The 70937-nt window shown below is 46.5% G+C and overlaps 1 protein-coding gene across 2 annotated transcripts; it reads right to left on the reverse strand.

Moving 5' to 3' along the window:
• Positions 1-6772: 6772 nt before the first annotated feature.
• Positions 6773-45159, reverse strand: EFCC1 (EF-hand and coiled-coil domain containing 1). 2 transcript variants are annotated; one of them, XM_041459142.1, is made up of 8 exons: positions 44470-45159; positions 42770-43176; positions 19052-19176; positions 17635-17758; positions 17213-17372; positions 14562-14720; positions 13051-13120; positions 6773-11528 (listed from the first exon to the last, which is right to left on the reverse strand). In XM_041459142.1, the coding sequence occupies exons 1-8, from the start codon at positions 45103-45105 to the stop codon at positions 11395-11397; spliced, it is 1815 nt and encodes a 604-aa protein (XP_041315076.1). In that variant the 5' UTR covers positions 45106-45159; the 3' UTR covers positions 6773-11394. The 2 variants fall into 2 exon arrangements, with proteins under 2 accessions (XP_041315076.1, XP_041315075.1); XM_041459141.1 differs by having other exon boundaries at positions 17635-17761.
• Between the last annotated feature and the right edge of the window lie 25778 nt (positions 45160-70937).

Here is a 70937-nt window from a genome sequence, read left to right on the forward strand (position 1 = left end):
GCTGCAGGAGAGTTTGCCCAGACTCCTGAGCACTCGTGGAGAGCCCAGAGAGTCAGTGCAGACAGATCTGACCCCATTCTGCTGAATTTCTGCTGCCAGCAGTTGGAATTGTTGGGAATGTTTCACCCACGAGGAGATGTCAGAGTGCAGAGCTGTCCTGGGCTTGGGAGCACAGTCCTGAGCAATCTCCAGCTCTGCAACCACAGGGTTTGCTGCAGGATGTGAGATAACATTATTGCCAACCCCCATTTCCAGTTCTAGCATTGCATCCTCAAACCCTGATATTTGCATTTCAAAGCCATGTAGGGTATTTAATTTAATTTTTTTAATGGACTTGATATTTTGAGCCCTAAGAGTGCACATTTTGCAAGTCCTGCTCCTGGTCCTTAAGGCTGCAGACTGCTAATGAAAGCTGATCAGGTGCCTTGGGTTCTGAAAGAAATCCTTTATATAGTGTGACCTGTGATACAATCTCAAGAGCTGAAAATGCTGCTATGCTAATCCTATTATTTCCTATCACGGAATGCTGATATACAAACAATTTGGAGAGTCAGTTTGATCAAGCTGGCAGCTGAATTAATCACATGGTCACTTATAGCAGGGTATAAATAAGCAGCAGTTCCTCTGAGGAGAATTGTACATTCATTAAAAGATGCTGCAAGCCTCTTCCTGCATTATCTAATTATCTCTTTGCCCTCATTTGGTGTCTCCAGCACAGTGTTGATGACTGTATCCAGTGAAACTTCCTACATTTAATGGAGCTGGTTGGAGGTTATTTACAATTTATTTCCTTGTCAGTTTTGATAAATCCTGGTGGTTTGATGCTGTCCTGCAGTGCCATTACTCGTGGTGTCACCCTCCCCAGGCTGACAGGCACAGCACAGCCACAGCATCTCTGCCTCACTACCCCTTTCTCTCGGACCTCTCCCAGGAGAGCTCCCTGTCCTCCCTAATCAGCAGCTCTGAGATCACTCAGTGTTTGCCTCCTGCCTTGGCTGTTTCTGCACCTGCAGCTGCTCCAGCTGAAGGGCACTGCTCAGGTTCTGTGACTGCAGAAGATCTGTCAGCTTAACTTTTTTTTTTTTTTTTTTTGTTATGAGGAGTCATCCCATGAACTGCTCTGAATTATGAGGTGTCTTCAGCTGAAAGGATGAGGAAAGAGAAATCCCTGGGGTTCCCAGTAAGTGCTGCTCACTGCCCCCTTCAGTGGCACTGGATGCTGTTTTAAGACGCTTTCATTGTGATCTAAGCATGTTTGTGAGAGCAGAGTGCTTGGCCTGAGGTTTTGCTTCCTTTGCTTTTTGCCTTTGCTCACCATCTCCATTCTTTTGGATGTTCCAGTTTGCTTCCTAGTGAACACAATTATTTTTCCTTTTCTCGCCCTTCCAACTCTGTGGCATTTCTGATTAATCTCTGTGAATAAAGCCAGACTTGGAGCAGGCATGTCCAGAGCACAGGGCCAGTTCTCTGTGCTGCCTCCAGCTCCAGCACTGCTACAGCTGAACAGAGCTTTTACAAACCTCAGCTTCTGCTCACTTTGCATGTCTGGCACGTGGGAAAAACACATCCAAATCCCATCAATTCTTCCTTAAGCTTGCTCTGAAATTCAACAGGATGAAAAAGAGTGTTCCACTGCTGTGGATGCAGCTGTGCCTGGGGGGTTTCACTGGGCAGGGGCTGTTTGAGGTGCTCTCTTTGGGGATGTTTCTGCCATTAAACTGAGTCCAGGCAGCACAGCTCCCTGAGCACGGATGTGTTTGGCACTGGACTTCTGAAGTAGGTATAAATCTTATGGATTCTGGCATTTCATCCACCAGACTGCTGAAATAAATGCACAGAATATGAGCAGGAACCTCATCTGTCTGAAAAGCAAACAAAATTAATTCTTCCCCACACTTTGATTCTGGCAATACCTCTGCCAAAAAAACCCCCAAACCAACCTTAGTTTATCACCCGTCTCTTCAGGCAAAAATCTGTGACAAAGGCTCAGTCCCTTTTGCTGTTTCAAGCCATTGGTGCTGATGTTCCAAGCCTCAAGCAAGTTCCTTTCAAATCCTTAAATATCTCACATAGTATTGGTTTCAGGCTAGAGGTGATCCTCCTTTATGTGTAAGCAGCCAGGTAAAAAACAAAGGAAATAAAGATAAAAATAATTTCCAGCACCTGGGGTAAAACTGGAGAAAGGGGGAAGAAAGTTCAGCCTGGAAGAGAATAATAATATCAAATAATATCAAACCCAGTGACACAATAACCCTGCAGTGCAGACAGTGGGTAAAGAAGGAAAACTGTGTGTGATCAGATTGTGCTAGCAGGTAAAATAGAAACGTGTGCTTACTTCTGTCATCTAAAAATTCTCAGGGATCTTTTTGTGGATCTGTAGTTCTGTGTCATTTTTTTCATTGCAAACCAGATTATTTGGGTGAGAAATACAAGACCCTTCCCCTACACTTCTTTTTCTCCTCCATTAGCTTCCTTATTGACCCAAGACTTTGACAATTTTAGTGTTTCTTGGTGCCTTACGTTGTGCCTGGCTGAGTTTATCTACTTGGCTTTTCCTTTTCGTTCAAGGTCTTTAAGAACCACATTCCTAAAGAACACCCACATTGTTGATACTTTTTTCCAAAGCCATTTTCAAAGTAGCAAAGAAGAGGGGATGTTTTACTCCCTTTTACTGCTTTGGAGCTGTAGAATATAATTTCTCAAATGTTTCAGCATAGGGATGCTTGTATTGGCATTGGCTGACATCTCTCTCATAAATTATTCAGAACAATATTTTCAGAAAGAAAAACTTTTGTGTCTAAAATGAGAAATTCCTACCAGCCCTAATTTGCAGGAAATTCTGCCTAAACCCCCTTTCAACTCAAGGTCAGCTTAAACTCTCTATGGGTAAGAATATAATAGAAAAAAAAATTGTATATACAAGTATATATAACTATATAACACTGATTGTGTTTCCTTTGGTTAGAAAGGCAAACTAAAGATTTTGAATTTTTCATTAACCCTGTGGAAAGTTCCTTAGGTTGATTTTAAATTACAGCTTCTCTGCTATTTTTTTTTAAACTATATGTTAGTATATAAGAATCGGTATTCAACTTTCTTTGATCAGAAGTGCTGGAGATTTGCATTTATTAAATGAGGTGAAGGTCAATGTTCTTACTGGGAGACTGCATTTAAAGCACTGTGTTGCAAAAGGGAAATACTAAATATTAGGAATTTCTAAATGATTGTAGCATTTTTTCTAATTCTGTAGGTATGGAGTTCTTGATGAGAAGGAAAAACCTGTCTAAATAAATTGCATTTCTTTATGGATAGGTACTTTAAAGGATGTTTACTGTGCTATAACCCTGAAGCACCCCATGTAAACCATAGGCAAGAGGAAATCTAAACCAGACTGGCAGTAAGTGAGTGACAGGTAGAAGTATCTAAAATATTTGAAACAACAGGAAGATCATTTTAACCATCTGATTATTTCAGATTTGAGTTGTTTGATCTGATATAGATAATTTATTCTTTATTCCAAAGCAGCTTTAAGCTGGTGCATGCAAAGTGGAGGTGGGTGCCCCACAGGTCAGGGTTTCATCCAGGGTTTGGCAGCGCTGGGTTTAATTCCACAAAATGCAGTTATTGGTGCAGAGTGGAGCAGCTCCAGTGGGGAAGAGTGAAGAGAGCCCGGGAGGTGGGCAGGGCAGGGGCAGGGAATTTGGGATGGGAGGGAGGCCGGAGTCCCCCTCAGCGCTGTCGGTGCTGCCCGCCCGGCTAGGCCCCAGCCCTGGGCGCTGCCCGGGCTGCAGAGCTCCTGCGGCAATTCACAGCAACCGAACAAAGCTCAGCCCGAGGAAGGGCACTTTTTATCTGGCCAAAGTGTTTCACTGCAGGAAAATTCCTGTTCTGCTTGCCGAGTTTGTCCCTGCTCCAGCTGTGCGGAGGGAATGACGCGTCCCCTCCTCTCCTCTGCCGCCGGGCCTGCGCTGTCTGGGGGCACAGCCACAGCCCAGGCCCCGGCAAACCCAGCAGTGCTGCTCTTCCCTGCGCTGCTGCTGCTGCTTTCCTTGGCCTCCGTTTCTCCTCTCAAATCAACAAAAATAGCTTAAACAGCAAAAATAGGAAAAAAAAAACCACCCAAAAAAATTTACCTGTGTTAGTGGGTAAATAGCTACCGCCTGACACAGGTAAATAACTCTTGGCTGGATTTTATTCCTCACAACCAGGCTGGATTTTTGGGGTGCCAGGTCCAAGGGACAGTGTGGCTGTGCTGTCCTGCTCCCACCGTGTCCCCTGGTGCCCCCCTCTGCTGTCCCCACCCATCCCCTTGTTTAAGGTCACTCACCCCAGCGTGCGCTGCATTGATTTCATTGATCTCCCACCTTTCCCAACTCCCAGTTTCCATAACTATGTGCTTAGCAATCGTTGCCACGTGCAGGATTCATTTCACACTTTGGGAAGGGCACACTCACCTGCCAGACCGGATTCTTGTTAGCATCAGCTCTGTTGAAATGTGACATCATTTTCTCCTCTGTTGTCCCCTTCTTGATTTGGTTTTTTATTTTTTTTTTCTTTAAACTTTCTGAACAGAAATAAAATTTTTCCTCCTTATTATTCAAGACAGATTTTTTTTTTTTTTTTAAATTGCAAACAAATCATGTATTTTTTCACACAAGTTGAGGAAACTTTTAGGGTGTCCTGGCTTTCTGCTGGCCCTGGACTGGGGTGCCCCCAAAGCCCCTGGCCCATGTACACACTGTGCACTCACAACCTCACTGCTTTGAGGTGGGCAGGGATTAATCCCTCTGCACCGAGGTAATTTCTCTTCTCATAATTGTGTAAAATACTTCCAAGCCTTTTCTTGGGGTTTATTTGGCACCCTTGCACTGTAACATGGTCATAGTGGGGCCATGAAGTGACCAATCAGAATTTCTGTGTCCAAACCTGCTGTAACTTGTGTGGAAAATTTTATTTGGCAGTGGCTGGACAGAGAGTGATGGGGAAGAAAGAAAGAAAAACGTGATTTATATTTTCTCTTTGCTTGTGTGACAATTTATGAGTCAGCCATAGCCTAAGCTACAATTCCAGTGTCCTTCAGAGATCTCCAACTGTTTATTTTCAGCAAGAGTTAGGACCAGGTCTCCAAAATGTTATCATTCAACAGCAGATGCAGCTGTAAAACTATTTGTGGTGTTTATTCATCTGTGCAGGAGTGAAGTGAATCTGCAAGGACGAATTTCCAGAGATTTCATCCAAATTGCTGGAATTAGTTCTTTCCACTTTTAGTCCCAGTAGTTATGGACCTATATGCTGATTTTTGTCATTAAGCCTACTTCTGATTATAAGGCAATGTCAAATGTCCTGTAGGATTTGAAAAGCCTTTCTGCTTTTTAGTTTTAGATTCCCTTTTGCTTAAAAAATAGGAGCAGATTGGCAAGTTTGGAGTTGCTGTTTTCTTGAATGAGCAAAGGAATAAAGAAAACCAAGGTTTTAAAGGCCTCTGCATTATAAACCAGGTTAGATTCTCATGACATTTGGGGTTTTTTTCCATCACACAATAGGATTCAGTGGAAGTGGAAGAGTTTAAATGAACTGAAGGAGATGTTTTGTCACAGGTGGAGTTTCTGGTGATGCAGGGATGCAGATTTCTCCTACTTATTCTGGAGAGTTTTCCCTCGTACAGTTCTTGTCAGTAGAATCTCCTTTCCTTTTCTGAATTGCCAAGTATGATTTATTTTAGAGTCTCAGCCCTGCTGTTTTCCTCTCTCCTGTCCTTTTCAATAGTTTGTTATCTTGGCCATGCCCAGCTCTCAGGAGATTGGGAATCACTTGTGCAGTCCATAAATAATGGTACAGGCTGGGGTCAGTCTGCTGTGACTTGCAGCAATTTCCTTTGATGGAATAGGGGTTGCTGGGTGCACTATTTATTCCTGGCTGGGGGAAAAGCACACAGCAGACTGTAGAGTTGCAAAAAAGAAAACTTTTTGCCTTTGCTCACCAGGACAGCAATAAAAAAATGACACGTGGCTCTGTCAGTTTTATTTCTGTGTGGCTCCAGTCAGATGTGTGAAGGCAGCTCCAGCTGCACTTGGTAGCTGCTCTCCAGAGCTGCTGAAGTTCTCCACACTTTTACTGGAGAGCACTAACTCCAAACTGTTGCATTTCCATGGCAAATGGTGCAGAGGAGCAGGCAGTGGCTGTGCTTCCCTCCTGAGTGACTCCAGGTGGAAGAGCAGAGTCTGAGCCTGCCTGGGCTGCTCCTCCCCATCCCTGCCAGGGAGGGTTTGTCTGTCAGTGACAGAAATGTGGAGCTGTTGCTGCAATCCTCGAGAGGGTCCCGGTTTGTCTGTGGCACGTCAGTGACAGAAATGTGGAGCTGTTGCTGCAATCCTCATGCAGGGGCTGGCTGAGGGGCTGCTTTCCCTGCTCTGGGATGTGAAGGTGACCTGGGAATGCTCTCCATGGCAGTGGGATGTGCTCTGTGCTGCCCATGGCAGGGCAGAAGGAAATGATTTTGAAAAACCTGAGCCCACCTGTGAGCGACTTTCAAACGACTCTGCAAAGCTGGGGACGTTTTTGGGGGCCCATCAGTCCTTGGTGGATGAGTCATGGTGTGTCAGCCCTGGGCATGGCAGATGTTGGCTCATAAGCAATTAGAGCCTGCTCTGACTTCTGCTGTCCCCTCTGCTGCTGGAGCTGCAGAGCCTGGCAGGAAAGCAGCTCGTCCTGCTGCGTGCTGGGCTGGCACTGCCTGTGCCAGGGATTCAACTCCCACAATCAGCTCAGAATGGGTATTGCATGTTCTTTATTTCAAAATAACATCTTTTATCTAAATGGTATTTTAAGTCAAATTGTATCAGCCTCCACATATTTTCTCTTTTTTTTCTTTATCTGTTTTTGGCAATCTTAAGAGGTAGAAAATTCCTCACAAAACACTGGACCTTCCCTTTGTTAGAGACCATTTTTCCACTTGTAACTGTGAAAAAAAACCAATGAGAAGCAATCAGCAAAACCAAGGCTATCAAACAATAAAACCTTGAAGTACAGAAATTATCTCAAGCTCTAATACCCAAACCCTCAGCTCTCATGACCTTTCTGCTTTGCAGGGTGCACGTGGGTGAAACCACTTGAATACTGATAATTTTTCAATGTCACCCCACAGTCCTTGTTTACTCCCTGACAGAGATAAGTTACCTCACAGCTCTTTGAGGCAGAATCAGAAAACAGCAATTAAGAATGTAATTTGGTTTGTGCACCCCAGGGAACACAGGGAGCTCTGTAGGGGCTGGGTAGGAGCAGTGAGGCTGAGGAGGAGTCACGCCCTGAGGAGGAGCAGTGCTCACAGGAGCAGTACAGGACAACTTGTGGGATATTCATGGAGTCACAGGATGGTTTGGGTTGAAGGGACCTTAAAGCTCTCCTCATTCCAGGTCCTGCCATGGCAGGAGCTCCTTCCACTAAACCAGGTTGCTCCAAGCCCAGCCTGGAACATTCCATAACCTCTCTGGACAATCTTTTCCAGTGCCCCACCACCTTACAGGGAAGGATTTCCTCCCATGATCCCATCTAACCCCACTCTCAGCTTAAAGCCATCCCCCTTGCCTCTGACCCCAAACCTTCATGGAAAGCCCTCTCCAGCCTCCCTGTGAGCCCCCTTTAAGGGGCTCTCAGCTCTCCCCAGAGCCTTCTCCTCATGCAGAGTTAATTCTGGTTCATTTCCTATTATTTATTTCCTAATTTCCTATTATTTATTTATTATTGAACTGAAACCCAAACAGCTGTCTGTGTTCTTGCTGCAGGTTTTGGCAGAGGTGGGAATTTAAGGAGATGTTTTCCTCCTGATTCTGACGCTCTGCTATGGCTTTAGGAGTTTCATGAAACAAAAATGCAGTTGTATTGGCAGGAGTAAAAATGGCCATGAACTGAATTTGCTGTCCAGCTGGTGACTGGATCTAAAATGCCAGTTTAGGAATTTTAGAGTTCCTCTGAGCCCTTTCTTTCTCTTCTTTTGTTCTACAGTCTGGAAATGTGGGGGATCAAGTCTAGGAGCAGGCAGTTCTTCAGACAGAGTCTGAAATGGTTACAGTTCAGAAAAATACAAGCATTTTAGGAAATAATGTCATTTAAGGAGTAAGTCTGATTTCAGGGAAGTTTGCTGTTATTCAGACTCCTCTTTTAAGTGAAGAAGTGAGTGAGCTGCATAAAACAAGGAGGTTTTGTTCTGCTAAGCTGAGCTCTTCTGTGGGTACCTCAGTCCAGGTTTGGGCTGTGATGATTTCACCCTCGAGGTAATTTGAAAGAAGTTGAGGAGGCAAAATACAGTTGAGCTATTTCGGCATGCTGAGGCAAAAAGAAGAGACAAAACAACAGAACAGAAACCCAAGACCTCTGAAAACCCCAGTCTTTTGAAAGTAAAGTGTAATTAAGGACATAAGGATGATTTTAATTTAATTTCACACTAGGAAACACACTCTATAGTTTTTGTGTTTCAGGGAATTATACATAAAATTATTAAGAAAATCAGACAGTGTAAATACCAAAGGATTCGGTGTCTTAAACTCCATGAAATCATAAATCTGAGAGAGGCCCTGTGGCTGGTAATGGCACATGGCACAGGCACCCTGGGAAGGTTCAGTGTCACTCTCACACAGAGCAATTCCATTTTACTCCATTTTTATTTTAAAAGTGCTCCTTTCTTCCTAGTCCCAGCTCCTTCCATCTCCATGTACAGATTAAGGACAGTATCATGGAAGGGAGGAGTTTGGATTCCAGGGTTTTTCCTCCCAAAGTGTGCACAGATGCACTGAACCCCTTGGAGCAGCTCTGGCTGGACAAGGCCACTCTGATCTGCTGCAAAATTCTGTGACTCAGAGTAACATCTGTGATGAGTCCTCACTGCCAAATACTCCAGAGAGAGCTTCAAAAATAAATGGGACAATTATTAAACAACTTTACAGATCAGGTGGCTTTAATTCACTAATAGTTAATGCCTCCTATAAGCAAAAAAGTCATGGGAGGAGGAAACTTTCCTTGAAAAATGCCATTTGTGCTAGAAGTGTGAACCCCTCAGAGGTTACCCCAGGGAGGAATTTGCCAAATGGGAAGTGAGGAGGGCATTGGGAGGGGAAGGGACGTTGAGGATGAAGTCAAATCATTTGTGGGAAAAAACCAAAACCTTCATGGTGGAGGTCAGGGGAGAAAATACCCAAGCTTCCTTTTAGGGCCAGTTTGCAGGTTTAATAGAAAATGAATAAACTAAAAGTGAGTTTGTGGGGATCTAAGGAAATGCAAAGTCTGTGAGAAACAGACTGCCAGGTTTGGGGGATGTGGGAACAGGAGAAAGGGTCCAGATGGTGACAAATCCAAATGCTGCAAGAGCCCTGCAGTAAACAAGGATCCAGAGCCAGGTGTGTGCCTGCATTAGAATCCTGCTCCTGAACACACAGATCAGGCTCATTTCATCATTTCCTGGCATTTTCCCTCTTTACACCTCTGCCATATTCCTGGGAAAGCCAGAGAGATGCACACAACAAAAGCTGATGGTTTTAGGGATTTTTAGCAAATTAAGCCAAGCAGGGATCTGATTTCTGCTCATTTAAACTTTTACCTGTGGCACAAGTAGAGGCTGTTTCTGTAGGATACAATCCCAGCAAGTACCTCAGTATATACTCAGTAATAGTATATTATGTATTTTGTTAGCAATACATTTAGCATTAAGAGACAGTTTTCTTTTTTAGAGTGTGAATATTGTTCTATGTGCATATGTCCTGTCTAATGTGTCTTTAAGAAAAATGTACATTAACAATATATATCTATTCTTAAAATCTTCATCTGCTACACCACAAAAAACCCCCAAAATACAGAAAAACCCAACGAGGTAAAACACCATTGAACAGAGTTTGTTTCATTGCTTGCATAACACCTTTTTTTCCTCTCTCCTTTAAAATGCAATTAAAATAATACAAATTTTTTGTTCCCAATGTGGCTCAAAGGTGTCACCATTTTCCATGGAGGTGTGTGAGTGTGGAAAGGAATGGAAAGGAATGGAAATCTTATTCCCCAGCTTGCATTGTGGACCTTATTCCTGTATGAAACCTTTTCCTGGGAAAAATTCATACATGTACAGTTGAATGATCTTGTTTCATCACTGGCATTATCTCAGGCAAATCACGTCACATTCTTAAAAGATCCACAGTGCATCTTTTCAGTAACATAAACTCACTGGCTCTTTTAGGAATTCTGCCTCTGTGAATGACACAGCAAAAGCACCTTGGAATAAACCTTTTTTTTTTTTTTTTTTTTTTACTTTTGCCCCAGGAATTATTTTATTGCTGATTAATACATTCCATGGCACCACAATTAGGCCCAGCTCTTTACATTAACTGGCCTCCATGTGGGGCCTAATTTTGTGTCTGCAGCTGCACTGAGGGAAATTAAACTTCAGAACTCACTTGTGCACTGCACGAGTTGTTTGCTAACACAGAATGACAGCAAAATGAATTTTTCAGCCCTTCCTTTCCCTGAGAGCCTGGGAACAAGATTGCTTTGGACCTTCTTCAAGCACTTAAATTTAACTTCTTATGTAAAATCTGACTGTTGTCAGGAAAGGCTGCTGCATATTCCTAAGGCATCTCTATAATTGCAAATATAAAATTCAGCAGAGCAATAAAAAATCTAGCTTCAGAGTTAAATAAGGTGAGTAATTGAGTGAGAAACACAGAGCCCTTAAAACCTGCACTGCTGGCACACACTCCTGGGTGTGTTTATCATTCCGTTTGTCACCTCTAGGATATGGGACAACAAATCCAGGGATAACACAGGCGGCCTTGGCTTTGGAGTGGGGCTTCCACAAAGGCTGCAAACTGTGCCCAGCACCTGCACAGCCAGGGCTGTAAATCCCTGTGGGTCAGGTGAGGGTGGTGGGCACAGTTTGGTTTGGTGCCAGCCCAGTCCCAGTTTTGCAGAGCTGTAAATCCCTGTGGGTCAGGTGAGGGTGGTGGGCACAGTTTGGTTTGGTGCCAGCCAAGTCCCAGTTTTGCAGGGCTGTAAATCCCTGTGGGTCAGGTGAGGGTGGTGGGCACAGTTTGGTTTGGTGCCAGCCCAGTCCCAGTTTTCCAGGGCTGTAAATCAGTGTGGGTCAGGTGAGGCACAGTTTGGTGCCAGCCCAGTCCCAGTTTTGCAGAGCTGTAAATCCCTGTGGGTCAGGTGAGGGTGGTGGGCACAGTTTGGTGCCAGCCCAGACCCAGGGGCACCCCAGGGCTGGCCTTTGCAGTCCAGGTAAGGCAGGCTGTGCCCAGCCCAGGGCTGCTGCTCCTCTCTGGGGTCACTCCTCGCTCCTGGCCAGTCCAGGCGTGGCTGAGCTGGACAAATGTCCCTGATTGCTCCTTGCAGCTGTCCTGGGGCTGGCTGGGCTCAGCAGGAGATCACCAGGGGGTTGGACAGGGACCGTGGGCTCTGTGCCTGCTCCGTGGGCTGCTTGTGCAGGAGTTCACAGGCTGCCAGCTCCTGCTGAAGGGTGTCCAGCACTTCCAACAGCTGGGCTTTGCCTTGGGAAAGCAAATTGCAAACATGAGCATTTGAACAAAGTCAGGAAGTTGCTGTTTCACAATTGTAACAGGCTCTTTTCTTCATAGGTGGCCTTTCAAGTGGTTATCATAAAATATCTGAATTTTGTGACCAAATAAAATGAATTCCTGTCCAAAGAACTATGAGCAAATCTCTTGAGGGTTCAACTGTCTTCTCTGGTTTCCTCTTGCTTCATCCCCTGCCCACTGAGCTCTCATGTACTTGTGTGAACAGATTATTTTATATCGCCATTGCCAACCCAACCCACTTTGGCTTGTCAGAGAGAAATGTTTGATTACAAAGACTGGGAAAGCTGCTGAAGCCTCCCCAGGTGCACAGGCAGACAGTGGGAAGCAGAGAAGATGAGCTGTGTATGGCACTGGTGATGCAGAATGCACAGAGAGCAGCACTTGCTGGAGTTTTGGGGAGCTGAGCTGTGCTGCTCTTACAAAGGGAGGAGCTTTGAGCAGCATCCCTTGGTATTATTGTCACTTCAATTCCCACACCTTGGAGTCCCTGTCCCTGTGCAGGATAATTGGCAGCACCTTCTGGACACTGTGCTGTGGATCCAAAAAGTCTCATCTGTTCTCCCAGGAGAACATCAAACCCATGGCTCAGCTGTGGTTTCTCTCTGTACTGGTGTCTCCTGGAGCCTACAAAAGTCTGGTTTTGCCCTCTTTTCTCTGCTTCCTCTGCAGCTGAAGAGCACAGCTTGGCTCTGGGCTGCCTGTGCCCTGGGTTGCAGGGCACAAGGAAAAACAGCCTTTGAAACTGCAAACCCCAAAGGGTTCCCATGCTGTTCTCCCTAAATCCCTGTAAATAATACTCTCCAAACTGAGCCCTCAGGCCACATCTGGTCTTTTCTAATGTAGTCTTTGACTGCTGCCTGCCTGTTAAAGCCCCTCGGAGCCATGTTCCTGGGACAGGATGTTCATTCCTTGGAGGGAAGCACAAATGCTCTGCTAATAGGAACAAAGTAATCAAAGCAAAGCCCTGAGGCCGTGATCCCTGCACGGCTCCTGCAAAGACAGCTCCGGACCATGGGCAAGGGACAGGAGCTTTCAAGTTTAATTTTCACACCAGGATCATGAAATGCTGTTATTAGAGGAGTGCAGGCTTGAGCTGCTTTCTGCAGAGAACTGTTCTGGTGGGTAAATCTTGTGTTGCAGAGAGGAACACAACACACCTGAGAAACAGCTGCTTTACGTACTTGGTCATTTCTCCACTTTCTCCTATCAATGAAACCCTAAAAGCATTTGTAGGATACTGGATTATTCCCCAAAGGCCAAATTTTAATTAAATTTGACTAAAAAAGCACCCTGGGTGTGGTTTTGATGCATCCCAGATTAGAAAGCATCACTTTCTAAAGGTATTCTTCTTGCAAACTACTTCCTTCTCCCCAGCCTGTACCCCAGGATTTGAAATATCCTTTTCCTACCCAGTGTTTGTCCCAGAACGACACTTTTCATGCTTCTTGGTCTTAGATGTGATTTCTTTTCTTACCAGGCTGGGGGTCATGGCAGGATTCCAAAGTGCTCAGCAGGATTTTCCCCAGGGCTCGCTTCGATATGTTCTTTAAAAAACAAAACAAAATTATGGCACAAATATGTCCTTCACCAGTTTACAGATATGCAACAGAACCTGTGTGCATTTGGAAACTAAACCATTTACATTTGGAAACTAAACCAAAATGACACTGAATCCTGATTAACACAAGACGATATTTGCATTTGATTTTAGACCCTGCTCAGACAGTTTGTAGGGGGTTGTAATTCCTTAATATGGCAGTGGAAAGAGAAATAACAATTATTCAGCAGGAAATACAGAATTTTCTAGAGCTTGTGCCTAAACAACTGTAGGTGGCAAGGAGGGTAAGCAGAGCAAAAGCTCTTTGTCCTCTGCCAGGTCTGTGGAAGGTGAACTGGACCTGGGTGGTGTTACTTTAGGAAGGGTCTTCTCAGCTGAAGGACAGAGCAAATGTCCTGTGGCAGGAATGGATGTGAGATGTAATAAACATTAGTGAAAGTGAGAACACTGTAAAAACTACTCAGGATTTGGATGGTCTCTCTCAGTGGTGGTTTTACATATGAAATCTGGTGGGACATTACATAATTGTGCCTGGGAAAGCAAACTGTCCTCATTTGCTGTCAAGACACTGGTGTGCTTTCTGGGAGATGGCCTTGCAATCAGTTTAATTAGCACTTAGAGAGCCCTGAGTATCTGCAGGGACAGGTGGTTGTTCTTGCTATAACTTCTTCAAGAAGTGGGAGTGGAAGGGAGCAATTCTGGGGGAAGATGCTGTTACCTCCAGGCAGAGCTGGCCCTGCTCCCTGCCTGGAGCCTCCTCCATCTGCTTGGCTGCCCCTGGGGACTGGGGCAGAGTGGGAAGCAGTGTGAGGATTTCACATGGCCTCAGCAGCACTGTGTGAGGTTTGATTAGTCCTGACAGGATGGGTGTGTGCCTTTGGGCAGTCACTGCTCGGTGGAAGGTTCTGTTGGCAATGAGATATTTCAGACATGAAGGTGAATGTGTTGGACAAGTGACACCTAAACCCACAGGTTCTGATGGGTAAGGTCTCTTTTGTCTTGGGTATATGCCATCAGGGATTTAGGGGATTCTTGTTAAACTCCCCTGGCAGTTTTATCTCTTTAATGCTGACTCAGAGTTACATTAGCATGCAGTTAAACAAAGGTCCTGTTCTGGAAGGAAAAATACATGTTCTGGAATCTTCCTGATTGCTCACTCTTCTGTTTTCCTCATTTGCCCTCAATTTTGGTTTAGAGGGCAATGAGCTTGAAGATGCAGCTCCAAGGAGACCTCTAGGCTTTTAGAAAGCCAGGCAAAGTGGTCTGAAAGCTTTCTGCAATCACCAGGCAGTTCCCAGGGCACACTCCTGTAAAATCCTCTCCTGCTGTAAAGGATTTTGTGCTTCCCAGAAGAGATGAACATATTCTCAGTTTGCAAGGGACTACAAACCCCAGTTTTCAGTCCCAGGACTGCTTTCTCACCATACCAAGTCTCGGAGTTGTTGGAGAAGCTGCAGAACATCCAGGAGCTTCTCTTCCACCAGGGACAGCCGAACCCTCTCTGTCTCCAGCATCTGCAGCTCCATCTTCAGCACTTCAGTCTCCTCCACCTTCTGCTGCAGCTCCCCGAGCCAGGGGCCTTTCATCTGCACAAAACACAGCAAAATGAAGGCACTGGAGCTTTTCCTTTCTTGCCCAAGGATTGCAAAGCTGAGTTTTCCCCCTTCTGCGGTAAATGGGGCTCACTCCAGAAGATTCCCTTGAAGGGAAGTTCATTTCATTAATGTGCTACATAAAGAGATATCAGGGGTTGTTAGGAAATCAGAGCTTTGCACTTGTGCACAATGGAAGTTCATTCATCACTGGGTGCAAGCAGCTCATTCAGGAATTTTAAATATTACATTTATTATACATTTTATACTTAAATACTAGCATTGCTACGTCAGCCTTCTCCCCTTTTGCATTCTTGTTGTCCTCTATAGAGCAAAACTAATTTGTGTGCCCTCAGCACAATCATCTCTGTCTTGCAGCTCCTACCTAGCAATCATCTGTACATTCAGTGAGACAGGAAGATCTCTCTGTCCCTGGTGCAGTGGGAACCAGGTGAGGAACACCAAGAGCAACAACCTCTCCACTGTTTCTCCTTGCTTTTCCCCAGATGTTGGGATTAACTTCTCTTTTGACCCTGCATGGCTGTTCATAAACTAATTGCCTTTTTAATTAAGCTGGCAGCTTGCATGCAAGCTCATATAGAAAATAATTGGCATTTCTTTGTAACATTACACTCAGTAGCATAACACTTTATTTTTAGACTTCACTCATGTTCTCCCCATCTACCACCCCCAGGTCACCACCCTGTCTTCAGGAGGAGCTATTTATAAGTGTTTGCCTGTTGGAAAGTAGAACTTTCTAGACATGACAAATCTCAGAACTCTCTCAAACTCTGGTTTTACAAGCCTCGGGCTGGAGCAATTATTAATCAGTATTTGAGAGCGCTGCCCTTCACTTGCATGCTGAGGCTCTTGCTTGTTAGTCTTGTTATTTGTCTGATTTTCCACACTGAGCAGGTACAAACAAAAGCATATACAGCCATGTGTAAGGCACTTTTGTCAGCCTCAGAGGAAGTCTTGGTGGTTTATTTATTAAGCCAATATATTTATTTGCAAGGTGCTCGAGAGAGAGCATTTCTCAGTCTTCCTATTTGCCTTCTGTTGATTACAAGGAGAGTCACCTTTTTGACAGGAATTTTTTACTACTTGTCTGTTTTGTAGCAGCAAATTCCTCCCCTATAACTGCTGGCTAATATAAAAGGGCTTAAGAATAAATCTCCTAACAGGCTCAACATGATTCATCCTACTGCTATTTAATTCATGTCACAGTGAGTTGGCACTATGTCTTCTTCACCTCCCTGCTTGCCTCTAAATCAAGAGCAACAGATTCCATTTTTCTTCTGGAATTTTGTATTAATCTGTTGATAATGGTGCTTTTCCAGACAAGCTGCACAGAACTAATATCCATCAGCAGAGATGAAAAAGAGGGCAGTATGATGCTGCAGAAGATGAGCACCTCAGACTGGGGAACAAAGGAGAAGAAAACTGGCACTACCTGCAGGTATTTTTTTCCCCTGTGGACTGATGCTAAGCAGTAGAGAAGGAACTTTCATATTTCTCTAAAGAATATTGCAAGGATAAATTGCCATTGAATGCTGCAAATTGTGTAAGGCAGAAACAGGATTTTATTCTGTTTTTTTTTTTTTTTTTTTTTTGCCTACAAGAAAAGTCTTTCATTTAATTTGCTCAAGGGAGAAAATGATATGAAACACTGTTAAAACACAAAGGATGGCAACATGTGAAGAAGCTGAATACCCTCACTTTAAATATTTCACTGATTCACATAATCCTTCCAGAACTACTGAAAGCCTTCTGCTTTGTTTAAAGATGGGGTATAAAATACTGAACAAGCACAGGAGAAAGCAGACCAGGGCAATGCACTATTTTTGTTTCATAGAAAGATTGCTGGCACTTCTGTGCCCATCAGGGGCTGAACTCTGCAGAATTTAAATAGTGAGCTCACAAGGACTGCTGGGATACAGCACTGGGGCTTTAAATAATGTGGTTATAACCTCTGCTCAAGGGTAGTTGGACATGCTGCTAACCTGAGAACTAATTTTATTCATATTTTATTATATTATTGATATATTAGATTGATATAATGTATTATATAAATAGCTCTGTCTAAGCCCAAGAAAAAGACAGAGTAAATGGGATAATTTACTGCAAAACAGGGAGTCTCAGCCAGCCTGAGGGATTTATTGGAAAGTTATTCTGCTCCCAGAGGTGTTGGATGCCTTAGGATATGGGAGTGCTTCATCCACAGCTGGAGAACCTCAGTAAATCAAGGACAGTATTTGAAGGGCCTGGGGTAGCTCTCATCTTCCAAAGGCAGTTTTGGGTAGGAGCCAGAGTAGAAATGCAGGTGTTGGAGGAAAGCAGGAGATGTCTGAGCTGACAAACTACAGCACAACGAGAAGCATCAGCAACAGAGAGCAGAATAGCCAAAATAAAATACAAACACACACAGATGCAGCTCCCCAAAGATGCATAAACAACTCCTTCACACTCTGCTTGGCACCTGTTACCTCTTCCATGCTTGCTTCCAGTTTTCTCTCTTGGTGGTCCTTGAGTTCTGGCTGCTCTGTGAGGGGGGAGATTCTCCCCGAGGGCTCCACAGGGTCCTTCCCATCAGTGCTGCTGGTCTCCAGGTAGGACAGCAGCTTTCTCCAGGTCTTTTCATCACATCTACACACATCATTAAGAGAAAAGAGTTAGTAAGACCTCACAATAGAGGTCTGTGTTTGTTAAATCCAGTTTTCCTGTGGAATTCTTGGCAGCACGGGTCACAAGTGAGTGTCTGACACTAATTAGGGCTCGGTGGGAATCCCCAGCAGGCTGCTCCCCACGTGCCACACAGGATGGGCAAAAGGCTTCTGACTGCAGCCACAGGTTGTGAAATGATCTATGCAAAGGGCTCAAATGGCATTAATTAACAAATTAAACTTACCCACTGCCACAGCAAGGGAGCTTGGCCAGGATCTTCTTCAGCTGGGGAGCCCGGTCCCCTGGCCACTTCTCCTCCTCCTCGTCCGAGGCAGCCTGGCCCTCCACGGAGCGTAAGAGCTGCTCCTCTGCTGGGAGACAGGGAGCCCTCAGCAGCACCCCAACAAGCCCAGCTGCACCCCCAGTCTGAGCCAGAACGAAGTGAGAGCCCAAACCCCCAGAGAAACCCGGGCAGGTGCCCAGCGCCCCGGGAAGGGGCTGGGGCAATGGGTTTTGCACAGGAGGCGTTCGCAGAAGCGATACAAAACCACGACAGGCAGCTGCAGCCATGATCCTTATTTTGAGAGTCTTGAACATTTCAGTGCTCTCTTGTGGGTAACTTGGAGCTGTTTACCTCAACTCTCTTCTTTCCTTAAGGTAAGGATAAGTGTGAAGGATCAGTTGTTGTGGGGGGCAGTTACTGTTCAAGAACACAGTTTTTTTACTTGTTCGTCTTTCTGAGTTAGTTTTTCTGCCTAACTAGTCCTATTTTACTTGATGGAACATTTTCCCCTGTTTTAGAATCTATGACCCCATGATTTATTTGTATGAAAACATTTTGCTAAAAAGCTGTTTGTTCTTGAAATTGTGTAATTTTATGTGGAAACTCTGAGCTGGCAAAGTGTGTGATTTGATAAAAACATTTGTAAAAGCAGGTTTGCTTTCTAAGTCTAACTGGGTGAAGAACATGCTACAATGTTAATTGTATTTATTTGTCACTATTTTTAACATTCCCAAGCAGCTGCATGCCAGCTCGATTCAACACACACCTAAAATCCAATTTTTTGTCACAATGAACAGCTCTCCAGTCTGCAGTAAAGGTGCCTTGTAACTCAGAATTATTGTCAGATAAGTGCTTTTGTGGTCTTTGAACTGGATGTGCCCAAAAAAATAAACCACTGCAGGGAAGCCAAAGCATGCAGTGTTATGGCAGCTGTTGGTGCTACATGTGCTAAACAGTTTGGGCTTGTCCAGAGTCACTGGAGCAGCCAGGATGTTTCCAAGGACCGTGGCTGTGCAAAATATTAACTGCAAATTGTTTCCTTGGAAATTATTTTTGCTGAGGTTCTGCATTTTTATTTACAAAGAAATGAAATCTTTATACTTTTTAAGCCAGGAAAATAAGTTTTGGTGGGATGACTCATGTGGAAAAAAGCAGTTTTAGATCATAGCTCTAAGTGATAAGTTCAGTCTTTCATTAAACACAGAATTATATGGGGAGTGAGGAGTGGAAATCTGGGCTATAAGGCTTTGGGTAGGTCTGGGGTTTCAGGACTCTCAAGGACTGGTTTGTGGTACAGTGGTTTAACCTCTCTGGTAGTTTTGCTGCTGCTGGCACTAGAGATGAGAGAGGCCAGGGGTGTGTGGGGCTGGGTCGGTACCGTGGTTGGCGGTGCCCGGCGGTGCCACGGGCGCTCCGCGGGTGCCCCCGGGCACGGCTGCTCCCTCCTGCTGCTGCTGCTGGGGGCTGCTCTGCTGGGCAAGCTGGCATCGCTCCACTTCCCACCTGCAAAAGAGGCCAGAGTGTTGTAGATGAGACCGAGACACTACAAAGCAACACACTGCATTTCCAGAAGGCTTCAAACCCTGTTTTTATTCTAGCATGCATGCTTTTTCTACATTCTTACAAAGCTCTTAAGTTTGCACTTTACTCATTACTCACGAGAGACAAGCAACAGGCTCATTGGAATAGGCAGCTGCAGGTTTCTCTTATTTATCCTTCTTTCTTTCTTGGTTTCTATGTCAATAGAAACCTGGGTAGAAAATTCTTGGTAGAAAATTCCTTCAGGGGTAAACATGGATCCTCTTATCAGACTTCTCGATGGCTCACAGAGGTCGCTGTACAACCTCTTCCACACCAGAGTGAGGTTGGTGTGCAGGAAATTTGGAACACCAGGATGGCTTTGGTGGGATGCAGCTGCTGGGACTGGCTGAAGAACGGGGCCATTGACTCCAAGGGCTGCCTGAGGTGACTTCCCTGACAACCAAAGGAGGTGGATTTCAGCTGTCCTGTGATAAGAAGAGCTGAACAGTGCCTGTAACGTTTAGGTCAGGTCAAAGACCTCTAGAAACATCTATGGAGTAGTCACTGTGGCCACAGGTACCTGCACCCAGTCCCGTGGGCTCTGACACGCCAGGGATCTGGATCCATGTCTTGTGAGCGCTGGGATGAAGCAGAGTCAGAGCCTGAGCAGTCAAAAAGAATGATCCAGGCATGGTGGCACACCTGGAAATCAGGGACTTGCAGGTGAGCAGGTGAGCAGCATCTCAGAATGGGTGTCAGCATTGCTGACACCTCCTTTGGCATTGTCTTTGTCTGAGAGGACATCACACTTATGTGTTTTAAAGGAATGGCTTCCAAGGGATGGGACACAGATCAAATAAGGTATCTGAGGAATAGGAGTCCTCAAATTCCCTCCAAATTCTTCTGTAGGTTAGTTTTGGTCTGGTGAATATTGAATATTTCCTTTATTTAACACATTAATAGCAAAAATGAGAGCTAAACCACTCAGCAGGTGGGTCCTGCTGACACAAGCTGCCTAACGTGAGCTTTCTGTACAAATCTTGTGCTTCCTGCCAGCAGATCCAGCTGCAGCTGGGAGGGGACTTTGGCTGCAGGGACAGAGCAGCTGAGGCCACGCTGGCCACCAGAATTGCAGAGCTTTTGTTTAACTCAGCTGCTCCTGAGGAGCCACAGCAATGGGAGCTCCCTTATTGCCTGTGAAACTGCAAGGAGTAAACAAGATCATGAATTTAACCACAGAAGTCGCTATTTGTAAACAGCTGTAGGGAAGAAGCTGAGCTCAACCTTGCTGAGAAGCCAGCACTTGCTTTACCCCCTTGAGCAGAGCTGACTGCATTAAAAACTAATGACTTCATTTGCAATTCATGGTGTTACTCAGCTCAGCAACAAACTGGATTTCCCGTAAAGCCAAGGGAAACAGCAATCCCCAGAAAGGAGCCTGGACAGTCATCGGTTCTGGAAAAAATAATTCTGGAGTGGTGCACAAATAAAATGCACTGTAAAGCCTGGATATTCAGAGTGGGGGCTCTGAGAAGCATCACAGAGCTTCAGAGTTCTGGACAGCAGCTGGGGGATATTCCCTTCACAGGGATACTGCATTTTACTTTCCTGCAATGTGCTGATTTTCTGGTACTCTGCAGGAATTCTTTACAATTTCTTGAGCACCATAGTTGGTGTCCAAGCAGACTGTTTTCAGTTTTGAGCTGCAGTATAATTTAGATTGCTTGGGTTTCAAATTCTAGAGTTAGCTCACATAACACAGATGCTGATATTTCAGTGCATATTTATTGCAGTGATTTGCAGTGATTATTGCAGATTTTAATGTAAAACTTGGAGAATTTTCAAGTATCATGGAAATCTCTTCCAGCAGGTGTGGGTGAAGGGGATTCAAGGAGGAGCTGGAAGCAGGAATCTTCACTGCTTCTCAAACACAGGTTTAATTCTTTCCTCATTGCTATTCATACAGCATCAAATGGGTCTCCATAAATGAGAAGCAGAGTGAATAAACAGCACATTTGTTTGGGGCAAAGATCAGAGGGGGAAGCAGCGCTGGAGGTGCCTGGGAAGGTTTGTGTGGGGTGAGCGTGGCAAGGCTTCCATGGAGACAGGGAAACAGCCCCCATTCATCCCAGAGCCTTTGTCCCCAGCATAATGGGCAGCAGCACTGCAGAGGGGAGAGTTTGCAAAGTACTGGACCTCAAAGTAATGCCCATGACTAATTGGCTTTTAATTGGCTCTGCTGTATTGTTATGGAAACATGGAGCTGCAGGAAAACCCACCTGCTTCTGGTGCTGAGCAAATCTTGGGCTTGAATAATTCCTGACTGATCAGAAAATAACTCTGAGGAATTATTAACTTGTCATTCACAGACCTTTAACTCGTCTCTTTTAGAGACTTCCTTGGAGCAGATCAAACAGCTGTGTGTGTACATTGCCCTGAGTGTAGTTATACTCACAGCTACACTTTATTTTCAAAGTGTAGGACTTGTGGTTTTTAACCAAAATGAACTGTGGTTTTTATTTTTGTACTATTTTACCTAAGCTGTCAGAGTTCAGGGAACTCAGAATGATTTGAGATTTGCCTTACTCCCTGTGGGAATTAGAGACTTCAGGTGTACATTTTGGAATTATTTGACTTTTCATTTACAGCTGAGATTTTGCTTTCATGCTGGAGCTGAGTGTCTGTGCAGGTTTTCTGAATTCATCTGTCTCTGGTTGGTGCTGTGAGCTCCTGCCCAACAGAAATCCTATGAATGAACTTTCTGTGATCAATCCAGATGCTTCATCTCAGCTTTTAAATAGCTAGATCTGTCAGGCATTAAAGATAAATGTTTAAAAGCATGACTTTTTAGTGGCTATAATAAAGATCACTAAATATCCTGGCTTTATATGGGCAGTTCTAAAGCACAGTTATAACTTCAACTATAAGGGTTACAGTTCTGGGAGGTTTCCAGTTCTTGGCTGATGATTTTCATTTTCTTGCCAAAATCTCCAGCCTCTAGAAAAAAAATCATTGAAGTGACGGCCGTGTGTTTTCTTGCAAACCTTTCCATCTCCCTGCTTGTTGGACATGAGCAGGCAAATCCTGGGATGGTGCTGTCACACACAGCAGGACTGTGCCTTGCTGTCCTTCCTGTGGTGGCTTTGAGCACTTTGGAGACAGCACCAACCTCTGTGCACACATTATGAAATGCCATTGTTTGAGGTCTGCTTTTAGCCCAGCCCACAAGGAATAGCAACAGAGGCATGTGGGAGCAAACACAGCCTCACCCCCACAGCCCGTGCCAGAATTGCCTGGATACATTCTGTTTGTCCTTCCTGCTTTTCAAACTCACATTTTGAGAATGCTGTCTCTCCTGGTGTCCTGATTTAGATTTTAAAGAAAGATGCTTGAGAGCCTACAATCAAAAATAACTAAAATCCTGTGGTGTTCTGAGCACTGACAGCTCTAACCAAGGCACTTGACATAAATCATTGAGGCCAGGGAAAGCAGAGCTGTGCTCCTGTGATCATTTCCTTCTGCCATTGCTTGTGTAACAGCCCTCACCCTCGTGAGTTCCTTCACGTAGACGTGTGCTGTTTAATCCCCAGGAATCCTTCCCTTATCTCCTGGATGCTGCAGTGTATAGCAGCAAAAATCAAATGTCCAGGGAGCCTTTTAGTGCCTTCAGAAGTGTTCTTCCCAACAGGCTATTTAACAGCTGGGTGAAGATCCTGCAGAATTCCACTCTGAAAGCTTAAAAATGTGCCAGAGCTCTTTCTGATGTCTGTAAAACTGTAGCTATCCCTGAGCGTGGCACAGACTGAAAGCTCCTACTTACTGGCACGTAAATTCCTTCAGGATTTACTTCAGCACCACCCACATTTAGAGCCTGGTGGATCTGGAGTGACAGGAGAGAAAGATGGCTCATTTAACAACAAACACTGAGCCTTCAGCTGGCTGTGAGTTATTTCTGACCGGGTCTTCCTAAGTTTGGGAAAATCCGTCAGCAATGTGTGAGGGAGGAGCTGTGAGCAGTTCTGCATCCAAGCTCCTTAGGAGCTGTATAACGGGGTTTTGGTGCCTGCAGGTTCCCCAGGAGAGCTGTGCAGAGGGAAAAGGAGGCGCTGGGAGAGCTGAGCTGAGGTGTCAGAGCCAGCAGCTTCCACTCCTCAGATCCTGCATCAGGAAGCAACAATTACCTCACCCTGTTTGCTGCTTTGCAAAAACATCCTCGGAGCTTCAGAGCGCTGCCCTCCACCAGAGACTCTGGAATTCTGCGTGTTCCTTCACTCCCAGCTCCGTGCCTGCTGTCTCGATAACTTTAGAAAGTTTTACGTTTCCAGAGAGCAGCCTGTCCTTTGCCTTCTTGAAGTATTGTTCTGGTAGGTGACTGAAAAGGAACTTCTGAACCGATTCACAGAACTCAGAATGTTCGGAGTTGAACTCCCAAGGCGCAATCTTAAGTGAATGGCCCATGGTTGGATCAAATCCACAATCTTGGCATTATTAACACCATGCTCTGACCAACTGAGCCAATCTCAGGGTCAATTATTTTCCTTTGCAAATATTTGTAAGTTATTTGCCACTTCCTAGAGACCAGAAAATGCTGCCTAGTCATTCTGCATTTATTAGGATTCTGCATTTATTAGTATCCTGTGCTTTGGCAACACTTATAGCAGCTTCTCTTTTGTCTTTTGTTGCTGATGTGGTTGAATAAGAAACATTTTGACCGAGGTCAAAAAGCCACTGACAGGAGTGTAATGTGACCATTTTAGCTGCTCCCTGGGTGTAAGAACTGATTTCTGCCAGTGCTCAGCACTCTGGCTCATTTCCCTTCTCCATGGCTGGACCTCTGCTTGTCTCAGCAGCACCTCCCATTTCTTTGATGAATCCCAGCCCAAGCAGGTTTGCATTGCATTCATCACCAAATTCACTTAAACTTAGATCTAAGTTTAAATTTACAAAGACTCTTTCCTAGTGACTCTTAAGAACACTTAAGCAGATGCATCATTTTAGCCAATTACGGTATCTCATTGACATAAACCCAGTTTAATTAGAGTTTAGCTCTAATTATGTGGCCATCACAGGCTGCAGTGCAGAGCTGCTAAATGAGGTGAAGGAGAGAGATGGTCATAGGACCAGGAAAATCCCTCATGGGCAAGTTGGGTAAACAGGATTCCTGTTTTCAAAGTCAATAATATTTTAACAAAAGGCTTTGTTTCTTCGCTTCTCTCTCTTAAAAAAAAAAATAATAAGCCAATGCTTAATTGCAGTTTCCCCCTCATTACTGGAGCCTCTCCATGCAGGATCCCAGCTGTGTGTGAGGGGTTGGAGCTTTTTTGGGGGGGACACATCATGCTCCCCATCACAAGCAGCCCCTGCCCTCCCCAGGAGCCCCACAGGGGGCAAAGACCCTTCCTTTGGACACTCTCACAGGTACTTAGAAACAGATACTTCCTCCTGTTTTCAGAGAGCTTCCTCAATGGATTTCCACAGGAAAAGAGGGAAATCTGTATGAAAAACAGGAAGCAGTCCTCAGAAGCTTTCTGTGATCAGCACTAGAAGGAAGACTTAAAATAAATGTGGTTGTTTGAAGCAGCAGGTGATACCAGTGGTGTTATCTTATGTAAAAACAGTGATTGAAAACATCACAGGGCTGCAGCAGGATTAGAAACCTCAGGTGTTTATATATTTAGCTTTTCATTGTAGTTGACAGTAGGTGACCAGCACTGAAACTTCTGTAACCAGGTTTTTACACCATATTTTCTATTTTCACTTTACTGCCCTGGGCAACCCTTTTGGAAAACTTCCATCTGCCTCAGTCTTGGATGTGATCCCAAACTTTCTCATGCTGATTCTGTTCCTCTTGCCCCCAATATAAGACTTCATCTTTCCCCTTGGCTTTTTGACCTTCTATAATTCAGTTTGAAATCCTGAGATTTATGCATTAGAAGGGAAGACAGGTCAGGATAAAATTTGACAAAATCTGACATGCAGAAATTTTTGTTAATTAACACCTTCTAGAGGTTTTGTAATGGTCCTTTCTGATCCATATTCAAACTACCACGAAGTTCTAGATGTTATGGAGTTGTTATAGACCTTGAAATGGGAGGGGGAATTTGGAACTCTCCATCTGAAAAGCAACTATAGTCACGCTAGGAAAATGTTCCAATTTTCTCCCAAGTTTGCCCTAAAGCATAACATGGCTGTATTGGGAATCTTGGGCTGTGCAGTGTTAGGTAGGTGACACAGGCCCATCAAAAATGGGGATATAGCATGTGGAATGACAAATCTGAGGGGAGAAACTCTTACGTTTGTAAATCCTTCAAAGGCAATTTGACCTTGCTTTTACTGTACTTTCTTCATTTCATAAAGCCAAACATCAGAAAGGAGAAGATGGATTTGGCCTTCACAGTATGTTGTTTGCATTAGAGAACTTAGAGATAATATATTCTGTGCTCATTTCTGATAGAGAAAATAGCAAAAAATGAAAGCAGAGAATGTGTCTGAGTTCCACAGCTAGGCTTTAGTAATTAGACACATTGTATTTCAAGAGACATATGAAATAAAAGCTCAAAATCCTCACAATGCAAAAGCATCTGAAACAAAATCTGTTTTATCCACTCCCCTCAGCTGGCAATGCTGCTGGTTGGGTTTTTAAAGGCAACACCCCAGAATGTCAGGGAAACATTTCACATTGTACTATTTGAAGTTTCCATCAGAGAGCACAGAAGGCTTTGGAGATCTGAGAGGGTCCCTTTGAGGGAGAGCACAACCAGCAGTGATGTCTGCAGAGTTCTGGGCTCCTTTCAGCTCAGTGCCACAAGAAAGCCTGATGGGCTTGGTTTGCTGCCCCAGCTAGAACTGTTGGAAGCACTGGTGCTTGTCAAGAGACTGTTTCAACTGAGAGAGACTTAAAAAAACAGCAGCAGGGCTTTGGAGTGAATGTAGGTATTTCTTGGTTTTGGTTTCTGTAGATACCTTAAACAACTAAATGGGAAAAAAAAATCAATATAGTCTGTTGCAATATTGTTGCAGTGTTCAGCCTGAGATTTATCAGCAGAGCGCCCTGCTCCCTCCAAACCATCATTTATGGTTCTTCAAAGTGCTCCTGATTGCTGTGAGTGCAACCAGTGCAGTCTTTCACTGCAGGAATGGCTGCTGCTCTGTGATACCCTGTGATGGGGTTCAGAACTGAGAGCATTCTCACAGCTGCAGTGACCAGCCTGGCAAGAGCAGCTAAAGGTGGCATTCACCATGCCCTGCCCGCCTTTTGGGCTAAAATTCCTCGAGCAGAGCAGAGTACATGGAACATGGTACATCTGGAGGGTTGTTAAAGAAAGCTGCTGGCAGTAAAGGGAGCCAGCTGGAGGTTGTGCCCTCCAAGGATTAATGACAGCATCCCACGAGCATGCACGGGTCTGCTTTGCATTAGCAAAGGCTCATTGAACTGCATTGATCCAGCCCAGAGCTGGGGAGTCAGGATAAATACTGCTTGTTTTCAGGGCTCTCATCCCTCTGGGAGCAGAAAGAACCCTACTTTCAGATGTGAGGGCCACTATTAATGCTGGATTGAGGAGTAACAGGCTCCAGACCTGATGAAGGGCCGAAGCCAGGGAAAAAACCCAACTGGTGCATAAATTTGATTTTCTAGCAGAAACATTTGTTTAAAATGCCAGATCATTCCCAGGTCTCCAGTTAAAACCCATACACATCATTAGGAACAGAAATGAAGGCTATTCCACATGCAATCCGTTTGAGATGACTTTTCACCACATCATGCCCTGGTGCCTCAGGCAGCCTCCAGGTGTGAGCACCAGGAGAGCACCAAGGTGAGAGTGCTGGCACCTGCTTCAGGAACTGTCATGCAAACACACTGATCAGAATCAGGGGAATTCAGCCCTTGGGTCAACGGCAGTGCAGGAGAGACACGATATAAGTTCCCAATATCCCAAAATAGTTCCCTTCAAACCCCTGTTTACTTCAGTTCCTAGGAAGGCCATGCAGGATCAAAGGTGACTCTGGAGTGTATCACTGATGTTTGGGAGAGGGTTTAACAAAACCCTGCCTGCAGCAGAGCTTCCAGGCCTGCCTTTACTCCAAAGGAGTTCCTTGTATCCAGCCCTTTTGTCAGGCCCAGACAATGGGATTCTGTGGAGATCTTTCAGTGGCTGTGTTTTCCCACCAAGACTGAGCAAGATTCTAGGAAATACTTTTTTCTGGCCATGTGCAATTTGACACGGACAGTCTGCTCTTATTCAGTTGAATATTCTAAATTTCCTGATGCAATTGCTGTTAAACAAGAGCTGTTTCTCTCCTGTGTCTGCTCTGTGCTGCTAACCCATGGCTGCAGATGGAGACAATCGCAGGATTGTTCCCTGAGGCTTCCCTTCCTTGGTAACCCAGCAGAGCCATCACATCTGGGGTCTGTGACTTCTGCAAGAACTGTATTTGTTTCCAAAACCAGGGAAGAGAGTCCACAGTGCTGGTGCTGCTCTCGTTGACTCTTCACGTCACTACATTATTGCAGAAGAAAATGTAGAAAAATCTCAATGTCCACGAGATGCCAGCTGCGAAGATATTTACTGTGTAATCACTGCAAGCCTTCCAAGGATCCAGTGCCTGCAACTCTTCACAGTTGCTAGCTTTTGCTTGTTTAGTTTTAAATAATAATGACAATTATTATAATAATTGTAATTATTATTTAATTGCCTCTGGCAGGTGCATGTTCCATGGACCCTTTGGATTTCCTCAGATCCTGAGGCTGATGGAGAGCTGAGACCTCCTTGTTCTTGTGCCCGAGGGCTGCAGGAGCCAGCAGGACCTGAGGGTGATGGACACCTCTCCAAACTCCCCCTGATGTTCCCCAAGAGATTCCCTAAACTGCTGAAATCAGAGTAACATCATTTTCAGGAAACATATTTGACTTTCCTTCTACAAGTTGACTAAAACGCACATCAAATGTTACAGTCTCCAGTGCAGACCTCAGCCTGCCTTCAGACCCATCTCAGCTGGTGCAGGGAGTAATTTCCTGAGCAATCACTCCGGAATCCACGTTTAGGCTGCTTTACTCAAATTCTTTTTCATTCCCCATAGGTCTGCGACCACTTGGAAAGTCCTCTAAGCACTGATACAAAAAACCACATAAATTTTACTAGAGCAGCATGTGCAGTTATGTATTTGTATTTATTTGCCAGCATAGCATCAATAACAACAGGAAAAAGTTCCTTAAATTAAATGCTCAAAATAGCCCATAAAGAAAAGTTTCTCCTGTCTCCTGCTGAGGTTTCGACCTGCAACTCTGAAATCTGATAGAATGTGGTTTATTTTTATAAAATTAATTTCCTGAAGAGGAAAACTACAATGCCATGTTTAAAAACCTGATAAATTCTTCTTGTAGAATAGAACAGTTCAGTGGGAAGACACTGACAGCCATCAGCTAGTCCAGCTGTAACTCTTCTAAATCAGTGTTTGCTTTTTAAATTGTCTGTATTTGATATTCATGGTGGAGTTCTCTAGAATTCATAGCACTAAGCCTTCCCCAAGTCACGCATTGATGTGAAGAGATTTTAAATGAGATTTTCCTGAATAATCTAACCAGATAATTTCATCATGCTCTTTTATCATACAGACATTTCTCTAGCACTAAAATATTCCCGATACAGCCTGTATTTTATGCCTTCGGTTCTGGCAAGGACAGTGTAACCTCTATAAAAACAGACTTCTGAAATAACAAGCATGAACATCAGATTCAAAATATTCCTAAAGCCCTGGCCAGGGCTGGACAGTACAAAGTAATAAGATCTATTACACAAAGTTACTTTCCCATTTTGCCACTTAAACCAGCACTTACTCTTCTGGTGACACGAGCTGTTACAATGACTGAAGTAATCTGATAGTGTAGTTTGAGTGGTGGTAGAATATGTATCAGTAAAAGCCAGGCTGTGGGAGGAAAAATCCAGCTCCTTGCATTCCTCAGCAGTGCTGGTGGGGGAAGCCTGGGATGAGTTTGGGATGATTTGCTCCTGTTGAAGTGAATAATGCAGAGAGTGCCCTGCAGTTAAAAACTCCTTTTGTGTCACCTGCTTAAGCTTTGTGCTCTCCTGTCTGGTTCTTCTCCATGTGTGGAGTCAGGTTATCCTTACATCCTCAGAGGGGTTTTAAAGGAAGAGAGGGCTCACCATTAATACTTCATTCCTTTCTTCAATGGGATAAAATGTTGTATTTCTATCTCAGGACTACCTGGACTAGAAATAAGAAAAATCCTTCTTTCCACCATTTTCTCTCCCTGACAGAACAGTCCCAACAGAGAAACCAAGTCAGAGCTGCCTTTATGGGCAAAGAGAGGTGAGGCACTTGGATATGAACGATATCACACAGATTATTGAACAGAAGCTTTAATATTGGATATACATGCACATACCAAGCATCTTGGAGTGAAGTGAGCAAATGTGCACAGAGAAATATCAGTGCATGTCTGTGCCAGCCAGCTGCAAACAGCATGAAGGCCAAGTGAATGGAAATATTAAAAATATAACAAGATATCAATAAATATATTAATTAATATATTAAAATAATAACATTTATATTATTATATATTTCTGATAAACAGGCAGTATTCTGAAAATGTTCTACCTGCCCCCAGATCCCAGCCTCTGTTGAGAACCCCTGGGCCAACACTCTTACAAATGATGTTTTGCAATTATGTGGGGAAATATTTGCTGTGCCAGCATGTCAGAAACACTAAGCCTAGCTTTTCAGATGAGATTTTGCTGTAGGCAGGAAGGGCTGAAAAGGCTCCTTGCAATATTGGTGTGGCTGTCTCTCACACAAAGGCTGACATCTCCATTGAATGGCCCGAGCTGGTTCCCAGCCCAGCAGGAGCTCCTGGGCTCTGAAAGGAGATTAAATCAGTGACTGCAGACGGGACAATAGGCATCCGCCAGGACACGCCAGAAAGGGAAAGCCTGACCTAAAGCCAGGGACTTGTGCAGGGTTTTGTCACAGCACATTTGGGCTGGGCTCTTCAGCCACCTAATCCTGTATCCTACTCATTAGGTCCCACAAGGAGAAGCTTGTGAGGGGTGTGCAAGAAAAGTGTGACAGATTGCTGACAGTCTGGGCTAAAGCTGGGAGTCAGAGATTTTCCTAAATTTGAGCTAATATTTATCACTGTAGCTCAGAAATTCTCCTTGCCAGAGGAGCAGTTAATCCATTTTAAATCCTGCCAATCTCCAGCTATCAGTGATATTTGTGCACCTGAATGAGAGGGGGTTGTTGCAGAAGAATGAAACAGCATCTCTAAGCTTGGAGGTCATCTTAAAGGGGATGGTAGGAGCAGTAGCTGGTGTGGGTAATAGCTGCCTTCTTCTGTGGATTAAAATCACTTTTTAGAAGGGGAAATTGATGTGAATGGACAACATCCAAAGCTGTGGTCAGGGCTCAGCTCAGAGCAGGGGACCTCTGAGATGACAGATGGAGATGAGCTTCACTCTCAGAGCTGTGACCTTGGACTCCTGCAGATGAAGCCAAGGCGATGTTAGAAACCCAAACTCTTATTTTGTCATTTCATGTGTATTAAAGGCTCAGAGACAATACCTAGAGATACACTTCCCCTGCTCTTCATGGATCTGGTGCATCCTTAGTCCTCCCCTGGCCTTTCACTGCAGTACTTCAGTAATTCCCATGGTGACTCAGGTGGAGTCATCTTTCTATTTAACACCTGCTAAGTGGTTGGGGCTTTTAAAATTGATATTTTAGTTGCTTGTTTAATCTGTGTTAGCTTTTCTCAAGCTTAGCACTGTGCAGGAAGGTGCTCCAAGCTTGTAGGACCCACTGGGTGAGAATCAATTTGTTTTATGTCTGCTTTGAACCTGCCTCTGCTTTCATGAGCTGGCTCACAGTTCCTGTGCTGAGAGACCGAACAATTCTCCCCTATTCATCTTCTAGATGAAAATTTTACAGACCAATTTCATATCTCTCCAAAGCTATCTCTCTTCCACATCTGCAAGTGGCTAAAATAATTTCCATGCCTTTTTTCACACTTGTTGCCTTTCCTAGGCCTCTTCCAGTTTAACTGGTTTTGGAGGAAGGATCATGAATTTCCTTGTTCTGATACAGGTGTTCTGTGAATGTGCATAATTATTTTCTTTGTATTGTTCTCTGTTCCCTTTGTAATACATTTTAATATTTTATTTGCCTTCCTCCCTGCAGCTTAATAACTGAACAGATACATTCCTAGAGTTATAAAGCTCAAAGCTGTAATTTTTCAGCAGCTGTAATAAACTCTGAGTTCATTACTGTATCTGTTTCACTGTTACTTTGAAGGTTACTTGGGGTTACTTTTGGTTTTTAGCCCCCAAAATGAATCTGATTTCATTTATTTGTTACCTGCCACCATCCCCTCACTCAGTGTCCTAGGATCATTCTGCAGTTCTTCACAGTTGATCCTGGTTTTTCATATCTTGACTAACTGAGCAATTTAAAAATCTTTATTTCCAGTATCCTTTCACCTAAAAATCAAATGATAATGACAATATTGTAGCTTTCCTTAACATGTGATCTAAAGCAGATTTCTGCAACTAAAATACAGAAATCTCCAAACTAAACACGTTTCCAGACAACCAGTTGTGGTTGAAATTAGGATAAAGCCAAAGTTAGGTATCCATCTCCCTCTCAATGGATATTCTGATCTAAATCCAAGCTTTGTGATTCAAATGCACTTTTAGTGGAGACGATAATCAAATTACTGAGCTGGAACTTCACTGCTTTTAGTTGCAGAGATTGCTTCAGACTCATCTCTGAAGGATGCTCTCTTCTTCAGGGTTTAATGTGAGAGAAGCAGTCTGAAATATCCTGGGGTTTAACATCAGACAAGGTGCAGCTTTTTAAGCACAAATTAATCTTCTAAGATATAAAATCTGGAATGCATTTACAATGCACTTCATCCACTAAGTACATTGCCAGTGTGTGCAGATGAATTTGTTTAATTAAGGAAGGAGGGGAAGCCCTTTAAATTTAAGACTACACAATCTAAGCCACATAAGCTTTTTTACACCTGTTTTATAGCACTCAGCTCTGACCTCGCACTTTATATATTATATTGTGGGCCAGATCATGGGTTTACAGTTTCACTTCTAAAGTAATGGAAAAAATAAAGCATTTTTGCAAAGCTTGGCATGGCAGCATATGTTCCCAGAGTCCTGGGAGCACTTTTTTCACTGAAAAGTTGCTTCATTCTAAGCTTGGTTAAAACGCAAACCAAAATCCAAAAGCATTGTTTAGCTTAGCTTCACTAAAAATAATAAACCCCTGAAAGTGAACTCGAGTCTCTGCATGTTGAGCTGATGGATGGTTCATAAACCTGCCTTAAAACAATGCAGTGCCTGGTTTTCTACTGTACCTCAGCAGCTCTCCCAGCCCACATCCATCTTGCCCATTGTGAGCTGTTTTGAGCACATTGTGAGCACAGAACTCAATTCAAATTAGCCGTTTAAATTTTATTTTGAGCCTACATCCATCTTGTCCATTGTGAGCTGTTACAACACAGAACTCAATTCAAATTAGCCGTTTAAATTTTATTTTGAGCCTTTCTCGGGCTGCCTGAGGAGAGTCAGGTGCCCATGACAAGGACACCCTGGAGCACAGGTGACATGCACACCTGGCTGGTGGTGCTCTCCACGCAGGAGCCTCCTCTCCCAGCAGGATGAGGGGGATTTCTCTGGAAATCCTCCTTGTCCCCCTGGAAAAAGGGGAAGTTTTTGCTCACCATGGCTGTGCTGGCAGCAGGCTGTGCCCCATGAAGTGGAGGAGCCCAGAGAGGAGATGTGCTGCCTGCCCTGACCATCCCCACTTGTGGGAATTGGAAAAACAGAAACTTCCACAGACACTGAAGGGTTTGATCTGCAACCTTTGAAGAAGCTTGGATTGATGTAAAAATACAATATACAGATATTAAGCAGAAAAATAATATTCACATCTTAGGGTGCCAATGACACCCACAGCCCACGGTGGCTCCCTGCAGCTCCATCCCTCACCCACGCTTGGATTTCACCTCCGTTCCCCAGTCAGAGGTCAGAAAAAGGCTGTGGAGGGAGGGAGGATGAAAGAAGGAGATGCTTTGACCACAGCTCCTTTCTCATGGTAACGAGCAGAGCTGCTCCTTCTCCCCCGTCTGCTCTCTTTTCTTTCTTTAGAGAAGGAAGAATTCAGCTCTGCCTTGCTGGCACTGAGCAGACAAACTGGAGGGCTCAGGGTGCTTTGTGGGCTCTGCCCATGGAGTCACTGCTCTGCTTAGGGGTCATTTGCTGTTTGTTTCCTGCATATAATGACAGGTAAATGTGGCTTAATAGAATTAAAGGCTTGGCTTGAGGACATGAGGTAGCAAAGCATCAATTACTTCCTGGTGATTTCTGCTCCATGAGTCATGTTCCCTCAGGAAACAGAGATCTATTAATTTAGCTGCTCCATGGGAACCTGCCACAGGAAAGCTCCCTCTGCTTGGAAGGGGAAGTAATAAATGCTGCCTTTCCAGCATTAATAATTTTCTGTTCTAAAAACAACATCATTTGATACAGAGGTAATTTGGATTATAAGCAAGGATTATAAGCAAGCACAGGAAATTAAGCAGAGCCATGCACATTCATTAATGGAAACACAGACCTTTCAGACTAAGGACCAGCTCCTCTCTCAACTTTTCCTTAAAACAGTTTGAATATTTTCCTTTAGTTTTTGGTTTGGTTTGGATTAGAAATCTGAGGAAAAAATATTTTGCAACTAAGGAAACTACCTCTTCAACATAAAACCAAAGAGAAGTAGTTAAGCAAGGTGCACCCTAACTAGGAGAAAACACTTGTTTGATGCAAGATATTGCTTCTTGCAGGAGCAGGGCCTTAACTGGTACGGCTGGAGAACTGCAATTTAAACATAAATGGTTTTGAATACTTCAAAACAAGTGCCAAGCCTTAGGGATTGACAGTTCCTCAATTTTATAAACAGTACGGGTCTAAACTCTAAGGGTCTTAGATCTTTAATGATGCGGTTTTGATGTGAAATCAAAGTTTAGATCATTCAAATCCTGCATAGTATTTACCTCAAAAGCTTTATACATATTTAATTTTCAAGTTCCTATTTTTAAATGCATTTGAAGCATCCTTTGGAAACTGTAAATCATGATGAATAAAAACTCCCAAACCAAAGAGAGCAAAGCAGACAGGGAACAAGGGGAGAGGGAGGAAAGCAGCAAAGTGTAAGATTGGCAGCACAGGAATAAACTTGGTGCATAATTCTGATGTAGAGAGATTAATCACAGCTTTTCTGAGAGATCCCAACCCCTGGCTACACTGAAAGGTCTTTTGTTCCAAGTCAGTGCATTTACCCAGGAATATCCTGCCAGTGGTGGGAATATTTCATAGCTGGAAGGCTTCTGAAAAACCTGTCACATCCCAGCCAGGTCTCCAGAAGCACAGACACAGTTCTACTCACAAAATAAACAGACAACATCCTTATTCTTGGTTTTCTCATTCTTTTTTCCCTGCTGAAGAAGTTGTCCCTGAGGAATGTGGACAGCACTGGAAATTAAGCAGAGCTATGTACATTCATTAATGGAAACACAGACCTTTCAGACTGAGGACCAGCTTCTCTCCCAACTTTTGCTTATAACAGTTTGAATTTTTCTTTTTTTTTTTCTTCTCTGGTTGAATTAGAAATCTGAGGAAAAAAATTTTTGCAGCTAACAAAACTATCTCTCTAACGTGAAACCAAAGTAAAGTATTAATTTTATTTCTTTTTTGTATCTTAAAGTGGTACTTTGAAATTTGATTTTTTAATGTCTTTCAGATAGTGACAGGGGGGCTCATGGGTGACAAGAGTGGTGCCCCACAAACCACAGGTGTACCCTTACTGGAAATGCCACCCTTGCCTGTTTGCTGGCACAGAAATAGGTAGCAAAACCTCCTCTTCTGCAATTTTCACAAGCATTGGCTTTGCTCTGACTGCTCCTATTTCTGCCTTGTGTAATTTTGTGCCAAGCAGTGCCCCTTAGGTCTAGCAGCTCCAGGAGATGGAAAATGCTGTACTCAGAGATTGGCTTAACCTGCCAGAGCTGTGCTTTAAACTTGGCTGAGCTCAGCCTGTGCAGCCCCAGCTGCTTTGATGCTGCGTGAGCTCACGGCAAGGACGTGTGATGGGGTCAAGGACAGGGACTGAAAGCAGAGCAGATGTGCAGGGAGCACCCGATTTTTCAGTGGTGTGATTAATGGGACACCATGAACCCTCCCTGAAATGTTCTGCTGTGAGCAGAGGCTCTGCACAGAACAAAGCGCAAAGCCTGATTTTGATTCTGGAGATTTATTGAAAGGTTTGGGGTCTTTCCACTGAAATCTGACTCCCAACACTCTGCTCCTGCAGTGGGTGAAGGGTGCTGTGATGGCAATTGGCACTCCAGGCTCAGGCAGCCTTCAGGGAATCGTTTTCTCCTCAAACAAGGAGGGACTGCACCCCACAGTCAGTCACAGCCTCTACACCTTATTTTTAAAGTGGTTTAGGAACGATGCTGTGAAGTTGTTCCACAGAAGTAACTTGCTAATGCTCAAAGATTACATTTGGCACTTATTGGCCAACCATTTCTTTTTTTATAAAGTACATTCCTCTGTGGAATGGTGCACAGAACACAGGTAAATCCTGGATTACAGATACCTGTGATAATGGTTGAGCTTCAGCCCATGCTTTATGTTTTCAGTCTCTGAAGTTGAGATTTAACTTTGTGTTCCCTTAAGACCACATACCTATTCATTTTTATCAGAATTTGCCAAATTTTCAGATGGGTATTATGAAAAGCTATAAAAATATACAAAAATTATTTTTTCAGAGACCAGGAATGCTCTCTGAGCTAAAGCCAGTCTCTTGATGCATTTTACAACTTTCAGGTTGCTTGACTTGAGCACACAGATCAGGTTTCACATCTGGAATTGTGAAAATATCATAGAATTAGAGAGTGGTTTGGGTTGGAAGGGACCCTAAAAGTTAATCTTCAGATCTTTAGGTGGTCTTAAAGATCCCCTGCCATAGGGGAGGTGGAATTAGGTATACCTGGTATCTCTTTTCTGTAATAAGGGACTGAAGCAGATACATTGACCAGCTCCATCTCCCCACCACAAACTCAGTCTTTGAATTTCCAGTCTGGGATTATCTCAGGACACGAATCTGTAAGACCAGATCCATTTAACCCAAGTTTTACTTATAGTGGAGGACATATTTTTCTAGCTTTTGTTTCTGGGGGTTTTTTTTCACTTTCCTTGGGATGTGACTGCAGTTTTCTTTAGGTTTTTTCATGGGCTGCAGTTCTGAATAGCTTAAGTTCAGATTCTCAGGCAGGTCCAGGGAAACGTGCTGAGTACCACAAAGAGGATAACCCCAGCCAGGCATGAGAGAGGCAAATATCAATCTGGATTTTAATCATGCTGCTAAGCAGGCAGATGAGACACTGACAAAGTTGAAAGGATACCCAGGAGGATGAAAGGAAGGGGACAGCACAGCAAACATGGGCAGTGATTCAGCAGGAGTCCCAAACAGAACAAATATTTGCAGGGCTGCTGAGTAACTGCCTTGTGTCACTGGAGTGCAGGAGTTGCCTGCACTGTTATTTCCTCACATCAGTGACATTTATTAGCTCAGCCCCAGCCTCCTGGGAGTCCAGGCAGGTTTACATGCTGCTTGACAGGCTACCCTGGGTGCCTCTGCTCCTGGCAGTGTGCTGAGGAACACGAGGGTATTTACAGGGTGGCTGGGGGCTGCTTAGGATCCAGGACCACGTCTGGTGTTGGTTCTTGCTGTAACCCCAAACCAGTGACTGTGGACTGGGAGCTCTGCTTCCTGAGAGTCACAGCCTCTCATGGGGACTCCAGTGCCTGGGTTTGAAAGGGGAAAGGAAGAAGTTTTTTCTTTCAAGTGATGATTGTGTGTGAAATCAGTTTTTTTTTTTTTTTTGGGGGGTTTGAAAGGGGAAGGGAAGAAGTTTTTTCTTTCAAGTGTGTGAAATCACTTGTTTTTTTTTTGGGGGCGGGGGAAGATAAGACAAGATGGGTAATCTGTTGATCACCCAGAAAGTTGGTGCTGTAAGAGAGTGGAGCACTGGGGGGACTGTACAAAGTCAGGGCAGCAGATGAAGGAGGGATATGCACAGCTGTCACCAAGCTCTGCCTGAACTTCCAGGCACTAATTCAGGGAAGAAAAGCTGCAGAAACACTGACTGCTCATCCCCTTGGCTAAACCGAATCCCTGCGGTGTAGGAGGGGTTAGCAGGATCCAAGTCATGCACAGAAGGGCGGGGAGGCAGCTGTGAAAGGCAGAACAGGGTGTCAGAACCAGCCCTGCTCTGGGCTGTGGCTCTGTCCCTGTGCTGCAGCAGGGCTGGCAGGGCACTTCCACCCCTCCATCCCCAGGAAGGGATCAGCTGGGGACAGCTCCAGCAGGGCCAGCGAACGGAGCCAGGAGGGGACAGGCAGGGTGTCCCTGTGTGTGGCACTGCCACTGAGGTGCCACCGATTCACTCCCACACAGCAAACACGGCCAGGCAGATAAAAGGAGGATTTAGGGAGAAGCCAGGGAAAGCCTCCCCACAATAAACACTGTAAACAAGAAGCCAGCATGGAAAAAGGCAGGGAAGTGGCTACACTTCCAGTGTTGCAGCACACTGGGGGTAAATGTTGCAGTTCCTCCGGGATAAACGAACTTGCAATTACATGACTGGATCTGAAGTCAAGGCTTTGCTATTATTATTACTACTATTATTATGGAAAGCTTTGAAAGACTCTTGCATTTGAAATAAAAGTAGTCCTTCCACAGAAAGAGATGCTATAAATTTTCTACACTGCCAAATTAATCTATTTAAATTGCTCTGCACAGTTCTCTCTACCATAAATAACAATACCTTCCATTATCCCCTCTTGTGAAATCAAAATGCTGCTTTAAAGTTTCCCAAATAAGAGTAATCTGGTTTGTTTACTTGGCTTATGATTCTTTTATGACAAGTAGTCTAAGCTTCATGTGATGGGAATATATTCACCTGCTACAGCTAACTTCTTCCAAACCTTGAAGCTTTGTGGTTTTTGGCAGACTTCTCTGTAATACAAAACTTCTTACACTCTTTAGTAGAAAACAATATCAGCTCCAGGCAAAGTCAGAAAATAAAATGAGATGACATCACTTCATCCAGAAGAATCTAAGTGTTTTCACAGATGAGGCTCTGCAAATTTAACATTTCGTTTTACTCTCTGAGCTCAGTTCCCTGAGTGCCATCAGTCCCTGCTCCTGTCCAAGGATTTCTTTTTCACCTGCACATCTGTCCAGCACACGTCCAACACCCACAGCCTCCTCTCAAATTTTGTGCCACCTGGAACAAATTGCCAAGATGTCCCTCATGTCACAACAGCAAGGAGCTGGTATTGATGACAATGGTCAAGTAAAAATTGTCCAAATTTTATTGTCTGATTTTTTTAAGTAGAAGAACAGTTCTAGGCTGCCTAAATATAAACCATTATCATTCTGACTGGAAATAACCTACTACAGATGCCTTCTATTGTGTATGAGTGTTTCCTTCCTAGGGATTTTTTTTTCCTACACTTAATGGAGCTGATCCTGTATGGAATATTTCCATATTTCCCTCCTGTTCTTGGATTATTGATTTGGACTTGTTTGGTCCATCTTGTTACATTTTACAGAGTGAATGATAACCTGAGAAATTATTGAAAAGATCATGGTACTGCCTCCTGAAAGAGAAGAAAAACTAAACTGCTTCCAGTATAAAATAACCTAAAGCATAACATTTTAGAAAAATTGACACTAATGAAATAAATAAAAGGAGAAAAATATGCTAGACACCTCAGTCATCATATTTAGAGGAAAATATGAGAGGCTGAAACAAACTTCTCTGCATTCCGTGCCAAAAGGATTGCCACTCATTAACACACAGAAATGATGATGGATAATTAAGTAATTTGGGAGACAGACCATGCATATGGGAAGTATTTTTGGTATTTTATGACCTCTTTCACTGACCTATGTAATTACTGTCCTGCTGACTAATACAGCAACATAAACCCACTGTCAACATCTCTATTATGAAATTTATTTCAATTCTAAATGACCTTTCCTTTTATTTCTTACACTGGGATCAAAACCATGCTTGTTAAATTGTTCTATTCCCTTCAGTGCTTTTAAAGAGAAAAAGAATATGGACACTTTTTAAAATAATCTATTTCTAAGCCACCTCCAATCTAGTATAGTAAATAAAGCCAACTCATATTTGGCAAGAACAATTCATGTCAAACCAATCCTGTTTCCTTTTCTGACAGGGCAAATGGCTCAATGGGTGAAAGAAGCAGTAGATGTGATATTTTTACTGCAGTAATATTTTAACGTGTGGTATTTTTAGAAACAACACTTAAAAGTCATAGGATTCTATTAGAATACATGGAAGGTGTCACCTTGTGCTGCAGCAGAACTTACAGGGGAAAAAACGGAGTTTAGGGAATAGTGACCAGTGATTTGTCCTGTGGGAATAAATCCCTGGGCACTGCATAAAAATGGGACTTGCCTGACTTCCTAAACTCTCCTGTCATCAGGCACTGGCAATTACACACTCTTGATACAATACCAATGGTAAGTATACAATTTCTTGTGATGTCTTTTTGCCCTGAAATGAACTCAAGCTTTTCAGGAAGAATTTATTGAAATGTACCTTTAAAGTTGAGCTGACTCACTAACTTGACAGGGATTAAAAAATAAAAGCTGAAAGATAGTCCAGACATAAACCTGACACACTCCTCAAAGTAGGAAGATCAGGATGGGCACCTGAAGAAAAGAACTATGAACTATTTGGTCAACTAGGCTGGCTTAGGAACCCAGTGATGTGACAGGGGCAGTTCAAACCCTGGCACGGGAACCTGTGCTCTCAGAAAAAGTTCACGTTTAAGTCATACAGATTGCAGGAATATGAATCTGGAATATGAAATCGGGAATAGGTGATTATAATTACACACTCCAGTTTAGGACAACATTTAATCACTTGCAGGTACTTAAACACTTTCTTGACTAAATGCAAACTGTTGTTTCCTGCATTAGGGATTATAACTTGAGGTCATGGCTGAGATTTCAGATCTAAGTGATAGCAAGTAGATCTCAGATGAAAGTCTAGAAGAGGGATTTAGATGCTAAAAGAGCTTTTAAAATCTGAGCCTAAAAGAAGACAGCATTTCCTTGATAAATATGAAACTATAAACATGAGCAGTGTGTAAAGCTTACAGATTGGACTCTTTCTTTAATATGATCCTCTCTGGAAGAAAATGGACTTTAGCTGGAGGAAACCTGTGGCTCACCAAGCCACTTCAGGTGAATTCTCAGGAGAGATATCTGCAATTGTCAGTGCTTCCTGCAGAACACCCAAATCCCCCCCATTCCTCTCCAGCCCTACCTTGCAGCATTAGCTCTGGCCAAATCCAGACCTTGCTCACAAACTCTGTGTGGCACCTGGCAGGGGGGAAAACTGTTCACTGGAGTGGTGACTGAAACACAGCCTGACTTTAACAGTGCAGGTAACAGCAACTGAAACACAGCCTGACTTTAACAGTGCAGGTAACAGCAACTGAAACACAGCCTGACTTTAACAGTGCAGGTAACAGCAACTGAAACAGCCAGGCTTAACCAACAGGACAAGTGACACTCTTGCCAAGTGACAGAACCCTGTGGGTTCCCAGCTGTCCCTCCCTCTCCAGACCTCAGCCAACCCATCCCTTCCCCTCACCAAGCACTCCCAGCAGCTCACCCGAGCCACAGCCATGGCTGTGGGCTCCTGCACACCAGGAGAAGGAGATTCTCAGAGCAGGAGGCGTTTGGGCTGCCTGAGCACCAGTGTGAGCAAGCAGAGGGAGTGGGACAAGCTGGGACAGCCAAGGCTGTGTGGGGCAGAGCTGCTGCTGAACCCTTTCCCCACCCTAACACACAGCTCTGCACTGCTTATTCATCATTTTGTGCCAGTTTGGGCACCTCTGTGCCACTCTGGGAACACGTGGAGTGATGAGGTTCCATGTGTTATGGAATATGAGCACAGGCATGCAAGTCCCAATTATCATGATGCATCTCTGAGTTAAACTGTTTATACCAAGAGCTGTTTCACTGGATGGGGAGGTGCAGGTGCTTTGTGGCCAACAGAGAATCTCAAAGGGTGGCAGCTGGCCTGGGCCTCTGCTAAATGTGCTACAGGGCTAAAAAAGGGGCGTAGGTCCCAAATGGTCAGTCCAGCACCATTCCTGAGCTTGACACTCACTTTAAATCAGCATGCAATTTAAAAATAAGTATTACAAATGAAGGTTATCTTACAAGGAACATATAATTTACATTTCTAAACTCACACTCTTTGTATTGATGCAGCCCATAAAGTTCCTGCTCTGCAAGGTCAGTGGACATTGTTTATTGCACGTTATGTGCCCTTGCAGTGGTTTTTAAATCCTATAGATGTTTAAAGAAATGCTTCTACTTTCTTTGATCTTCTGAAACCATGCAAGTATTAACACACACAATGCTGACAGAGAGACACTCGATAAAATGGTTATTTTTAGAATTTCCTCACTTCATAAAACAATAGCTAGGATGTCACAAATAACTCACTATGAATTCTTCTTAAAAGCAAACAGAGGAAGTGTGAGTTTAGAAAGAGGCAAGGACTTCAGAAGATGCAATTTATTAAAATACTAGATTTAGTAGTGTAAGTAAAAATATATCTAGAAATACTGATTCTGCTTTGGGTCAGTGAAAATATAAACTAGATATTTTATTCCATAGGTCAGTCTGAAACTTGGGCAGAAATGTTTAAAACTTAATAACCACCAGTGAGTCCAAGTTTGGTCTGAGATAAAAAGCAATAAAAGCAGTGGACTATTACATTTGTGACCAACTTTCTGACTTCTGCAAGGATTTGTTTATGCTATTGCAAAAGTGGGGTTTAGTTGGCTAGTGTTTTTTGTTTCAGATTGCCACTCTATTATTTTATGGATTTAGGAATGTTTCAGCTTCCCTCCTCTATTACCTGTTCTGTCAGTGAAGAAGCAACGAAGTCACAGCAAGTTTTAAACCACTGGCAAGAAGTTGTCCCTGTGGGCTTCTCCCCAATTCCCAGGACAAGCTGAAGAGCTTTTATACAAAATGGAGACTCAGCCATCTGATTACAGCTGGCTTGGGATGGGACCTAAGGACCCGGAAAGGCAGCAAAAAAAGTAAGTGTGCTGGAAATGGTTTCTGAAGGACTGTCAGCAATTTGTTTTGGGGCTTTCTTGAAGCATTATCATGCTGAGTTCTGTTGTTGTGTGTCTGAGGAGTTACTTCAGCTCTCTGTAGATCTGCACCCTGACTCTGGCCTGGAAGACTCCCACATCTCCTAAAGACCCCTACCAAGAAAATGGATGGGCAGCTTCTAATTTCCCTCTGGCCAGATTTTACAAGGTGTTTTGGAGACATCTAATAAGCCCCAGCCAGAGATTCTCAAACTCACTTGTGCCCCAAGCCGGTGATTTTATAGGCACTTTTTGTCACTCCAACCCACCTGTAGTGCTGCAGTTGTGATTCCAGCTGCTGGATGTGTATTTGCAGATGTGGCACCTCATTAGCTCTCACTTCCAGCTCCTTCACTTTGCCAAGACTGTTCAGGACAGCCCGTCTGGCCTCTTCCACCTTCCTCCTCATCTCTGCCTGCTCCCTCTTCAGGTGGCGGTTGCAATCTTCCAGGCTGACCAGAGCTTCCTGAGAGCTCTTCAGCTCCTTCTCCAGCTCCTGACTGAACCTGATGGCTTCTTCAACCTGCCCATCCCTGGAGCTCCGGATGAGCTCCATTTCCTCCAGGACACTTTGAAGGCACTTGGTCTGCGAGTGCTTCTGTGTTAATGCTCTCTTCCTCCCTGTGAAGCAGGATCCTTCTTCTCTATGGCTGGCATGGCTCTTCCGCAGTCCCACCTGCAATGACCAGGAGCACAAAGCAGGGAGAAATTGATGGGGTTTAATGAAGACTGCAAGTGGCTGGACTGTGCTTTGTTGGGCATTTTTGTTTAATCCCATAGAGTTGATCAGCAACTAAAGCTACTTGACCTTTGCCAGATACAGAGACAAGGAGACAATCTCTGGAAAGTAGTTTTTAATACCTAGCTATGCATTTAATTTTCAAACTACTCACACAATAACTTGTGTTATTGCACAAGTTTCTGTGTAGCTTTAATGTCATTACTGTGGTCTGTACTCAGGAGTCAAGTAGTCTGCTGAAAAAGATATTTCCAACGAAGTTGTGTTCATGAGAAGAGGGCAGGGAGCAGCTGGGGGTGTTCTGGAGCTCTCCTCTTTGTCATTTTCATTCTTTCTGGGACCTCTGACTGGTGACTTGGTGTTTGCTTTTTTTTTTTTTTTCCCATTTTGAGATGTAAATGGTAAAAGTGTCTCTGACCTGCCTTGCTGGACATTGTGAAGACAACAGTCATCTACTGCAAGTGGAAGTGTCACAGGTGGAGCAGAGTTCTGTGAGTGCTGTGTTAGTATCAAATCTCTCCTGGCCAGTCCTGCCAGAACAATGGGTCCATGCTGCCCTTCCCTGCTCTGCCTGTTCCACGCTATCTCATGCCAGAGGAATTTAACTGCTGTTAAGTGTGTGTGTGTGTGTGTCAGTCGAGCCAGAACCGCAGAACCAGCAGAAACCAGCCCTGGAATTACTGGGGCTCTGCAGAGGAGCCCCAGACTATTCATCAGCCTGCCTGCAGAACTGGCTCCAACTCTGAACTCTTGTGACCACACTCTGAAGAAAACAGCCTTCTAGTACTTCTCATAGGCACTTCTGGCTGAGACGCTGCTTGTGCTTGTGCAGGTAGCAATCCAAAAGGTCTTTCTCACTTCAGGAAAAACCCTGCAGTGGTGCACACCCGGCATATGGTGGTATCGGCACATCCTGACTGCACGTGCAGTAGAAGAAGCAGCAGCATTGTACGCGTGGGGCTGTAAAGCTGAACTCCCCTACACTTCTAACAGAGTGCTCATCAGAACGATATTTAATGGAACGCCGGTGCCATACATTTCTCCTTAAAGCCTCCCCGTAACTAAACTTTGCTAAAAAGTTCCTGCCGAGGACGAACGAGCAACTTCGGTCTCAGTCTGGCAGTGGAGGGGTTATAAACACTGACCCTCCCAGAGCAGCATCTCTCCTGGAGCACTCGGGGCCAGCCGAGCCGCCCCGGGAGGCCGGTGCAGAAGCCGGCCCGGACTCACCTGCAGCGCCAGGCACCGCGCATCGCTGCTCTGCAGGGCGGCGCGCATGTCCTCCACCAGCTCCCGCAGGCTGCCGTTCTCCTCCTCCAGCTTGGCGAGGCGGTCCTCGGCCTGCTCCAGCGCCACGATCTCCTCGTAGCACTCTCGGGAGCAGGGCCCCGGCGGCCGCCGTTCGGCGCTGCCCGCGGCTCCGCGGCCGGCGGGGTCGGCGCGGCGGCGGCGGCGGGGGCTGCGCAGGCGGATCTGGGTCTCGATGTGCTCGCTCTCCCGGCCCAGCGGCAGCCGCGGCCCCGCGCGGGTGCTGAAGTGGCCGCAGAGCCGCGCGTGGAACTGGCGGAAGGTGAGCTCGGCCGAGAGCCCGTCCCACAGCCCCGCGCACTCCTCGGGCTCCGCCGCCTCCTCCAGCCCCAGCACCTGGCACAGCGTGCGGAAGTCCTCGCCGGGGATGCGGCCCGCCCCGGCGCAGTCCAGGTGGTGGAAGATCTCCTGCAGGTACTGGTCCAGGCCGGTGGCCAGCACGACGATCTCGTTCTCCACGCCGCGGTCCAGCCCGTAGTGGTAGGCGAGGGCGCTGACCAGCCACTGCGTGCGCCGGGCCGGCCGCCCGTAGGGGTCCCAGCCCTCAGGCGGCTCCATCGCGCCCGCCCGGCCCGCGGCGCTGCCCGAGCATCCCGAGCGCCGCCCGGCCGAGCGCTCGGCCCCGGCCCACGGCGGGGCGGGACGGGCGGGGCGGGGCCGCCGCCGCTCCAGCGCCGCTCGCCGAGCGCCCGGCTCGCCCCGCAGCGGAGCCGCGTCCGCCTTTGTCCGGCACGAAAAGGGATTCCGGCAAAGCGGCCAGGTGCCGCCCTGCTCCGCTTGTCTGCCAAGCCTGCGCCCCAAGTGTGCTGCTCATTCTTAACTCATTTCTCCCTTCTGCTTTCTCTTTAACACAAGCAACACAATAGCATCGCACAATCCACTCTGACAAGCAGGGCTCGTGAACGAGTGAGTGGTGCTTGCACTAAATTAAAAACCCAATGTGCGTGAAAGCCGACCTTCTGTTCGCTCAGCCCTCCTCACCTGTGTAGATGACGTGACTTTATGGTGTTGCTGTGTGGGTTTTAAGAGGCCTGCGATAGAGGTGAGGAAGCGTTAAACTCCTTCAAAGGAGCTGCCCAAAGCAGTGCCTTCAGTCCCTCTTTGCCTGCGGAGTAGGACCGGCGCTGTTGAACGCAGGCAGCAGCACGAGCAGGGCTCCTCCATCAGCAGGGACATGCCACGAGCCAGGAGGGACCGTGGTACCAGAGGGGACCGTGGCACCAGCCGTGCCCAAGGTCTGAACAGGGTGACAAAGTCAGGTGCTGCTAACAGGCTGCATTAACAGCCCAGGCAAGGCGTGGTGAGCAGCCACCAGTTTGGGAGCCATCCAAGGAGTCCTGTCAAGAGCAAATTGTTGTAATATTCTCTCTAGGACAAAAAAGGAGCAAACCAATCCGGTTGATATGTGAGGAAAGAGAGTTCAAGTTCATTTAAAGCGCTGCTCCGTTCAGGGTTGGCTTTCTTTTGAGTGAACTGATGCTAAGAAATATTTTCTCACATATGGTGGGGTTTCTCTGCCACAGGCTTTGATGAGAAATTTCTGACCACATTTGCTTTTGCTCTTTAAGATAAGCCAAGAACCTGCGTAGCTTTGTTGAGGAATGGAGAATTGTTTGTAGCTCAGGAGGAGCCTAACATTTTAGCACAGCAGGAAGGTAAGGCAAAGGTTTAAAAGCTTTCCCCTCCTGGAGTGACACACTTTCAGAGGAGTCTGTGAGAAGTCCTCTCAGCCACTGCCAGGGCTGTCTGCCTCCTCTGCAGGCTCAGTATTCTGGGAGTCCCACGAGCCTCAGCTACCAGTGAATTTTCCTCTGAATATTTCTTGTTGTGCAGTACACAGGGAGTGTACTATATTTTGTGTTAGATTCCCTTCTGGGCTTTGAGGTAAATCTTCAGTAAAAGACCACTAAAAATGTAGGTCTACTTCTTTTTATGGATAGGAAGGAAAAGGGAAGAAGTACCATGGAAAATTAATTGCTCAAAATGTGAGGGGCCCAACCACATTAAAAATGAAATCTAAACTGAAATATTTTTTATTTTCTTTCCTAGCAGGTGAGGCAAAACATGCAGTGCGAATAAAGTCTGTAAGAGATGCAACAAGCTCCCAAGTGTATGAAAATCACAGTGGTAAACAATTAGATAGGGCATGGGAAGAATCTTCAGCCCTTCCTGTTGAAGAGTATGAAAACTGACTCTGGCTGTTGCCCATGGGTAACACGTGCTATTTGTAGAGGAGAGTAGGTCCCTCAAGCTGTTGGTGGCCCAAGCCCTGCCGTGGCTGGTCCAGTTCCAGTCCTAGGTGGACCAGGGTGGCGGGCTCGGGAGAGGAGGAGGTGGGGGAATCTCAGGAGGCTTCCGCTTCACGGCCGGGCTGGGGGGCCGTGGGGGAGGCACGGAGTGCTGGTGCTCTGCTTTCTTGGGCAGCTGCTGCTGCTGCTGCTGAGGCCATGTCTGAGAGCTGTCAAAACCGACGCTCTCTGGGCTCCCTGGGGGCGAGGGAGAGTCACGCCTTCTCGGCCGGGATGCTGGAGCTGCGGCAGCACGACTGTGGAGAGAGGAGGTGCCTGAGGCCCCAGCTGCCAGTGGCACACAGGGACCCTCCTGCACAGCAGGGCCCAGAGCTGGCAAGGCTCCCCAGCACGGCTGGAGCTGCTGGCACAGCCGGGCCCGGCTGGACAGCTGCCCCTCAAGGCCCCGGCGAGCAGGGGACGGCTCTGGGCAGGGCCCCTGGCCAGGAGCGGGCCCCAGAGCGCCTCTGCCTTTCAAGGGCAATCTCGGCCCTGCTCTTTCCCCCCCCCGCCTTGCTCTGCCTCTGCCCTGTGCCCCTGGGGCTGCTCTTGGCCAGGCAGCCTCAGTGGGAGCCAGCCCTGGCTGCAGCCCCAGCAGGCCCTCAGGAGAAGGCCCAGCAATTGAGAGGCCAATGCAAGCACTGGGCAGCAGCAGCAGAACCCTCAGCAGAGTTATTTGGAGAACCATGGACTGGCCACAGCTCCACTGCAGACTCACTGGGAATGTTCCCTGACTATGAGCAGCATTTAAAGAAGCTGGAGGGTAGAGATCAGTAACAACTTACTGTTTCTTTTCCTTCCACCACCGGAACCCAACATAGCACAGCACCATGGAAAGTGGCACAGTGAACAGTGTCACCACCGTGCCTATCATGCAGGACCTGCGCACATCCTGGGGACAGACAATTCTTGGGTTGTTCCATGGATTCTGGGCATTTGTGTCTGACTTGCCAAGCACTTCTGTGGGAGCAATTGAGAGCATGAGCCCGTGCTGTGCTGCACTGCTGAGCTGGCAGCACGGTGGGTACGGGCAGGCCGTTCTCTGTTTCCCCCAGAGCTGGGGCCTGCAGGCACCTTGCCGCCCCTTGGCACAGGCTGTGCCACCCAACAAAGCCCAGCAGGCCGGGAGGAGAGCCCGGGGGCAGCAGCAGGAAGCTGAGGGAAGCCCCTGCTCTAGAAGTGAGGGAGTTCTTGCAGTAGCAAACAAAGATGGTGACTTGAAGAGATTCCCACTGTGCTCAGAGTTTGCCTCTCAAGACTAAGAGATGAGCTTGTCAAGAATCCCAGGAAAGATCTGGGAAAAGCTTTTGTGTAACTTGGTTGTGACTAGGTACAAAGTTCCCGTGGGAAAAGATCTTTGCCTCAGCAGCAGGCTGGGTGTTTTAGGCTGTCTTAGTTCTTTGCAGAGTAAAGATTACCACTGAAATGCCATTTTATTTTTTATTGTATAAGTAAGTGTTAAAAATTTTCCAGAACTGTAAACTACTTTCAAAAATACAGACATATTGTGGAAACAGGGAAGAAACATTGGGGGATTTGTCTCTACAAGAAATATTTCTAAATATTTCTAAAAATTAGAAGTGGAGACAAAATAGGGTTGCTTTTTCAGGATTCTAAAACTACTTTGAAAAATCCTTAACTATGGCAGTACTCGCAAAAAAATATTTCGGGATGTCTCTCTACAGTAAATAAATTTTAAAATATTTCTAAAAATGTCTAATTTCTAAAAAGGAAAAACAAAGACACAATGGGATCGCTTGTTCTCAAGAGCCCCATGCTGCTGCCTGCCCCCTGGGCTCCCCCAGCCCATCAGGGCCCCGCCGCTGGTCACAGCAGCCCCTGCCTGGCTCCTGCCTGCCCACAGCGTGGCCATCCCCAGCGGCCCCTGGGCACGGAGCTCAGCCAGTGCTGGTGCCGGGTGGGCTTTGCTGCTGCTACCTCCCAGACGCTGGGGTGCCAGCTCCATCTCTGTCTTGTGACAGAAGAAGGGGCCATCGCCTACGCTGGCGGGGCGGGGGGCTTAACTCCAGTGTTGTTTAGAGGGGAAGGCCAGGGAGCTCAGGGGCAGGGGAAGGGATGTGTTGGTCTCAGGAGGGGCTGGAGGGCCAGTGCTCGGCTGGTCCTGGGGTCTCTAGAAGAACTCGAGAATCGGCTGGGACGGGATACAGGGAGATCAAAAAAGGGATGAAGGCATCTTGGGGAGACCTATGGGGAGGCCAGGCGGCAGTGGGATCTACAGGGTAGTAGGAGGTTTCCTTCTAGATGGCTGTTCTGGGGTCCTCTTCACAGAACCCTTGAGAGGGCTGTCCAGGCACTTATCACTGCCGGAGGAGCTGCTCAAGCTGTCTGGGTGTGAGGTGCAGCCACGGTTTTACAACTGCTGTCCAGAGGTGCTCCTGTGGAGAGAGGAGGTGGCTGAGGCCCCAGCTGCCAGTGGCACACAGGGACCCTCCTGCACAGCAGGGCCCAGAGCTGGCAAGGCTCCCCAGCACGGCTGGAGCTGCTGGCACAGCTGGGCCTGTAGAATCTCCCAAGAGCTCCAAACCGTCTTCCAACCAACCTCCTTGAGAAGCATTTCCAGCACTGTCATCTAGAAGGGAGTAGAAATTAGAAGTATTTCCATGGTGTGGTGGGCTCCTTCTGCCTTTGGGAACTGGGCACTGCAAGGGAGGGAAATGCAGAGACTACAGTGCCTCTCCTGTGCAGGAGCAGGGGCAGGGGGACCTCGTGCCTGCAGTGGCCCCACACTGGGATGGAAGGAGCCCCTTGCAGGGCAGTCGGGGCAGAAAGGACTCCCTGGAGCTGCCAGCAGCTCTAAACCCAGCCCCGGGCAGGGCCAGGGCTTGGCAGTGGCAGCAGGAGCAGCTCAGGCTCCCTGGGGCCGGCAAAGGAGCTGCGAAAAGCTCAGCCCCGGGGCACAGCCCTGGGCCCGGCCCCTTCCCTCTCTGCCCTTCTCCCTGGCTGCCTCACCCCAGTGCAGTCCACCTTTGCTGTAGAGCAGCTGTGCCCTACAGCCACACCCCAGATTCCACAGTTTTCTGGGGGCGGCCCACTCCCACTGTGGGTGTCGGCAGCTAGTGGGGCTGAAGAAATCGGGCAGCGCACCCCTTGGCACAGGACTGCTCGGTACCCGAACCCCTGAGCCTGCATGCTGTAACTGCTCTGTGCTGTGCCCTTCTGCTCCAGGCAATACTAGTCAAAGACATGGATAAGGACAAGGAAAATGGCCACGGTTTTGGAGCTGCTCCAGGGCACTCCCTCCAGCAAACAGCTGCCTCTCTGCATCTACCCAGAGACCGGGAAATCGCAGGGGATCTCAGGCCCATGGTGCAGTTGGGGCTGCCTGTCAGTTGATGCCAAATGCCTTCCTGCAGAGGCTGGGCAGAAGCTGCAGCCAGGCCAGGCTGGGAAACAGCCCTGCAGGCCGTGAAAGCAGCAGCGGGGCAGCGAGGCTGCCATGGATGCCTTCCCGCTGTGCCGAGCACGGCGAGTCCAGGTGTGCAGCCAAAGCCCCCGGCTGCTGAGACCCAGGGGAAGCATGAGGGAAATGCACCCACCACGGCGTCTCTCGAGGTCACTCAGCATCTTGTTCAGAAGTTTGGCTGCCTCCAGCGACTTGCTGTCTCCTGAGTCTTGGTTCTTCCTTGTAGGAGGACCTTAATGAAAAGTGATTCAATTTCTCCATCAGGCCCGAGTGGCAGTGAGGGCACCTGGGTGATTGGTGCCCTCCAAGGCACTCCCTCAGCTCTGCCTCCCACTCAGGAGCAGGGGCAGGGGGACCTCGTGGGGCACACACGTGCCTGGTTCTGTGCTGGCACCTGCAGCGCTGCCTCCCTGGCCGAGCTTTGGGCTCTGAGCTGGCAGCTCTGCCAGGGGGAAGGGCCTTGACCTACCCTCAGCATCTCCCAGAGGCTCAGTAATGGGTATGGCTTGGGAATCCAGATCATCAACAGGATCATCTTCATCACGTTCAGCTGCAAAGAAAGCCAGGACGCAACAGCTCCTGTGACACTGCTGAGGATTCTCCTTCAGGCCCAAGTGGCAGTGAGGGCACCTGGGTGATTGGTGCCCTCCAAGGCACTCCCTCAGCTCTGCCTCCCACTCAGGAACAGGGGCAGGGGGACCTCGTGCCTGAAGTGGCTCCACACTGGGATGGAAGGAGCCCCTTGCGGGGCAGTCGGGGCAGAAAGGACTCCCTGGAGCTGCCAGCAGCTCTAAACCCAGCCCCGGGCAGGGCCAGGGTTTGGCAGTGGCAGCAGGAGCAGCTCAGGCTCCCTGGGGCCGGCAAAGGAGCTGCGAAAGGCTCAGCCCCGGGGCACAGCCCTGGGCCCGGCCCCTTCCCTCTCTGCCCTTCTCCCTGGCTGCAACAGGGCACATGGAAGGACACAGTGCCATTGCACACGGGAGGAAGACTGAAAGCTAAATGCTCCCTCCTCCCACTGATAGCGATCCTGTGCGATCGCTGTTGGGCGCAGTAGTAGAAACTTTGAGGCCAGGATTTCCAGAATCCATCAAACTTCTGAGGATCTTAAGGGAAATGAAGTGGAATATTACTCTGGACAATGATTACACTTGGACACTGTTACGATATCACTCTGTTAGGAAAGGGTTGCTGACGACCCACCTTCACCAAGCTCCAAGATCCTTAAACCGTGGTTTACCAGCGTTTCCAAATGATGCAAGTCACGATCCCAGTCTAGAAAGGAGCAGAGATGGGAACCGTTCCATGGTGTGCTGGGATCCCCTTCTATAGGGAACTGAACCCTGCAGGGGCGTCAGGTAATGCTGTGTGCCAGGATTGCCAAGCAGCAGAGAGGGCAGCTCAAGCCTCAGCCGGGCCCAGGCCCAGAGGCACAGCAATTCCCTCCCGTGCCTGTGCCTGGCATCGCCTCCCTTCGTGCAGCAGAGGCTGGCAAGGAACCACTGCTTCCTCCGGGAAATGCTTCCTTCTGCACAGGCCCTCCTTTAATTTCTGGAGAAAGGAAAAGGGACAGCTGGATCAGATGGAGTTGTTCCCCAGTGGGGAGGTGGCATCTTCAGGAGGCAAGGTTTGTCAAACTCAGGGACAGGCTTCAGGAAATCAGATGGGCTTTGGGGTGTTTGCTGAGGGCACTCCCTCCTCCAAACAACTGTGCCTCATGATCTGCTCAGAAATTGCAACATCACAGGGGATCTTGGGGTGCACATGGCCCGTGGTGCAGTTGGGGCTGCCTGTCAGCTGATGCCAAATGCCTTCCTGCAGAGGCTGGGCAGAAGCTGCAGCCAGGCCAGGCTGGGAAACAGCCCTGCAGGCCGTGAAAGCAGCAGCGGGGTAGCGAGGCTGCCATGGATGCCTTCCCGCTGTGCTGGGCACGGGGTGTCCAGATGTGCAGACAGAGCCCCCGGCTGCTGAGACCCAGGGGAAGGCTGAGGGAAATGCACCCACCTTGTTCTCCCGCCTGCTGCATTTCCTTCAGCATTTGCCTCATGTGTTCAGATGGCTCATGGGATTCCTTGTGTCCTGTAGCTTTGTTCTTTCCCCTCGGAGGACCTTAGAGCAACATAGTTCCATTTCCTAGGAACAGATCCCACAAAAGCAGTGCTCAGCCTGTGGGGTCAGCAGGGACACACTACTCACCCCTGCGATGGGAGCCAGGCCTGCGTGCAGTAACCAGCAAAAGAGTCTGAGGGGATCCCTCAGGACTGCAGAAGGGAGCAGGGGAAGATTTCCTGATTCCTTCAACCACGAGATTATGTTTAAGGACATGGAGGATGAGTGAGCTCTTGCCACATGGATACTGATTATTCTGTCAGGGAAGGCACACTGAGAACTTGCCTCCAGCATTCTCCAACATTTTCAAGCTGTTATCCAACGGGGCATCTAGATATTGCATGTTGTGATCCCAGTCTGAAAGGAAGCAGAAATCAGAACCGTTTCTGTGTTCTCCTTCTGCCTGAGGGAACTGGGCACTGCACGGGGGTTGGGTAAGGCTGTGGGACCCCAGACTCATCTGTACAAATGGACTGCCCTGATTGTAAATGTTTTGCTTCATCAAAGTTTCAATACTGGGGAAAATCTTTCTTTTGCCTATGACATTGCTGCTCAGGCTGTGTCCTTGGAGATGCTCTTGATGGCTTCCATCTTTCCTTGGATATTTGTTTTGAGCAGATCCATGCTGAGATATTCTACTGTAATAAACAGAATCACTGAATCACAGAATATGCTGATTTGGAAGTTCCTCACAACAGTCATGAAATCCAGCTCCTGGCCCTGCATAGGAGCATCCTCAAGAGTCACACCAGGTATTGAGAGTATTGTCCAATTGCTTTTTGAGGTCTCTCAGTCTTGGTGCTGCCCTGGGGTGCCTGTTTCAGTGCCCAACCATCCTCTGAATAAAGAACCTTTTTTCTAAAATCCAACGTAATTCTCCCCTGGCACAGCTTCATGCTGTTCTCTATCACTGGGGATAACAGAAAGAGATCCATTCTTGCCTCTCCTCTTCCCATCCTGAGAAAATCTGAGTCCCTGATAAGGTCTCCCATCAATCTCCTCCAGGAAGAAGAGACAAAGAGTCCTCTGCTGTTCTTCACACAGCTTCCCCTTAGGACCTTCACCATCCTCAGTTCCCCCCTTTGAACACTCTTTTTTATATTGCAGTGAATAAAACTTCATACAATCTTTGAGGTGAGGCCATGCCAGTGCAGAGCAGAGAGGGATAATCCCCTCCCTGGCCCAAATGGCCATGCTGGGCCTGGTGCCCCCCAGAACAGGCATGTCCCCCCTGGCTGCCAGGGCACTGCTGACTCATATCCAACTTTCCACCCATCAGGATTCCCAAGTCCCTTTGCATGGTGCTGCTCTCCAGCATTCTCCTTCCCCCTGTCTATACATCTAGGGTTGTACCATCCCAAGTGCACAATCTGGCACTTTGCCTTGTAGAACTTCACTGGGTTCGTGATTGTCCAGCCCTCCAATTTGTCTAGGTCATGCCCTCAGCCCAGGGACGCTCAGCATGGGCTCCCCCATCCCCTCGGGGCCCCGCTGCTGGTCACAGCAGCCCCTGCCTGACCACATCATGCTTGCCCTGCAAAGGGCTCCCAGAACAGCTGTGACCATTGGGTTACTTCTGTCTCCAGAACACACTCCATACACTTTATACAGCTGTTGTGTATAAAGACAGCTTTATACACAACAGCTTGCAGTCCTGTGGGCCTGGTAATGGAAAGAAAACACTCTGCTCCACTGGTGTTTGCTTTCTTTTCCTGGTGCTTGCCTGCAGGGGCAGGGGAGGGAGGGTCTGCAGCCCCCTGGGGCAGCTGCTCCCTGGCCATTGCCTGAGGCAATTCCTCTCTGCTGAGAACGGAGAGCTCTCCAGGGCTGGTGCCCAGCTGGCAGCAAGCAGCACTACTGCTGCAGCTGAGACACCCACTTTGGGCCTCTTCTCCTGGCATTCTGTGCTCTCCTGCTCCTCCTGGCCTAGCTTGAGGCTGAGCTGGCTTAGTCTATGTGGCTGCTGAGGCCAAACTCCTCCTGCTTCTCCTCCCCCTGATCCGTGAGAATCAAGAATCACTGCATGTGGCCACTGCCTCCCAAGGAGGATCCTGATGCAGGCACTGCATCCCTCCTGAACAGTCTTCTGGTCTTGTGTTTGGGAGTGGGATCCTGGGATCCCAACCTAGGGCTCTGCTCTGACATGGGGGACCCTGGCTCACTCCAGGATCTCTCCAGGTCTCCTCCCTGAGCTTCATCCCATGACTTAGCCCCAAGGACCAGACGGGTATCAGGAATTTCACAGCCTACCATTGGTGACTCATAGTCAGAATGCACAGGAAAACTCTAGCTGTGTTTCAAAATACCAGATGCTGTGTTGTTTCCTTCCCACTGAAGATTTTCCATCACCCCAGCCTCAGCCCCTGGCAGCCTGCCTGGATGTTCTCCCTGTGCCGTTTCTGCAATCCCACTTGTCCAGGTCCTCCTGGTTTTGTGGGCAGCTCTTTAGGCCACTGAGGCCCTGTTCCTCCTTTGTTTGGGAGCCCCTCTGAGTGAGAGATGATTCATGGGCTCAGCACCAAGACTTCCAGCAGCAGTGGTCAGTTCCTGAGTGCACTCGGTGGCCGCAGGCAGTTGCACGTGGCTCTGGCAGGGATGTGGAGGGGAGGCTGTACAGGGGAGCAGCCCCCATGCCCCAGCCCTGCCCACGGGGGCCTGCAGCCCATGGGTATGGAGCAGCAGGTCCTGGCATGACAGAGACAGCAGCTGGGGCAGCGGCTGGGCAGCAGAGCACACATTGCACACATCTACTGCAGGGATAGGTTTGCAATATTGTGTATACATACGCTCCAAATTGAAAAAAATTGGGCAAAGTGTAGCTTAATTTCAGAGGCATTGGAGAAGAATTATTACCACTGCTTTCCTGGCTGATTTTTGGAACATCATACTTTTTTTTAATACTTTACAAAAACAATCTCTGAGTCTGGAAAGGGAGTTTTTCAATCACAAGGGTTCTTGCTTCACTCCAGGAAAAGTGTAATTCAGTGTACCAGGGAGATTTTATTTTAACATATTGCTGAGTTCTCATGCTGCCACTCATTAGTATAGATGAAATAATTTGTCACTGTTTATGTTTGATTTTTGTTTGGAAACAGTAGGAAAAAAAATGTACCCACTGTGAAGATTTGGTTCATGTGGGTCAGGTATTATTTCAGCTACATAAGTTGAGGGAGGAATTCACACAGGTTTTCCCAGGCAGAATCTGGTGCTGATGCTTGTGCCATTGGGGTCTGGAGTGGGCTCTTTCCTAGCACAACTCACCATGCTGAGCTGCTGGGCATATCTAGTTTGTTTTCTGGTTTTTACTGACTAAGAGCAGCCAAGAGTCATTTAACAGTACCTAAAATAGATTTGTTGGTTCCTCTGAATCAACTCAAACTGTGGGTGTTCAGCTTGGAGAAAAGGAGGCTCAGAGGGAGCCTCGTGGCTCTCCACAAGTCCCTGACAGGAGGGTGGAGCCAGGTGGGGCTTTGCTCCCAGGGAACAGGGATAGGACAAGAGGAAATGGTCTTAACTTGAACCAGCAGAGGTTTAGATTGGAAATTAGGAAACATTTCTACTTGGAAAAGGTTGCAAAGCATTAGAAGAGGTTGCCTAGGGCAGTGGTGGAATCAGCATTCCTGAAAGTGCTCAAAAGACATGTTGGTGTGGGACTTGGGAAGTGGTTTGGTGGTGAACATAGTGATGGTGGTGGTTGATGGCTGGAGTTGATTATTGTAAAGGTCTTTCCCAACTTTAAGGATTCTGTGATTCCACGATTCTAAACAACCCAGTGATAACACAACCTAATCTTTCTTGGTGTAAATGATTTGGTTTACTCTCTGACATTTTCTCCACATCCACCCTCCAATGCATTTTCCAGCACATGGAAGGAATAGACCAGGTGTGAAGACTGGAGAAGGAAAATGAGCCCACATCACTTTCCTTGGGAAGGGAAGAGGAGATTCTGCAACTTCCAGAGGGGAGGAGAAACAGAAGAAAAGGTTTGAGAAGCTGAAGTAGTGGCAGAGGTACCAGGGAGAAGAAATAAGAGGTGAGAGAAATGGTGGCTATGAATTGCAGGGCAGGCAGAGGACACCAGTGACCCGAACAGTTTGGTACCTTCTGGCCATTAGGCAGCTGATCCCAAAAGTTCATCTCTGCTCAAAGGGCATGCACAGCCTTGCTCACCCAGCACAGGTGCAGGAACAGCATGAGGAACATGGGAGGTGAGTGTCATAAACAACCTAAATACTGTTGTGTATTTCTAGCAGGTTTTGCAGCCTGTACTGAGCACCTTGGTCCTGGTTGCACTGTTCCCAGACACCAACACCATTAGATCAGAAGGAGCTGATTTAATCAGTTGTTAAAATAGTCAAATGTTGAGGACATCCCATGTGTGGAGACATGAGGCTTGACTCTATTTTCTTAGAAGGCTGATTTATTATCTTATGATATATATTATATTTAAATGCTACATTAAAACTGTACTAAAAGAACAGAGAGAAAAGATTGATCAGAAGGCTAGAAAGAACAAGAATAGAATAGAATGCATAACAAAATCTTGTGACTTTCAGAGTCTGATGCAGCTGCACCTGATTGGCTTTTAATCAGAAACAACTAACATGCACCAATCCCAGATGCACCTGTTGCATTCCACAGCAGCAGATAGTCATTGTTTACATTTCTCTCCTGAGGCTCTTCAGCTCCTCAGGGCAGGAAAAATCCTAGCAAAGGATTTTTCATAAAATATCATGGTGACAGTCAAATAATTTAAATTGAATGATAAGGACCATTTAAATCTTGCTGCTGCTGCTCAGAAGACAGAGAACTGGGCTGAAGCCAGAGCTTTTGAAGAACAGCCAGATAGTGACATGTAGAGCCAGAGAACGATAACATGGCACCTACTTCAGTTTGGGAAGAATTATTTACCCAGCAGGAGCCCAGCTCCAGAGCAACATCCCTGGGAATTCTGCATCATAAATATTAGGGAGTTCATTCATACAACAAAAGATTTCCTGGCCTTATTTACCCTTCCACATTTGCTGCACCTCTTCATTTCAAAAGCCACCATGGGAGTACTCTGTCCATGATGGAAGGCTTGTCCTTCCCCTGCTCCTGCTCTGCACCAAGATGTTCTCTGTTCTGCTTCTGCTCAGTGCATCTCCTGGCTCCCTATCATTGAAGGAAAAGAAATCTGTTTACAAGATACAAGCAGCTTTGTGTAAATCACAGCCACTGGCTGCCAATTGTGTGTTCTCCCAGCCCAGCAGTGCCTCCTTCCCCCAGCACAGAGTGCTGCCTTAGCTCAGCTCCAGGAATGTGTTGCTATTAGATCATGTCAACAGGGACTGGAAAGCACCAGACTGTGCCCTGTGTCTTAAAAATCCAGATGTGTGATTATTATCTCATGATAGCCAACATAGGTCCTGTGGTATTTCTAATGTGGTAATGGTATTTCTAATAATTTAGCCTTCTGGCGTTCTTAGGCTGGGATGAGCCCGTGCTTGGAGCTGGTGCAAACTGTGTGCTCAGATCTGCTGTGTGAAACAGTCACTGAGGTCCTGGTGCTGCCTGTTCCCTGAAAAGATGCAGCTGTTACATTTTCCAGAGTCCAAATGGTGTAACCAGATAATTTCTAGTTGGAAGGATGGATAGCAATGCTCAAAGCACTAATATCACTAAATATAGTTGCATGAGATTAAATAAGAATACCCTTACTGTCAATCACACTCCCCTTTTTTACTACCTGATTATATGGTAATATGTTGTTATAGTTCTTTCCTTGTATTTCTTCTTTCTGTATGTTGATCATCTCTGGGCTGCAGCTGCAGCAGGAGTGGAAGCACCCAGGGAAATTACTCATCTCCCTCAGGCCAGACGTGGATTTTGACCCAGCAAACCACAGGAACACTGACATAAAGGTGGAGTGTTTTGTTATTCAGGGAACAAAACGTCACAGCAAATGACTGCCTTGAGTTTGGTGTGTTTCCTAATAGACTTGTGAAGTAAGTATGAAGAAATGTCCTTACTGTTTATTACAACAGGTCAAGTGTACTAACACCTGCAGCTGCAGACACCTGAAGGATGCTGTGGTTACACCAGGCACTGCCCCACTCTGGTGCTGGGAGTCTCTAGCCCCAAACAGAGCTTGTTCAGGCTGGGGGAGGTTTCAAGACACCAGCAGGAGACTCCCTTTTTCTTTATGCTTCTTAAAAATCCTGCCCCTCTTCCTGCTAAATGTGCTAGCACTGTTGGATGCAGCTTCCAGTGGCAATTTCCAGTGGCAGATTTCTTCTTCCCGTGCTAGTGCCGAGCTCACAGGGCCCTGCAGGAGGGACCTCTGTGAGCGGTGGGATTTGTACTCTTTAACAGCAGTCATGTCCCAGGACAGTCCTGGCACTGCAAACACGTTTTCTCTCTGTAGTTTGCAGTAACAGTCAGGAGCATCCAAACTCTTGCAAAGCAAAGCTTGTTTAAAGGATGGGTTTCGTTCCGGTGAGCTTCCAAGGACTCCTCCTTTGAAGTGGTGTAGGCAGGGGGGCCTGAAGTGTCCCTGTACCCTCCGAGTTTCAGACAGAGGTTGGAAAACATGCAACCGCCCCCAAGAGCAGATGAGATGCTGCCCCCCTTTCCCGGAGCTGGGAGGTGGAAAGGAGGAGACTGGAATGGCATGGAAGGGCAGGTTTGTGGCAGTTCCACTTTCAGCAGTCTCTGCCTTCCCCCACTGGCCTTGCGGGAGCTCTGCAGCTTCTCCCCGTGAGAATACGCTCTGCCCCTGTGCAGAATTCAGGAATAATGCACAATCTCTCCCCTTCCCAGAAATCAGGCTGTGTGAATGTGTTCGCATATGTGGACGTGCCAAGTTTTAGCCCAAAGAGAATTTTATACCTGACTTACAACCCGCTGAAAAAATTTTATTATGGAAGCAGTGACATAACTTGATAGCAATGCACACACACCACTCCAGTGCTGGGGATTTATAAGGCTTTGACGAGGTGTGTGTGCAGGAGGCAACATCCCCAGCACAGGCAGAGCTGGCAGTACCTAGCTGGGACCCTTCCAGTGAGGGGCGGAGATGGCCCCTCACACAGCAGGCCTGGGAGCAGGACAAGGACATGATTCAAATAGCTCATGGCAATGGTCAGCAGGAGCTCCTGAGAAGTTCTTTTCCTTAGTTCTGATGGGCAACAAGAAAACCAGTTTTGTGGGTGCAGCTATTGATCAGCTTCAGGTGATCTCAAAGCAGAACCCCTTCTCCAACCCCTGCTGAGGATTATCTGATTATCTGTAATGCGGCCCACTGGCATCAGAGCCTCGTAGCAGTGGGTTTCTGCTGCCATGGGCCATGAAATGAGATGTCCTGGCTGGTGCAGTCATGTTTGAGGGAGCGGGGGTACCTCTGAACAGCCAGGTAACTTGGGAGCATCCCTGGGGACCAGGTATTAATTAGAATGTAAAATTTCATCTGCAGTCATCTTGCATTCCTGCTGTTAAGAGGACAAATTTTCCATTACCCTATGATTTCTGAGTGTGCAGAGTCATGGCTAAAGCTGGGCCAGAGACAAGAAAGAAGTTCTGTCCAATTGGCCACTAATTCATGTGTGGGGCATTCAGCACCCAGTTTGCTTTGCAGAACCAGTAAAGGTGAGGGGCTATCGTAAACCTGAAAAAACATGTCTGTGCTACAGCACTTGATTCCAAAATTGTCCTAGAGAAGAACAAATATGCCTTTGTAAAAAAATTGTGTGGTTTCTATTGCCCATCCCTCTACTGTGTGAGAAGCTGCCTGGAGAGCAATATTTGTTCAGCTGATGTTCTGAAGGGATTGATTCAGAAACTATGACACAAATGCAGTATGAGCAAAACAGCAGCTTCAGTTTATAGAGTCATGGCATCACAAAGGCTGGAAAATATCTCCAAGGTCAGTGAGTCCAATCTTTGACCTGATATCTGCACTTACCTGATCTGCAGGGATCTCTGTGCTGCCATTTTTAGTGAGTTCACCTATGGAGTTTATGAGGTGAGCACAGGAAACAGAGCCCAGATTCAACACGAACAATATATGTGGGATTTAAAACTCCCCACCGACCTCGGGTCACCTGTGCATCTGCTCACCTCTTGCCTGGGACCAGCTGCTGTGAACACCCCAGAGACAAAGGATTTTAGCCTCCAAAGACCTCTGTGGTTTGACTCCCCCATCTGTGTGTCAGAGGGCCCAGAAAATCAGCTCTCTGCTGCAGAGACCTGGCAATTCATCTGCTTAGCATTTTCCTGGCAGAGCAAGAGGTAAGAATGGGGGAGGTGGATAGCAAAGTCCAGCTTCATCATTTCTAGTAAGATCAGATGAAAATACCGAGGAATTATTTTGTTTAACATGAGAATAGGGAATAGATTTAATATTCAATATGATTAATTTACAACAAATTCTAAGTTGATTAATTATACATACACCATGTTTCTTTCCCCACATGATCATTTATCCAGATAACTTTGCAAACCAACAATTAGAGCAGCATTCCCTGTGCTCTGATAATATTCTCTGGTGTTCTCAGGCTCAGGCTGCTCAGCTGAACGATGTGCAGCAGCTGAGCATGGCTGTAACAGCGTCGTGGAATGATAAAGCATCATGCAGGAAAGCCTGGGGCTCCTGTGCCAATGGAGTTTCAGGGCAAAACTTGTAGTAAACTGGTGTTTTCTTGCTTGCAGTCTTTTCTTCCTGGCTCTTAAATAATGGTCAGAGGATGACATTGGTTGTGGCCTGGTTTATCTGCAGTTCCAAAGCAGTGCATCACTCCACAGTCCTGTGAGGGAAGCCTTTGGTATCTTTCCAGTCTTTAGTTGTCCTCAGTTATTAATCTGCTTAATTGCGAAGTCTCCTACTTTTAGATAATATGGGGAGGTGTGAAGGAGTGCTGTTCAGACACAAACTGGTGCCTTCTCAGCTTCAAAGGGCAAATAGAAATTCTCTCCCTGTTCTTCTCTTGGGCTGTGTTAACACTGAAGGCTCTTGCTGAGCTTTTGTCAAGGCTGCAGCCAGGGCACAGCCCTTTCCCACCTTCTTCTGGGCAGCAGGAGCTCTCTGGGACTGGTTTTGAGGGCTCTCTCCTGAGAGGAGTGCAAGCAATGCGTTCAGGAGGAACCTCTGGTGGATTCTGTGGGTCATGTTTCAGCAGACATTTACTGCAGCCTGCTGCACAGTGAGGCAGTTCCTGGTGTGTGTGTAACCAGGTACTTGGTCAGATGTTAAGAAGAAATTCCTTCCTGTGAGGGTGGGCAGGCCCTGGCACAGGGTTCCCAGAGCAGCTGTGGCTGCCACTGGATCCCTGGCAGTGCCCAAGGCCAGGTTGGACAGGGCTTGGAGCAACCTGGGACAGTGGAAGGTGTCCCTGCCATGGCAGGGGTGGCACTGGATGGGCTTTGAAGTCCCTTCCCACCCAAATCAGTCTGTGATTCTGTGATTATTCTGTCTTTATTTTCACTTGTGAACTGATTACAAGTCCACAGTGGTTTCAATGCCTGCATCACACAGGGGGCTGCTCCATCCCTGTGTGCACTTGGAGGAGGTGATGGTGAGCATGCAGCTTACAGTCCTGCTGTCCTTTCTCCAGGAACTATAAACACCAGGCTTTTCTCAAGTTTTCTATTTTCATTCCATATTTTTATAATTAATTCTCTCACCCCTTAAAATCTTGCATATTTGTCAGTCCTTGAATAAGCCCCATTCCTCTCTGGCATGGTGGGAATGTGCAGGATTTCTGCTGCATGCCTTGATGCCTGTGCCTTGATGCCTGTAGGTTTTGGGCTCAATGAGCTTATGCAGAGCTGTGTTCATGCTGGAAGTTAAACTTTGTCTTTAAAGAGTCTGGAAGAGCAGCAAGGAGGATTTTAAGTTCCTCACAGCAGAAGCTGTGTCTGCTTGGCACCTATAGCTATTCCAAGGCAGACTGTGAAGTGTCCAGAACAGTTTGATGATGCAGTGTTAAAACAACTTTCTGCCTGTGCTGGTAACCCGCCATGGCTTGGCTGGACTCTCTATAGCTAAAGAACCACATATGAATTTGCATTTTCAGAGGGAATTTCCTGTGAAGTCTGAATGCACTTCTTTAGTGACAGCAGCCTATTCAACACTGCCTTGGCTCACCTGAAGCACTCTTGGCTTTCACTGAGTGTCCACATTCACATTGTGGCTGTTGAATTATCAGAGAAGCTATTCCATGTTTTCCAAGAAGCTGTTTTCAATTCTCCACTAAATGCTAAGCAGAGCTCTGTTGTGCTGCCATTTTTGGTGAGGTTTCAAATGGTTTATTTTTGTGCTATGATGAATTTTAATAATTGCTATAAGTGTGCTATTAGTCAAAATGAGGGAGAAAGAAACCCAATTATTAAACTAGACTGCTGTGACTGGAATCTATAGCTGATATATTAAAACCCAACTGTCGTGCTTAATAATTAACTCAACCCACTGGCAATACTGGAAGAGAAAATGAACATCAATAATGAGATAACTGATCATTATTTCTTTTCCCTCCTACCATTAGAACAATATCTTGCAGTATATCAATTAAACAATATATATTTTGTGCTTTTGCCAGCGTTTTGCTATCTCCTGCTTTCCCAACACCACTTTTATGGAACTAATGCTTTTTTCCAAGTCTTCCTTTGCTGCCTTGGGCTGTGTAAGGCCTGAGGGAGCCAGTACAGGCTAAGAATGTTACTCAAAATGCCTTGTGTGCACCTGAACCGAAGAGGGATGATCCACATCCCCACTGACAGGTACCTGTTTGTGAGGACTTTCTGAGTACTCTGAGGCTTCTGATTCAGGTCCTCACTCAGCACAGCTCACCCTCCTGCTGCAAACAAAATCTTGGCTTTGCTGTGGAGTAAATGCCCCCCAGGCCCAGCTGGTTGGGAGACAGTTCTCTGCACAGGAAGGCACCTGCATTCCCTGAAAGGTGTGCTGATATCACCTGGAAAGCCCCACCTTTGGTGGAGAAGCTTCATGACCAAGGTTTTCCCCAAATTATTTCAGAAACCTGGGGTCTTTCGGTGATATATGTTCTTGCAAGGAGCATGTATAGGCTCTCCTTAAGCAGTGCCCTCAGTCACATGTGGGAGCAACATCAAGGGACTCATTTTAATTTGGATTTTATCTCTGCATCTCAGCAAGCTCTGCCAGCTTCATCTTGCAAAAAGTACCTTTTGGGCTCTGAACCTGCTGATATTTGCAAGGGAGTCTGAAAAACAGTAGAAACATTGCACAAATTCAGAGTACTACCTGAAGTTATTGCAGAGATTATGATTCCCTGTGTGTGTGGCAGAGGAGAGCTGCCCTCTGAAGTGTTTTGAGGTCTTCAGTGCCCACCAGAGAGCTTGGGATAAGCCAGATCCCTTTACACATTTACCTTTTTGTTTGATTTTTGTATTTATTTGAGGAGGAGCCCAAACTCTCCAAACAGAAACCTGGACTTAATGACGTCAGTAAGAGCTTATCAAATACGGGGCAGTGCCCACGTGTCTCAGTGGGCTGGAGGGATTGATTTCTTTTGCCCTTGCTGTTCCTGATGAGAGGGCTGGCTCTAGACACAGCTGTGTTTGGGGGATGGCTGAACTTGATAACACCTTTGATTTTTGTCCATCATCCACAGAGGCAGCGTCAGCTTGGGCAAGAGCATTCACTCAGCACTGCTGGCCTTTGCCATTCCTCCCCCTGCTCCCCTGGGCATGGTCTGTAAGGTCCCTTCCAACCCAAACCAAGCTCTGATTCCCTGGTTCTGTGATTCCCACTGCAGTCCCAGTTCCTTCTGGTCTCCCAGCCCTGCCAGGAGCCACACACAGCTCCCATGGCTGAGTGTGACCAGCTCCAGCCCGGCTGGGGAAGCCCCAGGGCTGGGGATGTTGTGTCCAGGAGGGCAGAGCTGAGCTGGCTCCAAAGCAGCAGCAGCAGCCCCTGTTCCCAGTGACTGGGGCAGCTGAATCCATTTCCTGAAGGATGCCGAGCTCCAGCTCAGGGTTTCAGGTTATTCCAGGAAATCTCCCCATGAGCTTGCCCCAGAGGTCAGCCGCTCCTGAGCACAAAGGCAGCAGGAAAACGACTTCCACTCCTCACCTTGGTGCCGGCAATAAATTAAGTGATGAAATATCAGAAAAGCACCTCTGAAAGAAGTTGTCCTGCAGCTTGAGAAGGAAAAAATAAAGGAAATCCCTGGACTTAGGAGTTGGTTGTAGGATTGAGAAAGGAGGGAGTGCTGTTTTTGCACATGAAAGACACATCAAAGTATCTTTAGACTGAAAAGGGATAAACATTGTTTGTAGAGAAAACTTTCCCAAATCAGAAGTTAGCTGCAGCAATGGGGGCAGTTCAGTGGTGACTCAGTGCATGGAGGGTATTTACTCACCCAGTTGCTTTAGATAAACCCCCCTGATGCTGATGTTATCTGACAATTTTCATTTTTCTATATTTAACAGGAACCAAAGTACAAGTCTACTGCAGGAGCCATTGCCAAGGAGATGATTATTCATTAACTCTGGCTAAGGAAAAATGGGCTTAGCAACATCTAAGATCTCTGGGGGGAGTCTCTACATTAATTTCCTGTCAAATTCCTGTTGGTATTCTATGTAACCATTACTCCAAATTAATAATGCAAAATAACTAGAAAGTAGCAGAAACCCCAAGGTAAATATGGCAATTTTTAGCCAGAATAGGTTCAATTGGTATTGTTTTATGCATCCTTTGTCTCTGAAATGTGAACTATTTCTGGTGCTGTTACCTGAATGACTGACTGTACACTTTCTAGAGAAACTACAGCTAAACTACAGCTACTACAGGAAATTTTACCTCTCGACTCGAAATGGTGGAATAATAATTGCTAATAATGTGTTTGATTGATTTTCACCATTATTGTTAAGTATATTTCTTATTAATAAATGCTTTCATTAGTAGATCAGTGTCATAGAATATAAATAGATTATTTGGCATGCTTCCCCACCATCAGTCACTGAATACATTATTCTTGACTATTTCTATTCATTAAACCAGCTGCATTCCATTAAGAAAACAGTATAAACCATAGTTCAGGGAAAGACTCTGTAATGCTTTTAAAATCCACAGGGAATATTTCTCTCATATCAACATTTTTATAGCTATAATCTTTTAACCTGGAAATGCCGTGCCCTGGGTCTAATTTGTGGAAATCGCCAGAACCTTTGGGATAAACAGCCCTGTGTGTGTGAAGCCCAGCTCTGCCTGGGACACGGAGGAGTTGTGAGAGGGGAGGGACTCTGCCCTGCAGCCCTCTGCATGGGCTGAGGGGTCTAAAATAAGCACTTGGCTCCATGTGGCCATGCTGAAGTGCCTGCAGTGCAGCAGAACCTGAACACAGCCTCTTCTGAGGGAAGATTGTGGAAACCTGGCCCCTTAGGAAATGCAGGAGGGCTGGTGCTGCTGCCTCTGCCTGCCCCAGGGCTGGACTTCAGCATCCTTTTACATTGAAATCCCCCCTAAAAACTGCACCAGTTAATGATTATTTGGCAGTAAGAGGTCAATGCAATCCATGCTTATTGCTTAAATCTTGGGAGAATGTCACACCCTGGTAGCAATCTCATAGCACCCACCAAAGCACCCACTACCACTTTTCCCACAATTAAGTGGGACACCTTTCAGCATTTAACATAATCTCCTATAAATTCTCCACCTAATCATCCAAAGAGGAGCCAGCATAATTTTGATGTTTAAGCAGGAATAATCCCCTTTTCATTTCAAGAGTCTTCTCCTTTGTTTTTATTTCTGTGACTAATTGATCATGCATTCCTTGCTGAAAAATGCCCGTTAGTGTGGTTGGTAGCAGGAATTAATGAAAGCATAAATTGTGCATAGTCTGTGGTGATTCTTCCTATTGCAGTCTGTCTGGAAGATGAAATTCCTTGGCAGTGCAGTGTGTCAGGGGATGAGAATGCCTTTGTTCTGGGGAGAGCTGCAGCATCACAACCACTTCAAAGGTGGATAAAGAGTGGGCAGGGTGGGGGGTGAAAGCTCTGATCTGGTGTGACACAGCACTCCCTAGTACTGCAGTACAATAGTGGAGGTAGGTGAGAAAGAAAAGGGTCAAGTACCATCCACAAAACAACCCAAACCCATACGCCTCCAGTATAATCTGCATTCAGTGTAGCTTAACTTGGCTGGAGATGATGGAAAAGAACCAACAGTCCCATTAAAGAACAAACCTTGTCTTACACCCATAGTGAGCAGGAGCAGAGAGGAGTTGAGCATTATCCCTTAAAGTGCTGAACAGGGCTTGGAGCACCCTGAGGTAGTGGGAGATGTCCCTGCCCGTGGCAGGGGTGGAATGAGATGAGCTTTCAGGTCCCTTCCCACCCAAACCACTCCATGATTCTATGATTCATCCCAAGGTTTATCCATATGCATTGATGTTCTGTTGCTGCAGCAGCTCCCTGGCAGCTCTGAGAACCCCAGCACCCAAAACAACTTGCAAAGAAATCTCTCTTGGCCCTGCAATCATCAGGGTGAACACTGCAACAACAGTGACTCCTTGTGAAATGCCCTTCTGCTCATTCTTGCTGTTTGGCTGGACGTGCCTGGAGCCAGCCTCACTTCCCAGGCGCTTTGTCAGGCTGCTGCAGAGCTGGTTGCTGATATCAGGAGACAAAGAGATTCCCCTGTGCTTTCTTGCCAGAGCAGCCCTGTGCTCCTGCCAGCATGGCTGCAGCGCCTTGTGATGTGCAGCTCCAGGCAGAAGGGACTGATTGATGGTCCTGTGTGACCTGGGGCAGGGCGAGGTTAGCCAAGAGGATCCCATGGCTGTGAGGGGAAAAATAGAAAGGAAATTAGGAAAATGAATAAAACAGAAAGGCCAAATCCACTTTTGTCTGGTAAGTGCTGCCTTGGGCTCTCTAACACCACCTGGGGCTCCATGGAGTGTTGGCTGCATGAACTTCCAGCATTGTACCACGGAATAGAAGTTGGGCTCCTTGAGGACCTCCTCCTGAAGGCATTTTCTGAACTACTAACTCAAAAGAAAGTACATAACTTTTTTTTTTTTTAATCATCAAGATTTTTCTCTTACATCTTTCTCATTCCCTATTCCAGATATGATGTATATATATATATCTGATGTAATATATATCTGATGTAAAACTTGACAGGAACATGGAATATTGCCCAAAGGTAGTGGCTAGTGACAAAATACCATCCAGTGCCTTTTTCTCTCCAGAGATTTGCAGGTTAGACTGGTGCACATGTACACCAGTGTGCTCTTACAAACTGCTGTGCTGGTTGGGGCTTACATAGTGATGCTGGTTTTGCATTAAAGTTTTAATGTGTTCTCTATGTAATTGTGCTCTATGTGGTATCATGTTATTTCCAACTTGGATTGCTTCTATCATTTAATGAATGTACTAAAGAAATTCTGTTTACAACTGTCTTGAAAAATCTGGAGAGGTTTTTGCTCCTATTGATGGACCCTGATAAAATATCACCTATGGGACACAAACTCTATTGCTAGGCCAATGGTCAAGTTAGTGACAAAATCAATAGGTGTTTAAAAAAGAGGTTATTCTGAGTCTGTATCTCAGAAATATCAAATAACATTTAATAAACAGATAGCATTTCTAATTATAAGTTTATCCTGGGTCACTGCTTTTTAAAAGACTTTTTCTGGGATTGACAAACCAGGGAAAAGAGCAGCCAGCTGCCCAGAAAGGGCTGAGAGTTGGCTCTGCCAATCTTTCACCTTGGAGAGCCACATTTACTGAGTGCTTTATGGGGGGCTCAAGATTTTCAGTAATTAATATTTTTTTTTTCTGCTAGGGTTTTTATAAGTTAAAATAGGAATGTTTCTCCCAAATTTATTAAATCACAATCAAAACTTAAACTCAAATTGCTGGGAGAAGGAAGGTTCTTCACAAATGAGAAGAAGCGGAGGGGTGAATTTCAGACATATGCTGTGGGTCTGCTGCAATCCTCAGTTATTTTTGAGTAGTGCCTGTCAGAGCACCTTGCTGACATGTTCATTTGATGATGACAACTCTTGGATGAGTCTCCCAAGCAGCAAGGCAATGGCTGTGCTGCTTCCCACTCTCACTAAAGGCAAACCAGGTGCTTAAAGATGACTGAAACAGAACAAATATTTAAAATTTGTAAATACGACTGAGAAGAAATGAATTACGTAAAGTAAAAAGGCAAATGTGTGTGACATTAAGGAAAAAGGGAGCATGAGTTTTGTATTAGAAATACCTTCAGAGATGGACATGTGCTCTGACAAAAACCAGTCAGAAGTTTCAACAGATGAAAGGCTGGATGAGTCGTTCTTACGAGCCAACATTTGATAGCTTGTATGGGAATTTGGAAGACAAACTAGGGATATACTATCAGCCCATTGAAGTGCTGGACTAAAAGGGCTCTTGATAGGTTTTGTTTCAAAGTGAATGAAAGTGGGAGGCAAACTGGCTTGCCAAGAGGAATAGTTAGCAATTAATGAAAAATAGCTTTGCTCTTTGTAGGCTTTACAGATGCAAGGATGGGACAAACGTTTCTTTGGCCCTGATTCAGCAGGTTCACAGGGAGGGTCACACAATTCACAGCACAAAGCTCTGGCCTGACCTGTGGAAAGCGATCTGCTGCAGAGCCAGAGACCACAGGAAAGCCTTTGATCTGTGTGTGTGCCTGCCAGTTGGCCACTGCTGTGTCAGAAATGCCTCTGAGCATGAGGGAATGTGAGTGTGATAAAGGAGAATTTCTGAGCCTGCTCCATGCAGAGCTCCATCTTCCTCCTGCCTCCAGAATGTTCTGTGGCTCCAGAACCAGCTGGATGGTCACACTGCTCTGTACTCCTCCACACACCACGTGGAGAAACACACAAAGCCAAGCTCCAAGACCCTCAGATGAGCCGGATTAAATCATTGGTGGCCACAGAACATTTCCTCAGGCTGCATGAGGAGGCTCTCATCATTTCTAGGGCTGCCTCAGCTGCCAGCAGTGACAGTGGTGGCTGTGGCGTCCCAGTACTGCCCACAGCGCAGTCCAGCTCGCAAGGATGGGCACCGTGCAGTCAACCTGCAGCAAGGAAGAGGTGGGAAGGTGAGCGTGCCTGGGATTTGCAGGGAGACATGAAGCTGAATGCCCTGAGTGCCCAAAGCACATTTAAAAGTGCTTGTTTTGATGAGTTGGCCATGCAGAGTTTCTCTGAGGAGCTGAGCAGTGAGGAAGAAGAGGTGCAAAACTGAAGGCCAAGATGCTGCAGGTATAATGAGGTCCCAGCAGCCTCCCCAGGGCTGGAGCTGGGAGCAGGAACAGATCTAAGGGGTGTGTTCCCTGCCTGCGGCCAGGGAGGGTGTGGAAAATGTGTGCTGCTGGAGGGGAATAAGTTGAGGGGCACGGAGGGGAGGAGAGGGATTGTTTTTGGGGAAAGCAGAGACTGAATGAACTCTCCTGGGCGCTGGAAGGGGTCCCAGAACAGCCCTGCTCAGCTGGGAAAAGTCAGGGTGAGGAGCAAAGGGCTCTGGAGGGATGGCAGGAGCAGCTCTGGGAATGAGATGATTGAACTGACTGCCACAGCCTGTTCTCTGCCCTACAACAGCCTCTCCTCTCCTCTCCTCTCCTCTCCTCTCCTCTCCTCTCCTCTCCTCTCCTCTCCTCGCAGTCCAGCTCGCAAGGATGGGCACCGTGCAGTCAACCTGCAGCAAGGAAGAGGTGGGAAGGTGAGCGTGCCTGGGATTTGCAGGGAGACATGAAGCTGAATGCCCTGAGTGCCCAAAGCACATTTAAAAGTGCTTGTTTTGATGAGTTGGCCATGCAGAGTTTCTCTGAGGAGCTGAGCAGTGAGGAAGAAGAGGTGCAAAACTGAAGGCCAAGATGCTGCAGGTATAATGAGGTCCCAGCAGCCTCCCCAGGGCTGGAGCTGGGAGCAGGAACAGATCTAAGGGGTGTGTTCCCTGCCTGCGGCCAGGGAGGGTGTGGAAAATGTGTGCTGCTGGAGGGGAATAAGTTGAGGGGCACGGAGGGGAGGAGAGGGATTGTTTTTGGGGAAAGCAGAGACTGAATGAACTCTCCTGGGCGCTGGAAGGGGTCCCAGAACAGCCCTGCTCAGCTGGGAAAAGTCAGGGTGAGGAGCAAAGGGCTCTGGAGGGATGGCAGGAGCAGCTCTGGGAATGAGATGATTGAACTGACTGCCACAGCCTGTTCTCTGCCCTACAACAGCCTCTCCTCTCCTCTCCTCTCCTCTCCTCTCCTCTCCTCTCCAGTTTGCTCCAAGCAGCAGCCTGATTGCTGAGATCTTGCAGATGGCTGCTTCCTTGGAAATAAGAACGACACCTGACAACCCTGGACTTCATTGAAGGTATGAGTATTCTGGTCAAGTATAAGGTAGAGACATGTATGGATAAGTGAAAAAGTGTTGGGGTTTAATTATTTATAGATTTATTTACTTTTGTGAGTTGTTCTCTGTTTGCTAAACTGCCTTCCACTCTAAATTGGCCTTGTGACTCTTGGTGACTGGTTACACCAAAGGATAGGCAGGAAAGTCACTGCTGCCTCTTGTGGAACCCCACTGGTGTTTCTGCATAGCAGCAGCATGAAC

The sequence above is a fragment of the Pyrgilauda ruficollis genome, unplaced genomic scaffold, assembly GCF_017590135.1.
Source record: "Pyrgilauda ruficollis isolate IOZ18807 unplaced genomic scaffold, ASM1759013v1 scaffold131, whole genome shotgun sequence".
Classification (NCBI taxonomy): Eukaryota; Metazoa; Chordata; class Aves; order Passeriformes; family Passeridae; genus Pyrgilauda; species Pyrgilauda ruficollis.

Excerpts from the sequence above, each read along its gene's own strand:
- EFCC1 (XM_041459141.1), bottom strand. The coding sequence starts at position 45,105 with ATGGAGCCGCCTGAGGGCTGGGACCCCTACGGGCGGCCGGCCCGGCGC. Across the intron at positions 19,177-42,769 it reads TCACAACTGCAGCACTACAG|GTGGGAAGTGGAGCGATGCC; the intron begins GTGGGTTGGAGT and ends CCTCTTTTGCAG. Across the intron at positions 14,721-17,212 it reads TGGAAGCAAGCATGGAAGAG|ATGAAAGGCCCCTGGCTCGG; the intron begins GTAACAGGTGCC and ends TGTTTTGTGCAG.